The following is a 70319-nucleotide window of genomic DNA, read 5'->3' as shown; positions in this document are numbered from 1 at the left end:
TGGAATGACAGGGACGCCTGGGTGGTTCAGTCAGTTAAGTGTCTGCCTTCGGCTCAGGTCATGATCCCAAGGTCCTGGGATCAAGTCCTTCATCAGGGCTCTTTGCTCAGCACCGAGCCTGCTTCTCCCTCTGTCCCTCCCCCAACTTGTGCGCTCTCTCTCTCTCTCTGATAAATAAATAAAATCTTAAAAAAAAAGAAACGGAATGACAAACATGCACTATTTAAATTATTCCTCTTTTTGTTTTTTTTTTTCAATGATTTTTATTTATTTGACAGAGAGAGTACAACCAGGGGGAATGGCAGAGGGAGATGGAGAAGCAGGCCCCTGGCTGAGCGGGGAGCCCCATGCGGGGCTTGATCCTGTGACCCCAGGATCATGACCCGAGTGGAAGGCAGACAGTTAACCCACTGAGCCACCGAGGTGCCCACAAATTATTCCTCTTTTTAAAATTTAAATTAGGGGCGCCTGGGTGGCTCAATCGTTGGGCGTCTGCCTTCGGCTCAGGTCATGATCCCAGGGTCCTGGGATTGAGCCCCACATCAGGCTCCCTGCTCTGCGGAGAGCCTGCTTCTCCCTCTCCCACTCCCCCTGCTTGTGTTCCCTCTCTCGCTGCGTCTCTCTCTGTCAAATAAATAAATAAAATCTTAAAAAATAAAATAAAATTTAAATTAAATTGGGGTGCCTGGGTGGCTCAGTTGGTTAAGCAACTGCCTTTGGCTCAGGTCATGATCCTGGGGTCCTGGGATTGAGCCCCACATCAGGCTCCTTGCTCAGCAGGGAGCCTGCTTATCCCCCTCCCTCTACCTGCTACTCTACCAGCTTGTGTTCTTTCTGTCAAATAAATAAATAAAAAATCTTTTAAAAAATTTCTAAAATTTAAATTAGGGGCGCCTGGGTGCCTCAGTCATTAAGTATCTGCCTTCAGCTCAGGTCATGATCCCAGGGTCCTGGGATCGAGCCCCACATCAGGCTGCGTGCTCTGTGGGAAGCCTGCTTCTCCCTCTCCCACTCCCCCTGCTTGTGTTCCCTCTCGTTGTGTCTCTCTCTGTCAAATAAATAAATAAAATCTTAAAAAATAAAATAAAATTTAAATTAAATTGGGGTGCCTGGATGGCTCAGTGGGTTAAGCGTCTGCCTTCACTTCAGGTCATAATCCCAGGGTCCTGGGATCAAGCCACGCATCAGGCTCCCTGATCAGCGAGGGGGGGGTGTGGGGGGGTTCTATTTCTCTCTCTCCCCCTGCCTCTCACCCCACTTGTGTGCGCACATGCGTGCTCTCTCTCTCTCAAATAAAATCTTTAAAAATTTTTAACTTAAATCATCGCTTAAGTTAAATACATTTATTCTGTGACTCCACTCTAGTTAATATGCTTCTTGCGATTTTGTTCCAATTAGTCACCTAAATAATTTTTCCCATTGGGCCAGCCTACACTCAAGCCTAAGCTCCATCCTATATTGTCACAATTTCTAACTAGATTTTGCTGAAAAAAAAGAAATTTTCGTTTACTAGGGACAACTAACTAAACTTGTGTAGGAGACAGCATTTTTTTCCCTGATGTGGATCAAAATGAGGCACAGCATTGTGAATTATTCAGTAATAATTAACCCTCAGATATAGCACAATTCAAATTAAAATGTTAATTGAATTCCTATTTCTTAAAAAAAAAGATTTATTTATTTATTTATTTGAGAGAGAGAACAAGAATGAGAGGGAGAGAGAATCTGAAACAGACTCCCTACTGAGTGCAGAGCCCCATGCGTGGCTCAACTGCAAGAGTCTGGCATTTTACCGACTGAGCCACCCAGGCACCCCTTCAGTGCCTAATTTTGATGACTAGAATAACTGTTTACTTGAACTGTGACCCTAAGATAATTGAAAGTGCCAGCCAGATGGAATAGGACCATAATAATAGTTTTATCTGCTGAACATCTATCTTTTGGTTTGATTAAAATAGTAATGCATTGAGAAGTACTGGTAGTCTTTTTTTTTTTTTTTTTAAGATTTATTTGAGAGAGAGTGCAAGCATGTACGTGAGTTGGGGGGGGGTGCAGAGGGGGAGAGAATCCTCAAGCAGGCTCCCCGCTGAGCGCAGAACCTGAGGTGGGGGGGCGATGCCAGGACCCTGAGATGATGACCTGAGCTGAAATCAAGAGTTGGCCGCTCAACCGTCTGAGCCACCCAGGTGCCCCGGAAGTACTGATATTCTTAACCCATTTATTAGAAACAAACTAAAAATAAATCCAGAAAACATAAATAGGATAAGAACACAGATACCTCAAATGCTGAAAACCAGGAGCAATATGGATTTACGCATCTGGATAATTGAAAAGACTATTGGAATTCTTTCCTTCAGCTGAGAGAGTGAGAACAAAGTTTTGTTTTTAGGCACCCAGTTGATACAATAATAGTTCACCAGCAGTATCATTCCCATCTAGCTAAGCACTGTGTCCCTAATAAAGGGACTGAAAAGAGCCATTTGGGATCCTATAAAATCAAAAATTTCAGATAGCGCCAAGGAGTCTTACCATATTTGGTTTCTCTGGTAGACTCACAGAATCATTTTTAGATGTGAAAGAGACTGTAGACGTCATAGGTCTTGATATTTTCACTTAATAAGTAAGGAAGCAGGCCCAGTAAAGTTAAGCGATTTGCCATGGTCCTACAACTACACAGTGACAGAAAAAGACTAGAACCCAGGTTCTCTATTTCTCCGTTCTAGTCTTGGTTCTGTTACTGTGCTTAGTGTTTTTCCCTTTCCCTATAGTCCTGCTTCATTTGTACTGAAAAAATCTATATGCATTTGTTTGTCTTTTAAGGTGTCTCCAAATCAATTGCATTTTATTCTTCTACCTTCCACCTTGTGTTTGAAATTGATAGGACAGGTATTACTGGCATTTTATAGGTTAGGAAACAGAAACAAAGTTTCTATGACTTGCCCAAGATCATACAGCTATTTAGACACAATGGAAAGACCAGAGCTAAAGCTTTGTTACACCCAGCACTGTTCTCTTTTCCTTATACTGCTTTCCCTTAAGTGAAAGGGCATTCCTCATACAGATTTACATAAATGAGGAGGGTGAAAAGAATCCATTTACTTTGCTTGAGGTTCCCTGAAAAATCGTATGTTGTACATTTGTTACTAGATAATTTGAAGTTTTCTTTTTAGGTAAGACAGAATGTCAAAATATTTAAGTTTTTCTAAATATGTGATTAGTCTTAGATTTAGGGTTCTATTGGCATTTTTTCAAGTAAAATCAAATGAAGCTCTAATAATTTCTTTGGCATTCTTTCAGAATTGCTTCAGATCGCCGGAATTAGTCCACATGGTAATGCTTTAGGAGCATCAATGCAGCAACAGGTAAATCAACAAATACCTCAGGAAAAACGAGGAGGTGAAGTGTTGGATTCTTCCCATGATGACATAAAACTTGAAAAGAGTAATATTTTGCTGCTTGGACCAACTGGGTCAGGTAAATAACTTCCTGAAAAAATTACTCATTTAAAAAAAAAAAATAGAAGATAAATGGTCTGTAACCTCTGTCTTGTGATTGGGGGATTCTGGCTCTTGAGAAGAAAATCTAAGGCCAATCTTAGGGATACATTAGCAGTATTTCTGCATAGGCTTCAAGCTGAATTTGAGGAGTTGATATTGCCCTTTAGGTCAATCCCTAACATTTTTTTTTTTTTTTTTAAGATTTATTTATTTTAGGGAGAGTGCATGCATGTGCATATGAACAGGGGGAGGGGCAGAGGGAGAGGAAGAAGAGTACTCAAGAAAACTCCTTACTGAGTGCAGGACCTGACGTGGTTTTGATCCAGATCCCAGGACCCTGAGATCATGACCCGAGCCAAAATCAAGAGTCAGAAGCCCAACTGACTGAGCCACCCAGGCGCCCCCAATCCCTAACTTCTTAATGGGAGTAATAAGAATAACATACCATTAAAACTAAATAATAGTAAAGATGTACAAATAATTTTTTATTATATACTAGTTTTAGTTTATTTTACATTTTTGTAGACAAATTGTATATCAACATATTTTTAGTAAACTTTTAGTTGCTGTTTCTATTTGTAGGTAAAACTCTGCTGGCACAAACTCTAGCTAAATGCCTTGATGTCCCTTTTGCTATCTGTGACTGTACAACTTTGACTCAGGCTGGATATGTAGGTGAAGATATTGAATCTGTGATTGCCAAACTGCTCCAAGATGCCAATTACAATGTAGAAAAAGCACAACAAGGTATGTTTTCAGTACAGCTTGTCTATCCCCAGATGTAGTCTATTGGAGAAGCAGTCTAATATTAAGAAATACTATAATTCTTGTTGTGTCAAGGAGTAAAATTCTGTAATTGTATAATGATAGCTATGTTAAACATTTTCTAGCATACTAAGGGCCACAAAGTTTGCTTTGCCTTATTGTTGTAAGATGGCTACTAGGGTGAAAACAGGCCACATTACTATTCCATTAGATCCTTAATGCTATCATTGTTTTTCCTGTTCTGACTCCCCTCTAGACTCCTAATCCTGGGGTGGGGTAGGAGAGGGGGCAAGGACAAGGGTGGGAGAGTGCAGGATGAATCTAGAAACAGATTAGCTTATTGACCTCCAGGATGTCATAGATTCTGCATTTCTCCTCTCCCCACCTATCATCTGTCCTTGTTTACATGAAGAGCTTGACAGCTGCCTGTCCAAATCCTTTAAGACAAGAGTATATAGATGGGAAAGAGTAATCTAAAGTTTTGCTAGTACCAGCACTGCATACACCTCATGCTTCCCACCTATGCCTCTATCTCAGCTTCCTAGAATAAAGAACCTGAAAACATTAGTGGGGTAGGTTAACTAACGTCAGAGAGAATTGGTTATCATACCCAAGTGATACTCTATAAAATGGATTATAAAACATTTACACTAAATTAGGAATGGGAGAGACAGCAGTGTATTTTTATGAAATTAAGCTTTGTATATGTTAAGTGTGAAAGATTGAATAACCTTGCTCTCTAGCTACCTAGTCTTTTAAAACTGAGGTTATCTTCTGTATATCTTTTTCATATTATAAATAGAATCCTCCTTAAATTATAGGAATTGTCTTTCTGGATGAAGTAGATAAGATTGGCAGTGTGCCAGGCATTCATCAGTTACGGGATGTAGGTGGAGAAGGCGTTCAGCAAGTAAGCAGTTGAATATTTTGTTCAAGCCCACTAAAAGGAAGGGAACACATCAACCTCCCAAATATTGTACGTTTGGTTTCACATTCAATTAGATTCTGTTTTGTTTATTTCTCCCACCCCAAACTCCACATACCATTTTAATGTAGTTCAGATCCTAAGAGAAAGCTGTTGGTGATTTTAAGTACCAAATTACCTTTCTTAGGAAATTAAAAATATTTGAAAGGATAGAAAAAAATGAAATTTGATTTTTGTTGATTTTATTCTTTTGAGGCCCAGTTAAACATTTCTAGAAGACCCTTGAGAGTTCTGGTTCTAACTAGACATAAATGAAGTATGTACATGTATCTTATTCTTTTCACTTAGATAATAGGATAAAATAGATAAAATCGTGTTTCATTCTATGTAGAATGATAATTGAAGTCTTAATGCTCTATTGGCCAACTTGACTTTTTATTGGTAACGAATTATGATATAAAATACAGGATAAGGAAAATTGCTTTCATTTAATTTTGACCAAGACATAGAGAGGTCACACTTACAAAATGTGCTAGGTAATTTTTTTATAAAAGCATCTCAAAATACAGGTAGTCTCAAAGTTTATCAACTATTCAAATTTTGAATGTTCCCACCATGGTTGGCTACCATCTTACAGAGTCATAATTCTGTCTTTAGGTCAGAATTATGTCTTTACCATCAAAAGCAACCTTTCACATTGACTATTTCCAGAGTGCATCAGGAATCTGTAACTATTCCAAATAAATTTACAAATTATTAATATGATAGTGCATTAGATTTTCATGTTAGTTGTAGAAATGTGGGAGTTTTCTTTAATTACGCTCATTGACTATACCACACATTTTTTTCCCCTTTGAATCCCATTTTCTAAAGTATAATAAATAATACACTTACACAATGATGCTATAAATCATTTGTTCTTCATTTAGGGGTTATTAAAACTACTAGAAGGCACGATAGTTAATGTTCCAGAAAAGAATTCCCGCAAGTTACGTGGAGAAACAGTACAAGTTGATACAACAAACATCCTGTTTGTTGCCTCTGGTGCTTTCAATGGCTTAGACAGAATCATCAGCAGGAGGAAAAATGAAAAGGTGAGTTTTTCTGAAGTGTTATAGAGTAGAGCACATTTGAAGTTATAGAGGATGGATGGTCAGTTTCTGTTCTCATACCTGCTGGCTGCCAGTTGTGGATTTTTTTTTTTTTTTATTCTTATGTTAATTCCAGTTGTGGATTTTTAAGAGTTAGGTTTTCTTAGAGCATACCAGAAATATATTCCTAGGTTTTGTCTTTTTTTTTAAATTTCAGAGTGGTAAATTGAAAGATTTCTCAAGATCATCTATTTAAAGGGCATTTTTAAAGTGTAACTTGATTATTTCGGTTTTATATTTTATCTGAGGAGTTCTTTTATAATTTGAGGTAGCTGCATCACATCAGTAAAATTTCTATTCAGGCCTTTTGCCCAATTCACCAGATCCTTATAAAGAGCTAGTCTTATCGTAGATCACCTCAGACAATCACAAAACAAGGGGACCAGTTTGGGGGTTGGGGTAGGGTTGTGATCCCACTTAGTTTTATAGATTTTTTTTAAACATTCTTGATTTTAACTTAAATAGCCTTGATTTTAACTGGAACTTACTTCTTCATATCTGCAAGGTACATGCCCAGTACCTATTTGTTGATTACAATAAAATGTAATGTCAGCACAGTGTCAAGAAGCCCAAAACACACCAGTATTTTCCATGTTTTTGTGTTTTACATAATAGCCACAAATGATTTCTTTTATATAACATAGTATTCTATCTAAAAAAATATAGATCAACTCTGCTGCACTGTTTGCTTTAAGTCTCCTAGGCTTTGTACCCACTAGATTAAATAGCAGTTTATTATCAGTAAAAAAATAATACTGCTAATGGGATGGTTGCCTGTGGTAGTTCCTTTGGATAGCCTATATGAGAAAACACCTTTGTACGAATACTGACTGGGCCATATAATGCTGTTACTCCTTAGTACCAGGCCTTACTCAGCATGGATAAAGTTAGATTTTAATTTTTCATATTAGTTAATTTATGTTATTCCTGCTTTTGAAATTTTGCATGAATTAGCCTAACAAATTAGAAAGAAGAAATTATTTCTTTGTATGTGAGAGAGTGTGGGGGGAGGGAGGTAACTTTATATTCAAAATTCTGGGGGCACCTGGCTGGCTCAGTTCTAGAGCATACAACTTTTAATCTTGGGATCAAGAGTTTGAGCTCCACATTGGGTGTAAAATTTACTTAAAGAAATTCTGTAACCAAAGACAAGGACCATGTTCTGATACTTACTTAAAATTACTGCTTCCAAAAAGAATTTGAAGCTAGGAACATGTAGAAAAAAACAGTTAAAAGTAACGTCAAAAAAGAGATCAGAAACATGTAGAAGGCAGGTTTAGGTCCTAGGTCATTTGAACTTCTTAATGAAAAGTAGGGAGAAATCATGGGCTCTAGTATTACCTGAAAGGGGAAGCGTATGAGGTCTTTAGGAGAGACATTAAAAAAGAGTTTGTCATGTAGATCTTTATGGAAAAGAGACAGAGAGATACGAGAGTCTTCAACAGTGATTTTATAGAGGATTAAATACATCCATGTGGCTGTTGTTTTTATCAGCCCTTGTTGGAAGCCAGGGGTACAATATTAAATAATACACCTATGTTCCAACCATATCAGACTGCTTGCACTCCTAAGTTTTATTCCTCTTGCCTTTGCTCATGCCCTCCCCTACTTCAGTCCAGTTGGCAAATCTATGTTCATCTTTTAAGACTTGGTGAAGCTTTCTTGATCACCTCCTACCCTCCCTCCCCAGTATGTGCCTCTTTCCCTCCTTTCTACTGCTACAATTTCCTGGACGGTTGTCCTTCATTGCACCTATGATACTTTAATTCCTTCATGGGTTCTCACTCTAAATAAGCCCCTTTAGGGTAATGGCTGTCTTCAGGTTTGTGTTTCCAGTGTTTTATGATAATGCTTTGTAAATGTTTATATATATTACATAAAATAAATATACTTTTAATTATATATGCTTATATATATAATAAATGCTTACTAATGTTTAAATTATTGAATGGAAGATATTTTTCTTCCTGATACACTATTCATGTATACAGCTTAGAGAAACAGAGGGATGAATTTTTAACTTAGACTATTTTCTTACATACCATGAGCTTCTCTTTTCAACAGAAGCTGTATGACATATCAAAATTAAACTTTCTGACAATTGCCTGGAGTATAGTTCTTTTATACTGACTGAAGCAAGAGCCATACACCTTAGATACCCAACCTTTTTTTTTTTTAAACAATGGGTATGTGTGTGTGTGTGTGTGTGTGTGTGTGTGTTTAAAGATTTTATTTTTTAAGTAATCTTAAAATTTAAGTAACTTAAAATTTTAAGTAATCTCTACATCCAGAACTCACAACCCCGAGATCAAAAGTCGCATGCTCCACCAACTGACCCACAGTCAGGCTCCCCGATACCCAGACTTTTGCAGCAAAGTTAGCCTTCTTGTTTAATGTCATTCTTACATGTTTTTTATAAAATTAGAATTATTCTAACTCATAGGTTGACATGTGCAACCTCAAATCATGATTTTAATAGAATTCTTAGCAGTGACTTAAGACACTTGTGCATAATTTCCTTATAAGGCACCTTGTTGCATAGGCACTGCTACTATTTACAATGTTAGAAAATTAATTTTGGTTACAAAATAATTACTGGTCTCCATTTTAACAGTTCTTACACATTTTAGGACCCACACTAGTCTAGAGGTCTCTGAAAAATCCTACAGCATCATCATTGAGTTCTAAGGGACCTCCCTTCATAGTTTTTACCCATCTACTTTTTTTTTTCACTGTTCAAAATTTATTTGGTATTTTAGTTGGTATGACACTTAGGATAGTTGGTTGCATTGTCTTTTTACATTATATGGCCATGTATACTATATTCTGACATATATGGTACACAAAATAAAGGTCCTTCAGAACAGTTACGCACTGTACGTGCAATACTGAATTTATACATTGGATCCCAGGACGTGACTGACCGGAAAAGATGGACTAGGCATGTCAGATGTTGGGGGAAGGAACCCGAAGTGACAGAACACACAGTAAACACACGACCGCAGCTCTGCAGTCCTGGCAGTGGTGCCTCTGAGACGGTGGGGCTAACTTACATTAACCAATTTAGGGCTACAAAGACAGGTAGCATCCAGCATCAGGATACAGCTGCAGGGTTTGGTGAAGCATTCCGATTTGGAACTTTAGGAAACGGATGTTTTTTCTTAGGCCATTTTAATATTACTTGAGTAACAGATCAGATAATAAGGACAATATACACAACCTCCAACTAAAATCCTGTTGTAGTCTAGACAGTGAAGTGGTACATTAGAAAACTTTAAAACTGCAGCTCCTTTTGGATCCCCCAAAGTGTATCTGCACTCTTCTTCAAACGGGCCTCCTCCTCAGGAGTCTGAGTCACCTTCACAACATCTGAAATTCCATTCGGTCCCGAGATGCAAGGAACACTAAGGAAGACATCATCTTTAATTCCACAGAGACCCTTAATCATGGTGGAAATTGGATGCACCCGCCTAAGATTCTATCTACTTTTACTAGAATTCATTCTTTGAGAGTTGGTTATTAAATGGTGGTTTAGTTCTCAATTCTAAAGGCAGATAGGCCTGAATTCAAATCCTGACTTTACCACTTACAGCAAGGAGAACTTGGTCAAGGTACTTAACCTTTCGAAGGTCATTTTCTTCATTTGTAAAATATGAATGACAATAGAACTTTCATCTATTGCAAAGGTCACATGAGACATGTATGCAAAGTACTTAATACAATGCAACTTCTTTCTACTATTTTTAATATCTGTCTTTTCTTGGTAGTATCTTGGATTTGGAACACCATCTAATCTGGGAAAAGGCAGAAGGGCAGCAGCTGCTGCAGACCTTGCCAACCGAAGTGGAGAATCAAATACTCACCAAGACATTGAAGAAAAAGATCGATTATTACGTCATGTAGAAGCCAGAGATCTCATTGAATTTGGCATGATTCCTGAGTTTGTGGGACGGTTGCCTGTGGTAGTTCCTTTGCATAGCCTTGATGAGAAAACACTTGTACAGATACTGACTGAGCCACGTAATGCTGTTATTCCTCAGTACCAGGCCTTATTCAGCATGGATAAGGTTAGATTTTTATTTTTCATACTTCATTTTTGGGTTTTTGCCATTGAAACTCTGCATAAATTAGCTTAACAAAAAGCAAAAACAATCCTGCTTATTTGGAATACCAGCCTATTCCTCACTAAATATGGAACTAGGAATCAGGGAAGGCAGATTGTGTTACACTAGACATTTAGGAGTTGGCTTTATTTTTTTCCTAATTAAAATCGTCATTGAAGTTGAAGCCCAAGGATATATGTAGAGGGAAATTAAGCCAGCAGCCTACTCTCAACCCCTTAAGTCGGACACTTAAGGGGTTGTCCTTTCAGCCTTAAAATTTTAAATGCTTTTGTTGCAGCATACTGTGTATACTTTTATATACTTTTGTCTTAAGTTCTCTCACCTTCCACACCTACTTCTCTGTAGTCAGACATCCAATCCCACAAGCACACACATCTGGTCATATAGCTTAGGTTTTGGGTTTTATGAACTTAGTGTCTCTAAATATTAGTTTCCTTCTCTTCATTCTGCTACCACTACCTCAAGCTCCTTTATCATTCTTTACCTTGACCCATGCTTTTGGCTCCTAAAAGGTCTCCCTGTCTCAAGTCTATTTCTGACCACCACCACCAAAATACCATTGTCTTCCATTTTACTTCCAGAATGGATCATTTTTATATTGTTGAACATAGTGCCCAGAAAATAGATTTTAAGTTCTTAATAAATATCTAGTGAAGGAATAAACACAAAGCTAGTTACTCCTCTCAAATCCTTCATTGGTCCCCTTGCTTTGTTTAATGCCCCCACATTGGTGCTCCCTTAGCACCATTGTGCATACACTGCTGTAAATGCTAGTGTGCTAATTTGTCACCACCCAGTAGACTTAAGTTCCTTGAGGGCAAAGATGGTAATTCCTCATTCCATCTCTAGTATATACACACGTAAGGGCCCAATAAGTGTTGAATAAAGTCCTAGAAAGTCCATGTTAATCTAGAAAACCTCTTCAAGGACTAATGACAAACTTGTGATTCAAAATCACAATGAGAACTGTTACTTCTCATAGGCTAATTGACATAAACAAGTGCTTGAAGGCAAGGCTGTAAAGCACCATGAGAGATAATTACCTTACTTAAATTTTACATTTTCTGGAAGTAGAAATTAAATTTGCTTAATACCAAGATCTTGTGAAGTCTGATGTTCCAAAGTATGTTGACTTTTTTTTTTAGTATGTTAATAAAGTATCAATAATTTGAACTCTATTTTGGAATTTGTGGTAATTTAGATTTGTCTAAAGTTTTGCCTTTGTTCTTTAGGATCAGAGGGTTAGTAACACTCTTTAAAATGAGTGATGAGTGTTTTCAAGGAAGAAAGTGATGGCCAAAAAATGCTTTAGTCTGTAAGGGGATAGATTGAGTCAAGACATGAAGATCCTGTGTTTCTAAGTATTAGTGAATCAGTGTACTTAATCTGCTTGAACTTATTTCTTTACCTGTAAAGTTAGGGCATTTGTCCCTTTTTGTTCTACAAAGACTAGGAATGATGGTAGGTAGTAACAGTTAATAGATCAAATGCTATATGGTTATATTAGGAAACTATAATCAGGTATTATCTAAGTTCTCATTTCTTTTTATGTATTTGTAGTGTGAACTGAATGTTACTGAGGATGCTTTGAAAGCTATAGCCAGATTGGCACTAGAACGAAAAACAGGTGCACGAGGTCTTCGGTCCATAATGGTAAGTTGGTGTTATTATACAAAAACTAGATTATTTTCTTGCTCTTGATTTTGCAAATATTAAGCCTCCGTGTTATTTCTTTGGAAATATATCCAGAGAACTGGCCTGGTATTGTTTCTTGTGATTTTTTTTTTTTCCTCCATAGATTATGTTTTTCTTTATTATAAAAAAGGAACTGTAAAGTGTTTGCAACAGGGGCACCTGCATGGCTCAGTCAGTTAAGCATCTGACTCTGGATTTTGGCTCACGTCATGATTTCAGGTTTCCTGCTTAAGATTTTCTCTTTCCCTCTCCCTCCCCGCCTCCTCTCTCTCTCCTCCAATAAGTAAGTAAGTAAGCTTTTGCAACAAAGGACATAATATCATTAAAGAAATAGAGAAAATCAGGATTCTGGGAAGGAGAATTTAGAAAATTTTACTCAGGCCTTTTGACTAACCTCTCCAGAGCACTGTCTCAGAGCCATTGAAATCCTCATTCTTGTCTGTTTGAAATTAAATTGCAGATATCATATTTTTTACCCTTAAATTCTTCACTATGATATGAACTCACTATTCTTTTTTTCTTCTTTTCTTCCCAGAGTGTGAGCGGCGGGGAGGGGCAGAGGGAGAGAAAAATTTTTTTTTTTTAAGATTTTATTTACTTGACAGAGAGAGATATAGCAAGAGAGGGAACACAAGCAGGGGGAGTGGGAGAGGGAGAGGCAAGCTTCCTGTGGAGCAGGGAGCCCGATGCAGGGCTCGATCCCAGGACCCTGGGACCATGACCTGAGCCGAAGGCAGACGCTTAACAACTGAGCCACCCAGGCACCCCAACGGAGAGAGATTCTTAAGCAGGCCCCACACCCCGAGTGGAGCCCCATGCAGGGCTCAATCTCATGACTGAGATCATGACCTGAGCTGAAATCAAGAGTTGGACACTTAACTGAGCCACCCAGGCACCCTGTGAACTCCCTGTTTTTTGTTCTGTTAGAAATTCTAGAGACCCAGCCTATTTTCAGCCATCACCTACTTTCTTCTTTATGGTGTTCTCTCCCCTACTTTCCAGGTCTGGCTGTACAGTGGGTTACTATTTTCCTTTGTGCTCCCAAAGCAAGCACATGTTCCTATTCTCTTTTAAGGATTTCATTGCTAATTATTAATTCTCATCTCAGTAGGACTTTTTGGTTGGAACTACACATTTATCACAGTTTGAGATTATACTCTCTAATGAAGTCCTGGACTTCAGGTGTTACTGATTAAGGACAGATTTATAAGCATGAAAACTACAAGAATAGGTCATATAGTTAACATTTTGAAAGACATTTTATATACTCCCAGTATTTTCCTTAAGATCTGCAGCCCTGTTGAAACAAATGCTTATTTGAAGTCATAGTTCAAAATTGAAGAGTTTGGTAGAGATGGCTTAGGATTAAATCATTTTCAAAGTAAGGATTACCATTTGACCTCTTTGGTAATAGAATATGCCAAGAATTCTGAGTAACACCGGAATCCAGAAGTAGAGTCTTATGTGTGCATGGTGGCCTAAGTAGACAGAGCTACAGATAAATAGCTTTCCCTTACAGATTGAATTCCCTCTGAATTTAGTTAGCAGCTGCTTTAATATGAAGACTATGAGAGCTTTTTATATTGATTTTTTCAACATTCAGTTCCTGGTACAAAATTAGGGATTCAGTAGTATTTGTTGAGTTAATGAATTCGATTGGTGGCCTATTGAATGTAAGTATTTTGTATGTAACTGCAGTTTTCCATATAATTCATTACTTTTTATCTGTTTAGGAAAAGCTGTTACTAGAACCAATGTTTGAAGTTCCTAATTCTGATATTGTATGTGTGGAGGTTGACAAAGAAGTAGTAGAAGGGAAAAAGGAACCAGGATATATCCGGTAAAGTATATTGTCAAGGTTGAACAAATCTAAAACTTAAGATCAGCTCTTTATTGCTATGGTTTATTGGTCTGTTAAAAATTGCATAAGCATCCTTATATTCATAAGAGTGCGGTAATCTCATAAATTTTCTGTAGAAAAAATACTCTAATTTTGATTTATAAAATAATAGTATTTTGTGAGTCTTTGAAAATTGATCTTCTAAATCAGCCTTCCCCTAAGGAAGAAGTATCAAAAGAGACATAGAAGTCATCCAAATGAAGAGATTTAAATGAACTTTGCTGCTAATTCTGTCATTTATGAATGACTTGTTTCATATCTTTCACAAAATTTTCTCTCGGTTGTATCATGTCAGTTGACAGATTGACACATCTTTCACTGCTTCATTTATTTATCCCAGGGGTCAGCAGAGTTTCTTGTGAGGGGCTAGATGAATATTTGAGGGCCTCGCAGTGTGTATTGCAGCTCCTCACCACTGCCCTCAGAGCACAATAGCAGCCGTAGATAATCGTAAATGAGTGAGCATGCCAGTGTTCCATTAAATTGTTATTTAAAAAAACAGGTGATGGGCTTTATTTGACCTGCAGGCTATAGTTTACTGACCCCTGATCTTTTCAATGAATATTTATTATACAGCACTTGACATTAGTGTTACATACCAGAAATTAAATTTCTGTTTTAACTAATTCACAAGGTATGTTATGTTTTATGTTTGCTTATCTTCTGAGATAACTTAGGAGGTAGTTGATTGGTTATTCAGAGACTTAATCTTTTATTGGCTAATGACAATATATGAAAAAATTGTAGTGTTCTGATCATAATTTTGGCTAACTTGAGTCAAGTCAGATTTGGTCAGAAGCTGTTGACTTCTTTACTACAGGTATATGCTAAATGTCAAGCATTTGAGTTTAAATAATAGATTCTACCTTTTTGGCGGAAAAAATGATTTTTTAAGACTTCGCAGTTGAAGCCTTGTCAATTTATTTCAGTAATAAATTTGTTAAGGAAAATATTGGGAAAATTACTCAAAATTTCTTAAATTTTCTCAAAATTTCTCAAAAACTCTTAGTTATGCGATCTCAGTGTTTCTTGTTTTTCACCACTAAGCAATGTGAGTATTAAAGTGCTCTTAATATTTTCATTTTTAGTGTGTTTTTCTAGCTAGATGGATTAATTTATCATTTTGAGTCTAGAAATCATGTTTACCCCTAATTTTTATTTAAAAAAAAACCAAAACCTAATGGCTTTTTATGATAGGGCTCCAACGAAAGAATCCTCTGAAGAAGAGTATGACTCTGGAGTTGAAGAAGAAGGATGGCCTCGCCAGGCAGATGCAGCAAACAGCTAAACTGTCAGACTTCTGTCCTGTATATAAAACTTTTCCTTCTTTTGTTTATGATCATAACTGTTTCTGCAGTCTGACATTAAAAGCATTGGATCTATCTTGGATATCGTACATGGTCAAAAGCCTTTAGGATGTAAAAATCAGATCATGTATATTACGTAACATCACATTGATTTATACAGAGGACATTATGTGGACTTTAATGATACAGTGTTCAGAGATAAAATGTACATTATTTTGGTTCAGTTTTTTAAAAATATGCTTTAACAAAATTCTTAGGAGTTCCTTTAAGCAATGCAAGTGTTGCAATAACTGGATTTTACAATAATGTTACTCTACAAATGGGAAAATAAATTCTTTAAAATTAAAATCAGGATACCATTTTTTAGTTTAACCTTTTTCTACCCATATCTGTTACCTGAAAATATTGGAATTTTATTCATCTTAAAAATTGGAATATGTGGGTCTCCAAGTAGTTAAAAATTTCATGGAAAAAGTACCCTGAAGAACCATATTTTGCTGATTTATTTAGCTATGTTCCTAGTCTTATCTGCTAATGCATGATATCAACTTCCCAATTGATACTATAGAAAAGGCCATTCCCTTGCTGATTTGTCTGATTTATTTTCCATCCTTGATCCATTTTAGTACGATGAGCATGGCAGATGGAATTGACGTCTGCCTTAAATCTTCAGGAAAAGATCATCTAATTCTAAAAGTAGCATGCAGCATCATAGTAATGGCCATGTGCTAAACTACCCTGCACTTACCTAAAGTGCTGAGCTAGTTTTATTTTGGTTTTTTTGGTGCTGGATATCTGTCTAATTCCTTGGTGTTGTAGAACATTGAAGAAAATCTATGCTTTGCTCTCAGCAGAAATGAATGTGTTCACACTAAAATTTAAGTTACTAACCTCCATTATAAAACAAAACTAAACAGTAGGGGAAATTTGGAGGGGCTTAACAATGAAAGTTATTTCATTTGATTTTATAAATATTAAAGTATTTGGGTGCCTTTTAAGCTTAATGATGATACAAGTTTCTGTACTGTGTGTTCAGTTCAACCTCATTTGAAATTGTTTAAATCGAAGTACATTTAAATACTTGTTTCCGTTATTTGGTTTATAGACTCTTGAGTTTTCCTTTTACCCCCTTTTTCTTAGGAAAAGAACTTTAAGCTATTAGCAAATTCTAAATCCTATTGATGAAAAATTGGGCTTTCTATGATATAATGAGAGATGTGAGATATCTATTTATGGCTGGGTAGGACCAGAAATGCACTTCTGCAGAGTGATTAAGCCTGGTTGCTATAAAATGGAACAGAAGCAGGTATCCTTTTTAGTCTCTGTTAATGGTTACAGTTCTTTTCAGGAAGTCTTTCATATTATAACTCTTCATTATCTTTCTCTTATAGCGTCATCATTTTCCTTTTTGTAGAGTGAAAATTGGAGTAGCTACTAAATATATTAAGGGTAATCCTCCAGAAATGGACTGGGAGACATTTTAGTCACAACAACTTATATTTGGTTTTGGAAGTTGTTAACAAAGCATAATTGATGTTTTTAAATCAAACAGAGTATAACTACAATTTGTATCTTGAAACTTATGTTTTGGCATTTGAATAAAACAAAAGTACTAAATGAAAGCCAGTGTGGTGGTATATCCATATGCAGTGCCATTTTTTTTTTTTTTTAAAGATTTTATTTATTTATTTGAGAGAGCGAGAATGAGAGAGAGTACATGAGAGGGGGGAGAGTCAGAGGGAGAAGCAGGCTCCTCGCTGAGCAGGGAGCCCGATGCGGGACTCGATCCCGGGACTCCAGGATCATGACCTGAGCCGAAGGCAGTCGCTCAACCAACTGAGCCACCCAGGCGCCCTGCAGTGCCATTTTTAAAAGGATACAGTTATCATGAGCTGCTTTGTTCTACTGATTGGTTAATCCTTGGCACTTTCATATATCTCTAATAAATGCTACTAGTTGTATATTCCACAGACAAAGTTCTGTTATTAAAGTTTATGTTAAACATTTATTGAGAACCTGCACTTAAATGTCCTGCATGGGCCCCACACTAGATTAGACCAAGTTTTTCAAGAAGATTACTAGTCTGCTAGGGGAAGCAAACACAAACATCTCTGCATCTTAATGAAATGAAGTAGGTATCAGGTGTGGGGACACAAAAGGTGGTGGCCCAGATGGATCTGGGAAGATGAAGGAGAAATTTGCCAGAAAGAAAGAATGTAAATTAAACCAAACTCTTGACAAATGTGGAACAACTAGGGAGCTTTATTTAGGAGTTGAGAAATCCTAAGCTTATTTTTCACATGTCTTTTCCAGGCATACCATAAGTTCCACTAGGGTGAAACCCGTATATTCTGTTAACTATAATCAGCACCAACCATAATGTCTCCCATATGGGGTGCTCCATCCATTTTAAAACAATAGAATATCTTGTATGCCATTAAGTTGTAATTTTATGCAGAAAATAGCGGGGCATTATTAAAAGGGTATTAACCAGGAGAGTTGCACATCATTAGATGTGTATTTTGGATTGTTGGGAAGGGAAGGCTCTGAGGAAAATGGAGGGAAACAGGACAAGAGGCCTCCTTGCGGACAGTCCTCCAGCACTTGCCCCTCTCTGACCTCATCATTTTCCTCCTATTTTCAGATCAGTTCTCACCATGTACACAAAACTCCTTTGAATTCACATCCACTCCACAGTAAACTAAAAGTTGGTTTTCCTGTTTCCAGTTCCCTTTCAGACTTTGATTCTGGGTGAGATGAGAAGCTATTGGAAGGTTTTGCACAGAGAAATGACATAATCAGACTTAAGTTTTAAAAGACCACTCAGTTGCAGTATTAGTAAACAGACTATGGAGGAGCAAGGATTGAATCAGACACACTCAGGCCTTTTTATTTATCATTATTATTTTTTTAAAGATAATGGATTGGTCTGAGGTGATGGCAGTGGAAGAGCAGATGGGTAGGTGTTTTTGCATATCTGAAAAGAAGTGGTATGTCCTTCAGTGGGGAAACTCAGTATTACAAAGGTGTCTATTAACCCTATATTAACTTAGGAATATTGCAATAAAATACCAAAAGGTTATTTTTTTTAAAAGATTTTATTTATTTATTTGACAGAGACACAGCGAGAGAGGGAACACAGCAGGGGGAGAGGAAGAGGGAGAAGCAGGCTTCCCGCGGAGCAGGGAGCCCGATGCGGGGCTCGATCCCAGGATCCTGGGATCATGACCTGAGCCAACTGAGCCACCCAGGCGCCCCACCAGAAAGTTTTTAAATTGAAAGTAGGCAAATGGATTCTAAAGTACATATGGAAAAATAAACAAGAATGATAAGCAAAATGATAATGTGCTCATATAGTGCTTACTCTGTGTCACTATGTTCATTTAATGCAACAACTCTGTGAGGTAGGTGCTATTATCAACCCTTCTTAGATAAACTGAAGCTGAGAGTGCTTAAGTAGCTTTCCCAAGGTCACACAACTAGTAAACAACAGCCAGGATTTAACCCCAAGTAGACTGGTTCCGTAACCTCTCCACTTAACCACACTGAAAGAACAATGAGGAGGGGGGCGCACCTGGGTGGCGGAGTCGGTTAAGCATCTGCCTTCAGCTCAGGTCATGATCTCATGATCTCAGGGTCCTGTTATCGAGCCCTGCATGGGGCTCCCTACTCAGTGAGCTTCTCCCTCTCCCTCTCTGCCCTCCCCCATGCTCGCTCGCTCTCTCCCTCCTCTCAAATAAAATCTTAAAAAAAAAAATGAGGGGGCTGCCACTTCTATTTAAAAGAAACTATTAAAAATATAAATATTATAAAACTTTAAAAACTTAAGTGTGTACCAGTGCATGAATGAATAGACCAATGGAAAAGGAAAACCAGAAATATATGAGAATTTAGTATTGAAAACGAATGAAGCCAAATAATAGGAGTTTAGTAATGGAAAAGGTGATACTTCAAATTAGAAAAAGAATATTTAATTTTAAATAAATGGTATTTGATGTAGGAAAGATGTTAGGGTTCGAAGCCAATGGTCAAGAAAGAACTCTTGAGACATCTTTGGTGCAAAAAGGTCATTTTATAAAAGCATGGGGACAGGACCCATGGGCAGAAAGAGCTGCACTGAGGTCACGAGGCCTGGCCCATTATGTGCTTTAAAGTTGGGAGGGTAAGGGATAGGGGAAGTCTCTAAGGAATTTGAAGCAAGGTTTTTAGGACCTTGAGGGGGCTAGCTATTGTTGGGAAAAATCATTTATTACTGTCTAATAAAGCCTTAGTCATGAGACCCTTCGGATGCGTATCAGTAAGTCATATGCTTGGAGGATGATTGCCAACATGTATCTTGGGGAGTAGAGATAAAGGAAATTTCCAAAGGTATTTTTATATGTTAAAGCAGACTTACAGGATCCTGGGGGATCAGGCTAAAATTGTCTTTTGTCCTTAGCGAAGTAGTAACATGGAGGCAGCTGAGTTCCTAGAGGAATGTCACTCTGCCTGTTTTAAGGACTTGTCAGTGGGCTTAGGTAGTAAGGAAATTTAATTTTTCTTTTGCCTGTTTTCCCACGTCAGTATTGACAACTGAGTATCTAGAAATGATACGTTATCTTACATAATAAATTTAAGATAAAAATTGGAGCCTTTAATTTTTAAAATGATATAAATGAATGTTATTAAAAATTTCTGAGAAATATTAGAGGCCCCTTGGGATGAGGGGTCATGCATTGATCGGTTCTATGGTATATGATGCAGTTTTGGAATGCTGGTGAGGTCTGGAGCCAACGGCCAAGAGAATTCTTGAGACATCTTTGATGCAAAAAGGTGATTTTATTAAAGCACGGTGATAGGACCCATGGGCAGAAAGAGTTGCTGCACTGGGGTGTGGGGAATGGCTAATTAAATACTTGGGAGTTGGGGGAGGTGAGGAAAGAGAAGTGTCCAAAAGGACTTTGATATGCTAAAGAAGACTCTCAGTATACTGGAGGCCTGGCTATTGTAAAGCTAAGGTGGTTTTTCCCTCTAGCAAACATTAGCATTAAGATAGTTGGGCGTTTCCTCGATAGATGTTGGCAAGGATGCGGAGAAACTTGGTGGGAATGCAAGCTGGTGCAGCCACTCTGGAAAACAGTATGGAGGTTTCTCAAAAAGTTGAAAATAGAGCTACCCTACAACCCAGCAATTGCACTACTGGGTATTTACCCCAAAGATAAAAATGAAGTGATCCGAAGGGGCATGTGCACCCCAGTGTTTATAGCAGCAATGTCCATAACAGCCAAACTATGGAAAGAGTCTAGATAGATGTCCATCGACAGATGAATGGATAAAGATGATACACACACACACACAATGGAATATTATGCAGCCATCAAAAAATGAAATCTTGCCATTTGCAACGACATGGATGGAACTAGAGGGTATTATGCTAAGCAAAATAATTAAAAAAACAATTATCATATGATCTCACTGTTATGTGGAATTTGAGAAAAAGCCAGAGGATCATAGGCGAAGAGAGGAAAAAATGAAACGACAAAACCAGAGAGGGAGACAAACCATAAGAGACTCTTAGGAAACAAATTGAGGGTTGCTGGAGTGGAGGGGGGTGGAAGGGATGGGGTGGCTGGGTGATGGATACCGGGGAGGGTATGTGGTATAGTGAGCTCTGTAAATTGTGTAAGGCTGATGAATCACAGACCTGTACCCCTAAAACAAATAATACATTATCTGTTAATAAAAAAATAAAAAGATAGTTGGCAGTTTCCTGGAGGAATGTTATATACTCTGCCTGCCTCAAGTATTTGTCAGTGGGCTTCAGGTTATAAGGAAATTTCATTTTATTTACATTCCCTTCTACCTTTGTTTTCTACATCACTATGGAGGGGAGGGTGATGTTAGGGCTCCAGGAAATTGAGTGTGGGTTTCCAAAAGTTAAGCTAATAATAAGAATGCTTTTTCCTTGTAACTCACTAAGACATTGGTAAACTGATAAGAGAACCATGTCTTGCAGGACTGTGGTCTCTATTAGTTAGCCATTTGTTTTTCCCTTCCATTAGTTTTAGGGCAGCCAGGAGTGCCTGAGGAATGTCACACAAATCCCACCTGGGAGTGGGGGGGTTGTGTTTGTGGGGTGTCAGTTGTGCTTTGTCCTCAGCTTGCCTTCTGATCCTCATCAGTATAGATATGGACTCTTACCCAAGGGGTCCTCTATTATTGCTTTGAGAAGTAAAGATCTAATGTGATGCTGCAGCAATTGGACATCCAAAGTGGGGAGGGTGGGGGAGAACCTCAACCTAAGTTTCACACCTTATACAAAAATTAACTCAAAATGGATCACAGAGTTAAATGTAAACCTACAAAACTTTTAGAAAAAGCACAGGAGAAAATTTTCAGGATGTAGAGCTAAGAGTTCTTGATCTGACTCCAAAAGCATGATCCATAAAAGGAAACACTGCTAAGTTGGACTTCATTAAAATTAAGAACTTATGTTCTATTTAAAAGCAAAAACGGGTGCCTGGGTGGCTCAGTCATTAAGCGTCTGCCTTCGGCTCAGGTCATGGTCCCAGGGTCCTGGGCTCAAGCCCCGCATCGGGCTCCCTGCTCCGCAGGAAGCCTGCTTCTCCCTCACCCACTCCCCCTGCTTGTGTTCCCTCTCTCTGTCAAATAAAATCTTAAAAAAAAAAAAAAAACCAAACTAAACATGAAGGATAATTGGAAGGCAGGGATGAGGCCCCCCCCCCCTGCCAAAAGGAAACCACCCTTAAAAAGGAGCCCTCCACCTTTTCCTATATGATAGGTGACAAAAACCTGATTGGATGACAGGCACAGGGAAGGTTAATCAGATTAAAACCGCCTGTCAACAAAGCCCACAAAATCCCCCTAGACTTAGAAACTCCAGTGGCAACCCTCTTAGGTCCCCTTCCTCCTTGGGAGTTTTGTGCTATTACTTTGCTATCTCTCAATAAACCTTGCTTTGCTGCCCACCACTGTCTGGTCTACCTCTTCATTCTTTGAAGCTGTGATGAGGGAACAGAAGGCAAGCTGAGGAAAAAGCCGAAGCTGGCACCCTACACCCCGCCCCCCCCCCTCCTTGGGATATATGTGACATTCCTCAGGCACTCCTGGCTGCCCTAAAGGAAAAACAAATGGTTAACTGATAGAGATCACAGTCCTGCGGGACAGGAGTCTCCCTCAGTTTACAAATGTCCTAGTGATTTACAAGAAAGAAGCTTTCTTATCAATAGCCTAACTTCCAGAGACTCGTAACTCCGTTTCCTGAAGCCCTAACATCACCCTCCCCTCCATAAAATCAAGGGAGGCTGAGGTAGAAGGAAATGTAAATAAAATTCAATTTCTTTTGAACCTGAAGCCCATTGACAAGGACATGTGATAGGAGGAATGTAACATTCCTCCAGGAAACATAACCAGGCCTCCAGTATCCTGAGTCTTTAGCATATGACAGTCCTTCTGGACACCCCCTTTGTCCTCACCTCCCCAATTCCTGAGTATATAATCAGCCACTCCTCAAGACCACAGGGCAGCAGCTCTTTCTGCCCACAGGTCCTGTCTCCATGCTTTAATAAACCACCATTTTGCACCAAAGACGCCTCAAGAATTCTTTCTTGGTCATCGGCTCCGTACTCCACCCCACTGAACCTCACCTATATTCCAAAACTGCATCAGCAGCGCGACCAAGAACCACAAGCCACCAAGAGAGAAAAAATTCTGCAACAATATGACCCTGCAATTGCACTCCTGGGCATTTATCCCAAAGAAATGGAGATTTATGTTCACATAAAAACCTGTATACAAATGTTTAGAGCAGCTTTATTCATGATAACCCCAAAGTGTAAACAACCCAAATATCCTTCAATATGTGAATGGTTTTAAAATGTGGTTTCATTTCATTCACACCTTCTTTGCATACTTCTATTGCAATAAAAAGGAACACTATTGATGCAACCTGAATGAATCTTCAGAGAATTATGCTGAGTAAAAATAGAATCCCAAAAGGTTATGTACTGTATGTTTCCACTTATATAACATTTTTTAAAAATGTTTTATTTATTTATTCATGAGAGTCAGAGAGAGAGAGAGAGAGGCAGAGGCAGAGGGAGAAGCAGGCTCCCTGCCCAGCAGGGAGCCCGATGCGGGACTCGATCCCAGGACCCTGGGATGATGACCTGAGCCGAAGGCAGACACTCAACCATCTGAGCCACCCAGGTGCCCCCATTTTTTTTTTTTTTAAGATTTTACTTTTTATCTGACACAGAGACAGAGATGGAGAGAGAGCATAAGCAGGGGAAGTGGCAGGCAGCCAGAGGGAGAGGGAGAAGTAGGCTTCCCGCTGAGCAAGCAGCCCGATGCGATGCGGGGCTCGATCCCAGGACCCTGGGATCAAGACCTGAGCGGAAGGCAGCCGCTTAACCGACTGAGCCGCCCAGGCGCCCCTATATAACATTCTTGAAAGGACTAAGTTATATAAAGGAGTACAGGTTAGTTGTTGCCAGAGGTTAAGGAAGGGAAGTGGGTGTGGCTATAAAGGGATCCTGGAAGCAATGATAGGGAAATGCTGTTTCTTGACTATATCAATGTCAGTGTCTCAGTTGTAATATTGTACTACACTTTTGCAAGATATTTCCATTGGGAGAAACTGGGTGAAAAGTACACAAGATCTCCCTGTATTATGTCTTACAACTGCACATGAATCTACAATTATCTCAAAATAGTTTAATTTTATTTTTTTAAAGATTTTATTTATTTGACAGAGAGAGACACAGTGAGAGAGGGAACACAAGCAGGGGGAGTGGAAGAGGGAGAAGCAGGTTCCCCGCCGAGCAGGGAGCCCGATGCGGGGCTCGATGCGGGGCTCGATCCCAGGACCGCGGGATCACGACCGGCGCAGAAGGCAGACGCTTAACGACTGAGCCACCCAGGCGCCCCAAAATAGTTTAATTTTAAATACCTGATCTTGTGGCATGGCCTTTCCTTCCTCTCCAGCTTAAAACCCTCCAGTGATTTCCCATTGTTTTTAAGATAGGAGATCCTGGAATGCTATGATCTGTCCTCCCAGGCTCCCTCCAGGCTTTCTGGGCTTCATCAGACATGGAGAACAAAGGCAAAAGGAAAGGTAGATCAAATTAATTTCCTTACAATTTGCAGCCCATTGACAAATACCTGAGACAGGAGAGTAGGACATTCCTCCAGGAACTCCCAATTATCTTAAAGTTAATGCTTTGCTAGAGGCAAAAAGCAACCTTAGCTTGACCATAGCCGGACCTCCAGGATCCTGTAAGTCTTCTTTAACATATGAAAATCCTTTTGGAAATTTCCTTTTTTTCTACCCCCACCCCAACTTAAAAGTATATAACCAATCCCAGTGCAGCTCTTTCTGCCCATGGGTTCTGTCCCTGTGCTTTAATGAAACCACCTTTTATGCACCCAGAACCTCTCAAGAATTCTTTCTTGACTGTTAGCTTCAGGACCCCAGCAACACATCATTTCCATACTGGTACTCTTTCAGTTCCCAGACTAGACCAACTATCTACTAGAGTTTTTGCAAATGCTGTTCCTATCTGAACTGTGCTTCTCTCTCTTCTATTTATCTCCTACTTACCAGAAGGCTGAAATTCTTAGGACAGTCTCTCCTAATTTGACTAAGTCTTTATCTCCTATAAGCTATTCTTGCCCAGTGTTTTCCTCTTTGGTAGTACTTCCATTCGCCGCTGCACTTCTGCATTTGTTTGCACGATTACTTGATTAATGTGTTTCTTTACTAGAGAGGTAGTTTCACGAGGGAAACTGTATCTGTTAGTTACAACGTTTGCAATACATCTGGCTCCGCACCTAGAATGCTCAATAAGAGCAGTATTTAGAAATTGAAGAACTGAATAAACGCCCACAAACGCCGGGGGCTCTCGGACCCGCGCGTCGTATTGGCGTCGCGCGTGTACTACGTCACTTCCTCCCCGGAAGACACTCTTTCTAGGGGAACCACTCAAATTCTGTCACTGCTCAGACTCCCTCCGTCGTGGATATGGCTCTGCCGCCCTTCTTCGCCCCGGGTCGCCCAGGCCCGCCGCCTCCGCAGCCGCCGCCTCCCGCTCCCTTCGGCTGTCCGCCACCGCCGCTGCCCTCCCCGGCTTTCCCGCCGCCTCTTCCCCAGCGGCCCGGCCCCTTTCCGGGGGCCTCCGCCCCCTTCCTCCAGCCCCCGCTGGCTCTGCAGCCCCGGGCCTCCGGGGAAGCCTCTCGAGGCGGCGGCGGTAGCGGCGGTGGCGTCTTCTACCCGGTGCCGCCACCACCGCTGCCCCCGCCGCCGCCCCAATGCCGGCCCTTCCCGGGGACCGACGGTGGGGAGCGGCCGCGACCGCCGCCGCCCGGCCCGGGGCCGCCCTGGAGCCCGCACTGGCCTGAGGCACCGCCGCCGTCCGACGTACTCGGGGACGCGGCCCTGCAGCGCCTGCGCGACCGGCAGTGGCTAGAGGCGGTGTTCGGAACCCCGCGGCGGACCGGCTGCCCGGTGCCTCCGCGCGCGCCCGCCGGGCCCAGCCTGGGGGAAGTGCGCGCGCGGTTGCGCGGGGCTCTGCGCCTGGTGCGGCGGCTGCGAGACCTGGGCCAGGCCCTGCGCGAGGCCGAGGCAGATGGCGCGGCCTGGGTACTGCTGCATGCCCAGGCCGCGCCGCTGCGCGCCCAACTGGCCGAGAGACTACAGCTGCTAACCCAGGCCGCCTATGTGGGTGAGGCGCGGCGGAGGTTGGAGAGGGTCCGGCGCCGCCGCCTGCGGCTTCGCGAGAGGGCCCGGGAACGCGAAGCCGAGCGGGAGGCTGAGGCCGCGCGAGCAGCGGAGCGCGAGCAGGAGATTGACCTTTGGAGGGTCAAATGTGTGCAGGAGGTGGAGGAGAAGAAGCGGGTAAGAGCAGCAACAGATGCGCAGGGGCTGGAGGTAGTGATGTTTGGAACCTGAATGGCCGTGAGGCTTTGCGCTGTCGTTTCCCATGTTTAAGCCTCCTTTTCCTCATTCGTAAAATAATAAGGTAGCCAGGCTTTCCGACCTCGTCTTCATGTTGATTGCGTGTAAATGATGCATAGTACAGAACACAAATGCTCAAGGTGTACTGCGGGTCCTGTAAATACAAAGTATAGGATTACACAGTGACGTTGCAGGGATTACAGACGCCCTGTTTCCTGCTACAATGTTTTGTCCACTTACTAACATTCAAGGCGAACAAAAATATGGGTCCTTGTTTCTTGTATTGGTTCGCTGATTTTAATACAAAATATAGAGCACTTGGTGCCTTACCCTAATTGGCTGATGGGGCAGTAGTGATGACTTGCCCAGGATTACTTTGTTTAGGAATTTTAAACCACATATCCCCAGGTTTAACAGTGGTGTTTTTGAGCACTTGCTGCATACTAGACACTATGCTAAAGCCTTTGCATATGCCAGATCTTTAATCCCTGTAACAACGCTGAGAGGTAAACCATATTCTCGCCATTTTACAGATTAGGAAATTGAGGCGTAGAGAAGCTAACTTGCCAACAATCACAAACTGGTTTGTAGCAGTTTTACTCCTGATCTGAGCCCAGGTTGGCTGATTCCAAAGTCTTTTGATCTTACCTAGGGGCCAGGGTGAAAATGGAAATTGATCAGATAGTTGAAGGCATGTTCATTATTTCTGAGTGCCTCTAGGTGCTTGCCGCCCTCCCTTCACTCTCTACAACCAGCTAGGGTTTCCTCCCTCCTCTTCCTCCTTGTGTCTGTTACTGCCCTAGAATCTGATAACTCCCCGCTGAAATGCGATGGCAAGATTTGTCTTCACACTTCCAGGAATATCTGTGCTTTAAAGGAGAATACTTGGAGGCAGCACCATAATCTAAGGGAGTTAGCATCAGTTCCACAGACATTTAATAAGGACCCATTATGTGCCAGACCCAATGCTGGTGATAGGGATGAATAGGATATAGTGCTTGTCCTTGAGGGGCTTAGAGCCTCATGGGGACCATGTCTGTACAGCATGGTATGTGTTAGGGTTTCAACTGTAGGTGCTATCGAACCCAGAGAAGGAATATCCAGTCTGTTGGGGGATGGTGTAAGGGAAGGCTTTGTGGATGATATTGTGACATCTGAACTGAGTCTTAAAGGAGATGTCAAAGCAAAGTGAAAGCAACAGGTGCAGAGAGGGTAATAGAAGCAGAAGACGGAAACAGCATGGTGTGGTTGTAATGGTGGAATTATAGGCATTTATTTGATAGATGGGAAGAGAGCTTTAGGCAAAAGGATCTTTCTTACCAACCACATGAGGAACCGGAGTCATTTTGTCTACATGTGAACCAACTTAAGAAGAGTAGGATAGGGTCTTCAGTGTTTGAAAGGCTGTCATGTCAAAAGATCCTAGGCACTTAAGAACACTGGAGTACAAGCCATACGTGTTGTGTGTCATTGACAGAACTGTAGAGTCCTGGCCCTTCCAACCCATTCCTTATCTTCCCTCCTAATCTGAATCTTTAGGTCCGGGAGTCTACATTTTTAATAAGAGAGCCCCAACTTAAAGTTGATGCAGATGTTCCTTGGACTACACTTGAAGAAATTCCAAGGAAGAAACAAAGATCAGCACCCACATGGAAACTGCAGAGAAGATAATCCCTTGGCTGGACCAGTGTAGGAGAGGAATTTCGTCCAGCCTAGGAAATTGAGATGGAGATCCAGTAGAAACTCTTAACCCTGCAACTGTCTGTTCTTCTGAAATCTACCTTCTAGGCAGCTGTTCTCTGCTGTAAGGCTGTTCCTAATACTAGGGTCTTTCTCATGGACTCTCTTTTCCAGGAGCAGGAACTTAAAGCTGCTGCTGATGGTGTCTTATCTGAAGTGAGGAAGAAGCAAGCAGACACCAAAAGAATGGTGGACATTCTTCGGGCCTTGGAGAAATTGAGGAAGCTCAGGAAAGAGGCAGCAGCAAGGAAAGGTAACCATGGCTTTGCATTTCTACTTGTATTTATTCCTCTGTTGCCCTGCTCCTTCCCTTTCTTTACCCTAGCTCCCCCAAAATTTTTGAAGGAAAAATGTTTGATAATTTTTTTTTCACCGAATAGAGTAATAAAGCTTGTCAGCAGTACCACAGAACTTTTGAAGCAGAAGCCTCAGACTTTGTTTACCCCTTTGTTGACAAGGTTGAAAAGAGAGGCAGGTGTGGGAACCCACTATGCTGCCTTTCCTTTGATTCATCATTCCCACCCCAGGCATTCCTGGCCACGCTTCTCTGAGTGAGGTTCGCAGGGCTGGCCACCTTTGCCCATGTACCAAGGCAAAAGCTATTCTACCTTTACTAGGTATTTCAGAAGGTGTTGAAAACTTGGCATGCCCCTTCAGATAGGTTTCCAACCTGAAACATTGATATTTATAAGAGGTGTGAATGGTTGGACAGGACAGGGAGTGCCTTGCAGACTGCTTGGATGTCCTCAGCTTACATGCTTTTGGATCAGAAAACCTTAGTCGTCTCCTCTTGCCTCTAGAGGAAGCATTGGTTTTCTAGAAGATCCCTAGTTGTGCTTTCAACATTTGCCTGTCTTTTTTTTTTTTTTTAAGATTTTATTTATTTATTTGACAGAGAGAGAAAGCACAAGCAGGGGGAGCAGCAGGCCAAGGGAGAGGGTGAAGCAGGCTCCCCGAGGAGGAGGGAGCCCAGTGCGGGGCTCGATCCCAGCACCCTGGGATCATGACCTGAGCTGAAGGCAGCCGCTTAACCAACTGAGCCACCCAGGCACCCCAACATTTGGCTGTCTTAATCTTTACTTTTGCCAGTCTATTCATGTGGAGGGCCCTCAGTTCCATCTTTTTCATTTTAAGTTCTCACTATCCTTCAAAACTAAATACAGATTCAACATTCTCCATCCTTCCCTGATCTGGGCTGAGGTGACTTCCTCCTCACTTGGACCTGGTTTGGACCACGTGCTGCCTTATTTATTAGTAGGCTATAGGCCATTGATATTCACCAGGGATATTTGAGAACACACAAATTAGCAAGTACCATGATAGCAAATGACTTCCCCTCTGTGGTTTAAAATATAAATGAAACCTGTGAGTCAGACCCTTAATAAAGTTTCACTGGGATGTGACCATTGTGTATTCAGCCAAGCTCATTCACTAGCTAAGTGATTAGCTTCTGCATGCCAGCCTTCAGAGCGGCTAATTCAAATTCAGGCCTCGGAAGCAGATGACCCCATAGCACATGAGTCAAAGGGGAGTTTGCATCTACGGTGTCTACCGTTATCTCTTCCTTAGGGAATGAAAACCTGAGGGCTATTATTTAATATTCTTCTACTTCATGGCCTCTGTGAGGTGAGTTGTCAGTAAACTTTTGCCAAGTAGATTTCCTAGCATAATTTCTCGCTATTAGTCTTTCTCACTTTGGTCCAGAAGAAGGAGGAAATTTTGGAGGAATTGTGATATATAAAAATAAGCAGCTTCTGTGGAGTTAATGGACTTGAATGTAAAATGATTTGGTAACTAGCTGCTAGTTGGCATTACATACTTAAAACTTTTCCCTCCAAGTAAGGGCTGAGAGAATGAAGCTGGATATGTAAGCAAGGCCACATTGCAAAGTGTCTTAGGGGCCACACTAGACTTCTCACCTATGCTTAAAGCTGAGGGGAACCATTGAAAGATTTTAAGCAGAAAGTGAAATGACAGCAGTGATCAGTGCTGGTGGAGCAGAGAAAGGTTTGGAGCATCTAGGAGGGAGGGAGAAAAGGAGAGACTGAGAAGGGTGTTCAGTAGTCTGGGCATGGATAATATGGGAGTGTGAACTAAGGGTCAGATGATGAGTTGGAGAAGAGTAAATGGATTTAAGAAATAGGAATAAAGGAGAGAGGGAGTGTATAAGTAAATAACTTGGGGAACTCAGCAATGGGAGGAGGAACAGATTTGGGTTTGGTGAGTTCAATTTGGGACATGGGTAAGTTTGAGGTGCCTGTGGTACATCCTGGTTAAGAGGTCATCAGCATGTAGCCACAAGTAGGCATGACCTTAAGGAGGTTGTATAGTACAAGGTGAGGGCCAAAAAGACAGAATCCTAGGGAATGTCAAAATCCAGATGGATAAAGGGGTGGCCACAAGAGAGGTCAGAGAAGTAAAAGGAGAAGGTAGGTCCCCCTCCCTCCTTCTGAAAAGTGGCAAATGCTCAGAGAGATTGTGTTATCTTGGGCAGGTTACCCAAACGTCTCTTTGCCTTGGTTTCCTCATCTGTAAGAAGGGAATAATGATAGTACCTAAAGATTGAGGAACTTCCATGGCAATTAGTACCCAATAGATCATCAGTGAACTATGCTGGGTGCATTTCAGCAGAATGGTATGGGTAGAGTCTAGGTAGACTAGACTAGATTAAAGAGAGAATAGGAGGTAAGAAAAGCAAACAGTGAGTTCAACTTACTAACATTTGCCTGGGAAGAAAGGAGAGAGCAAGATCAGTATCTGACAGTGTAAAGGGTGGGGTGGTAATTTTAGGGTCGTGGGGAAAATTTGAACATGTTTAATTGCCGAGCAAAGGAGTGAGTAGAGGGAGAGGGTCAGAGAGAAGCAGGGGGGATAGTTGATGGCTCAAGGTCCTGCAGGAGGTAGGGAGACTCCTGATCCCAGGTGGAGGGATTAACTTAAGTGTAGAAGGATCCACCTTTTTTTTTTTTTAAGATTTTATTTCTCCATTTATTTGATGGAGAGAGAGAGAGTACAAGCAGGGGGAGGAGAGGGAGAAGCAGGTTTCCCGCTGAGCAGGAGCCTGACATGGGGCTCGATCCCAGGACCCCAGGATCATGACCTGAGCCGAAGACAGACTGAGCCTGACTGAGCCACCCAGGCGCCCCTAGAATGATCTATCTTCCACTGGAATGAAAATGAAGGAGACAAGGATGGGTAGTCATGCAAAAGAGTGAAATTGGGGGCTGAAAGTTAAGAGATTTCCTGCCTACTAGCCTGTTTTCTCTGAGATAGGTTAGACGCTTTGCTTCAGAGACAGTAGAGAAGGAAGGCTTTAGGAGAGCAGTAAAGGTTTGAGATAACTGCTGTGAAGAATGAGTACGAGCCAACTAGAGACCCATGGGAGTATGGTTGTAGGGAGGTGCGGTGGGCGCAGCTGATGTCATTGTGTATTGGCGCTAGATCATAATCAGATGACTTCTCCCAGGAGTGCTCTGCAACTGGCAGGTGAGCACAGGGCTGTTAGGGTTTTGCTTTAAGAGTGACCGTAAGTTGTGGTGAGGATGAGTAGAAGGGGGGTGGATTTGGATACATTCACTTGGAGGTTTTAGTGAAGCCGACAAGTCTCCAGGGAGGAGATAAGCCGAAATCAAGAGTCGGTTAAGCATCTGCCTTCGGCTCAGGTCATAATCCCAGGGTCCTGGGATCGAGCCCCTCATTGGGCTCCCTGCTTGGTGCGGAGTCTGCTTCTCCCTCTCCCTCTGACCGCGCCCCCTCCACTCCTTCTGGGAGGGTAGAAGGTCCTAGTCAGAAAAAAATCATGCTTAAGACTTTAGAGGTAGCAGATTTTTTCTCACCATGCCAAGGTTCAAAGACCGGACAAGGCCCTAAGGTGTGGGGGGCTGAAGGGAAAACAAGGCATTGGTATGTAGGAGCTGCAGGAGCTGGAGGAGTGAGTGGGAGAGGCAGAGGGAACCTAAACCATGTCAGTACTTGGGGTCAAGAGAAAGACTGGGTGAGGATTGCCATTTCTGAGGGAATGTATCGTGGAGATCAGAAGTGATCAGTGAAAGGTTGATGGAGGCGTGGGTTCGTGGTGCAGGCCCAGCAGCGTGAGATGGGGGCAGGCCACCATTCCTCTTGGGGTCTTGGGGGGGCACTTTGGGGCTGATGGAGTGTCTGTATTTTGGCTGTACTGGCAGATTTTAGTACTATCTGGCCCTTTACAGAAAAAGTTTGCCAATTCCTGGTCTAGGTAAAAAAATTAAACAATCATGAAATTATTACGAAACAGGGTAGTGACAGCTTGAGTTTCTCACTGCATGAGAATTTTGTGTGTATTTGGAAAGTAGTTGGCAACTTAGTAGAAGATGGATTTGAGTTGTAGAGTTTCTATAGTTGGGACTGAGTGATTGGAAACCTGTTCAAGCAAAGCAGTCATGAGAAAATGACCTGGAGAAATGTTAGCCTTGGAGGTGAAGATAGGAGAGCGAATTCCACAACCACTTAGTGGCGATGGTTGAAGGAGAAAAGAATCAGACCTCCAAAGGCCTCGATCAGCTCTTTTAGGAAGCAGTTTAGTACCACATTTAGGTGATCCTGGAAGTACTCATAAACATTTCTTCTCTTGAGGATTTATCTTACAGAAATAATCTGTAGAAGGAAAAAAGTAACATGCCCAATAACAGTATATGATAATAGGACATTTGGAACAGCCTAAGTGTCCAGGAGTAGGGAGCTTGTTAAGTAAATTATGGTACATTGATTTGATGAAAGAGGAATAGAGCCATTCAATAATTATAAAGACTGGAGAAGAATATAGAGAATTGAAATGGAGATGTAGAAATTCCACATATTATGTTGAACTATGTGACGTTGCTAATGTATGGATGAAAAAAATGACTGCAGGCTCAACAGGGGGAAATAAAAATGGTTGATTATGTTCATGGTGTTCGAATTTTTTTCTTCCTTGTATCTGGTATTGTCAAGATGCTTCCATAATAAGTACATTTGCTTTTAAAATCTTTGAGAACTAACAGGATGGCCAACACCCACATCACTCCAGGATGAATCACCAGCAGCTTCAGCAGCTTTTCTATCGCAGGGCCGTGTGGTAGTGAGTGCACAGCTGCGCCCCATTCAAGTGTTCCTTAAATTTTAAAACATTTTCCTTATGAAATTTTTTTAAAGATTTTGTTTGTTTGTTTGTTTATTTACTTGGGAGAGAGCACAAGCCAGGGGAGGAGAAGAAGGAAAGGGAGAAGCACACTCAGTGTGGAGACTGACTCAGGGCTTGATCTCCTGACCCTGAGATTATGACCTGAGCCGAAATCAAGAGTCAGTTAAGCATCTGCCTTCGGCTCAGGTCATGATCCCGGGGTCCTGGGATCGAGCCCCTCATTGGGCTCCCTGCTCCGTGCGGAGTCTGCTTCTCCCTCTCCCTCTGACCGCCCCCCCCACTCCTTCTCTGTCTTTCTCTCTCTCAAATGAATAAATAAAAAATCTTTTTAAAAAACTCACTCATGCACAAAAATAGAACACCTAAATAAAATAGGCATAGTCAACTATGATGCCATTATCACGCATAACAAAATTAGTAATAATCGTCTGATATCACCTACTAACTAGTCTGTAATCAAATTTTCCCAATTGTGGCACTAGCTATGTTGCCTATCCTATTAGCTGACCTCACATTTAAATCAGGGTGACTAACCATCCCAGGTTTCCCAGGATGCTGTGCTTTCAATACTAAAACTGGGCAAAATGAAATATTTGGTCCGTCTACACTAAGCAGCAGACTGTGAGGTCAGTGTGGTTGGTTATGTATTTCTTCCTCATTATCCAAGTGTGTTCTCCCAGAACTTCAGACTCTGTTAGCAGGAGAATTGTTTATTAGTTGAGCCTGGGAGCCTGTGCTATGGGAATATCAGAGTGAAGAAGTATAAGATATTTCTCTCTAGTGAGCTCACAGCCCAAAGGATCAAAGCCATTAGAAATAAACTCAGGTTAAGTGGTATGATCCAGAGAGAGGAGTTAGGGAAAGTCAGGGTGGGGTCAGATTAATTGGAGACTCAAGATCAAATTGAGCCTTGAAGATGGGTTAGAATTTGCAAATTCATAATGTAAGTAGGACTTTGAGACTCTTATTAGAACACAGATTTGGGGATAAAAAGTTTTATCTAAAATGCCATTTGGATCTCTTCCTAGGGGTCTGTCCTCCAGCCTCAGCAGATGAGACTTTTGAGCATCATCTTCAGCGACTAAGAAAACTCATTAAAAAACGCTCTGAATTATATGAAGCTGAAGAGAGAGCCCTCAGAGTCATGTTGGAAGGAGAACAAGAGGAAGAGAGGAAAAGAGAATTAGAAAAGAAACAGAGGAAAGAAAAAGAGAAATTTTTACTTCAGAAGCGTGAAATTGAGTCCAAGTTATTTGGGGATCCAGGTAAGTTCCTCTGTAACCAGGGGAGAAAAGGAAAATACTAGATTGGCAGCTCTTTTTCCTCATGGATGATCTCAACCTAAGCTAAGCAGCAAATGGCACCTTCAAGATTTGAAATTCTAAACTGTGTACTGTGTACTGTGAAATGGATAAAGATGAAATATTTGATCACATTGTCATATTGTCATAGTCCTAAGCTCAGTCAGCTTGCATTGAGAAATACACTCTAGATATGAAGTGTGATGATGTGGTAACATGCCTTTTCTTTTTCAGATGAGTTCCCTCTCGCTCACCTCTTGCAACCCTTCCGACAGTATTACCTCCAAGCCGAGCACTCCCTGCCAGCACTCATCCAGATAAGGTCAGAGGGGCACTCTCTCCATGTTGCCTTCCCCTTGGGTAGCAAGAAGCACTTGAGGTGCTTGTGTTGTTGAGGTCTATTGCTATCTCTCTCTTTTTTTTAATTTCTTACTGGTTTATGTAAAGTTTCTAGGTTCTAAGGATGCCACACATGCCTTTAGTCCTCAGTCCTTGAGAAGTAGATGTCTCTGTTTTAACAGGTGAAGAAACTGAAACTCAGGTTGTGATTTGCCCAACAAGTATTGTCTCATGCTATAGCTGTTGTATTGACTTAAAGCATTGGCTTCCTTTTCCTAATTCTCTTCTGCTGCTAAACAGACCAAGGGAAGGAAACCCTCCCTGCCTACTTGCCTGTGGAGGCTGTTTAAGCCCCATACCAGCTTGTGAGTTCCTACAGGTCAAAGCCAGGAGAGCTAGGAACAAGGAATCTCATCTTAATCGGCCGTTACTAATGAGCTGGGCCAAGTTTTCAGCTGTCTGGGTCTCACTTTCCTCACCTACAAAATGCAAATGATGGACTAGAATGTGGCCTTCAAACTTCAGCAGTAGCGTTCTTCCCAAAGACAGTCTTCTGAAAAATCCATTTGTAAATAGTTGGAATGAGTGGGTTCCGTAGGCACTTCAGATCTGTTACTGACTGGAAGCACTTTGTTGTTTCTTAGATTCCCCAGAACATCTGCTTGGGGCCTAGCGGTCTTGAAAGCCTGGTTTGAAAATCACTGGACTAAGTGATCTCTCAGGTTCCTTCTATAGCTCTAATGATGCTTTTTAGCATACCAAGTTTGTGTTCTGGGAAAAGTATATTTCTGGCTAACATACAAGTTTTAGCTTTGTCTCTTTGTATATAAGTACAGTAGATTCTCATTATTCACAGTAGCTATGTTCTGTAAAGCTGCATGTACTAAATTAGAGAATACTGGGCTGCTACCCCTCAAAGAAATACAGGGTTAGGTTCCTGTGAGCCTGAAGCCACAACGTTTTCATCAACCGATCAATATATAACATCGTTTTACGTGGATTTCTTTTTAAAAACACCTCATTTAATATATATTGTCGATTTATTAGCTTTGAACTCCTAGCTAACAGCACTGTCACTCCTGCTTCAACATAGCTTCTCTAGCAAGCATGTGTTCTCCGTAAGACACACGCCAGCCTTCTCATGCTAGCTAGCACTGCGGCATACCTGGGGACCGTCTCATAAAGCAGAGGCACCAGTAAAAGCACAAATATGTGGAAAATGTGGTGCTAAATAGACTGTAGAAAGGACACTTCTTTACAGTGTGAGACTGAAAACAAGAAGACAGTGTCACCTTACTCAACCTCAGGTGGGAATGTGCCTGTCAGGGACTCAGATTTTTCATTGTTCCATGCATGTTGGCAAGTGACCACGAAAGCACCACGAGTAATGATTGTGGGGTTACAGACGAATTTTCATGAATAGGCAACTTTGCAAACGTGGAACCTGCAAATAATGAGGATCAACTGTATATTATTTGGTTATCCATAAGATTGTAAGTTCTTTGCAGTTTTTTGCCCTTCATATGTACATTTAAGAAATACAGTCTTTTTGCATAATGCCTAGAAGTCAAGTTCTTTAGTGGACTAGTACGTCAGTCATTTGAAAGCTAAGTCCTGAAATAGAATATTTAGTTGCTGAACATCTTGCTTGGAATAAAACAAATAAACAGTTGTTCTACAATGTTCTTATTAAGGCATGATTGGGATCAGTACCTGGTGCCATCTGATCATCCCAAAGGCAACTCCGTTCCCCAAGGATGGGTCCTTCCCCCGCTCCCCAGCAACGACATCTGGGCAACGGCCATTAAGCTGCATTAGTAAAGATGCTCCAGGAGTGTGGTCCGGCCAAGGCTCTTTCCAGCTCTAAATACTAGTGATGCCACCATCTTCTTGTGCTGTAGACTAAACCACAACCTCTAAACTCCGTGTGGCATTGCCCTACCCAGAAGTTACGTTTTCCTTGCATGCTCTGTCCTGGCCAGAGATGCCTCTTGAATCAGGAGATTAATATGGTTCTTCAGGAAAGGACCTAGGTGAACTGGGGTTATTACCACAGGCAGTGGCCTTGGTTCACCAAATTTGCCTCTGTTTTGAAGGGGCTTGGTACAGGGTGACATGCTAATTTACTCTTAACTGCCTTGTGTGGTGATGGGTAAGTACACTCCAGACACTCAACGCAAGTGTGCACTGGGTAGACTTAGCAGCCCTCCCCCAGTACTGAGTGTGAAGGCAGGCTTGATGCAAAACCTCCTTACCCTCCCTACCCAGAGAACTCTCTGACTCCTAGGAGGAAAGGTCAGAAATGCCTTATCTTTGGTTCTGTGACTCCCACTTTTGGTGCAACTTGAGAGGCTCCAGGCAAGGCTGCCAGAAAAGCTCAGTGGCCTAGTCTGGTAGTCCTGCGGAGAACATTGGATTGTGGTTTAATGGATAATGGCTGCATTTTCCCATGTGAGAAGGATCCTAACAAAAACACCTGTTTTTTAAGTTCCTGGAGGTCTTGGATGTTCAGAATCCCCAATGATAGACATTTATTTCCCTTTGGGAGTGGAACCGTAACCTCACTCAGTCACGTTGTAGGGGCCGGTATAGCTGTGGAATTTTCTTAGAAACTCAAGCTTCCAAAAACACCTATGTAGTTAAAGCTGGGAGGAAAGCAGATAAAAATAAAATCAAATTTATTTTTTTATATTCATTAATAAATGCTGTTGTGCCTGGAAGTGATTGATCATATAACATGTCAGGGGTTTGTTTTGTTTTGCTCTTTGTCATCTATTGTGTTATTTATATTTCCAAAAAGCTGAATAAATACCATTTTTATTTTTTAGCTTGAGCCTTTGCCCCCAAATTTGTTCCTTACCAAATCACTGCACACACTTTCACACTGATGAAACACATTTTCACTCCAAAATGCAAATTTGTGAAATAGACATTTGCTATAGGGAGGTGAACCTCAAGCACCAAACTTTGTGGAATCTAACTCTGGGTAAGCAGGAAAGGACACCAACTTTGGAAATGATTTCATGTGGTTGGAAGCTCTGGGGTGTAGCATGCTAACACCTTTGTTCTTTTTCTGTTGAATCTGCACTGTTAAATTTATATATTCTGCATTTCAGAGTTAACGGATAGGATATGGGGGCCAGCACTCCAAAGTGTATGCCTAAGCTCATAAACCTTAAAATCTAATGTGATTAGCCTCACATAACCCCATAAGCCTGTGTGTCCTTTTGTTATAAATCTCCACCATTTGCTCTCTGATGAGCTGCAGAAAGAGTAGAAATAAAAGATGAATTGTATGATGTGTTCAGTATCCAGGCAGCCTTGTCACTAAGACATCTGCATTGATTGGGAGCAAGAGTGTGAAGCAGAGATTGAGGAAAACTCAGAACCCAAGGGGCATTTAACCCCAGGTGGAAAAAAACCATTCCCTCTTTCCTCGTTCAGCTTCTGCAAAGTTTTAATAAAGTAAACATTATTTTTGTCATTTGTTTGGTTTTGTTTTAGAAGTTTTTCCTGGTTTATTGCCTTGCGTGGTGGTAGGGACAGCAGCTGCTGGTTCTTAATGGGTTTGGAAAGAAAGACATAGTGTCTTTAATGAATTGTACTTCTGAGAATACGGACAGTGTCATCGTAATCTTTAACCACAGCCTTTTTTAATTTATCATGGAAAATTTCCAACACTGAATAGTAAAGAGAATAGTATAATTTTTTCCATATACCCATCATCTGGCTTCAAATAACTGTCAACTCATAGCCAGTCTTGTTTTATCTGTATCCCCACCACTCTGGATTATTTTGAAGCAAATCCCAGACATTATATTCATAAGTATTTAGTATGCGTAGCTCTAAAAGATATTTTTAAAACTTAACCATAGTGCCATTATTGCAATGGAAGAAATGAATGACTCCTTAATATCATCAAATATCCAGTCAATATTCAGATCTCCGTATCTCATAAATGTGTTTTACATTTTGTTCAAATTAGCTTCTAGATGCAATCCATACCTTGTTACTGGTTGATGATGTCTCAAGTTTCTGATAATCTGTAGGTCTTTCTTCTTCCTCTGTACTCTTGTACTCTGTCTCTCCCTTACAATTTATTACTTGAAGAAATTGGGTCACTTTTTCCTGAAGAGTTTCCAGTCTGGATTTTACTAATTGCATTCTTGTGACAGCATGTTCCTCTTTCTCCATATTTCCTATGATTTAGTGGTTAGAGCTGTACTGTCCAGTAGGGTAGACATATATGGCTATTGGGCACGAGGAAAGAGGGAATGGTTTTTTTCCACCTGGGGTTAAATGCCATACATGTCTACATTGAAATTGAGAATTTGAATTGAAATTGAGTTTGAATTGAGATGTACAGTTACATACATGGATCACATATTTCTACTGGACAGCACTGATCAAGAGTGTACACATTTCTTGACCACGTATAGATTGGAATTTTTTTTAAAGATTTTATTTATTTGTCAGAGAGCACACAAGCAGGGGGGAGCAGCAGGCAGAGGGAGAGGCAGGCACCCCACTGAGCAAGGAGCCTGATGCAGGGTTCCATCCCAGGACCGCAGGATCATGACCTGAGTGGAAGGCAGACCCTTAACGGACTGAGCCACCCATTTGCCCCAGCTGGAATACTTCTAAAAAGAGAAACATCCCCTCATCAATCATTTGGTTACCCTAGGGTATAATTTGTACAGGAAAGGCAAATAAGTATTTCCTTTTTTTTACTAGTTTTCAAAGTAATGAACTGGACCCCTTGCATCCTCCAAAGGTGACCAGTGAATTTTAAGTATCATTATGAACTCAGATCTAAACATACTTGTCTTCCAACCCATTGTTAGTATTTTCTTCATCAATTGCCTCACCTTTGGTCAGTGGGAGCCCCTTTAACTCAGTTCCTGAATTCCCACTCAATTCCAGTATTCTGTTCTAAGTTTGTCTTTCACATTTCCTATCCCAAACCTGGAAGCAGTCATTTCTCCAATGACCCCTGGTTCCTGTTCAGTGGAAAAGGTATTTATACCCCACATTCTGCATGATAGGGGTGGCCATCGTTCTTGCTGGTTCTTGTTAGTTGGCTTTTATGCTTTTCAGTCAGAACTAGGAACTACGGTCCTTTTGAGCCGGCAGACCTTTCCTAAATCATGTTTTTTTTATACCTATATTTTTATATTGAACATAAATTAATGAAAATAGAGAAACTCATTCAAAGATTAACAAGAAATGTGTTGATTCATTATGTCCTGTATATAAGAATATTGTTTGTCTTATTTCCCAGTAGAGGAGACCCTGGATTTGTGAGATACTCTGTAACACAAAGCATTTGTTTTTAAGAAGTACAAGAAACGCTAGAAAATGAAATAAAGAGATTAGTTTATATGTTAAATACTAAGAGTGTTCAGCCCAAGTGGCTGAGTTTATGACGCCAAAGGATTTGCTACAAGCCAATCAAGGTAATCGCTCTAAACCCATTCATGTTCCTGTGTCCATGTGACTTGTGCAAGAGTGTATCAAGAAGCTTAGCTGGGATTATATCATCGGTTGTAGCAATTTACTTCTACATGTTTTGTCCACAGGGAAGCTATCCTGGGAGTCACAAGGTAAGTACAAAGTATGTTTTGTTCCATTCAAATAATACAGAATATATAGAAGGAATGTGAGTGCTATGAAGTATGAGCAGTGATATATTTTAGGGACTAGAGATTACATAAGGTATTTCTAACCAAATTTTTTTTTTCTTTTAATGCTTACAACCAATAAGCTATTCCTGTATAATTAACTGTTAACTTTTTTTAAAGTTTCTTATCTGAGTAATCACTACACCGACATGGGGCTCCAACTCATGCCCCCGAGATCAACAAGAGTCGCATGCTTTTCTGATTGAGCCAGCCAGGCACCCCTAACTGTTAACTTTTGGATATGCCCATACAGTAATTCCTGATTTAGCACATTGGGCTATTTATGAAGAATTTGTTTCCAGTGTAGGTTCCATTTGCTTGTTGGAATCAACTGAGTTTCTCATAGTCTCTGAAGCAAGGATCAGTCTCTGAGGCAGTTGGTGCTAGAGTGCATAACTGTGCAGAGCAGTAGATACCTCTCAACTTCTTGAACTCCATGCTTGCCAGAATATGGATACCAGGACTTGAACTGTGTTCTTGAGAAGTTGTTTTTACCATTTGCCAGGAACTATAGTAAATGCTGGAGACATAAAAAGGAGCAGAAAGACAGGATTTCTGCTCTCCTGGAGTTAGAATCTAGAGTAGAGAAGCTTAATTATACAGATAGTTACAATTGTGATACCTACCACAAAGAAAAAGTGGTTAGTCATGATTTATATTTTCCATTGTTCAAATATTTATTAAATGCCTGTTAAGGCTCAGATGAATTTGCTAAGTATGAGGGCTAGAATGGTGAACAAAATACCAAATACTCCCTCATACAGGTTTTGAGGAGGATAGATTAATATCCAGTTAATTGATCCAACAGTCATAAAAAATGTGCTGAGTGCTTTGAAGGAAAGGTATGGTTCTATAAGATTAGGCACCCCCCCTTTTTTTTTGAGTTCTGTAATGCATTTAGGTGAAATGGAAAATATCTATATATCATATAGTAGAGGTAAGAATTGTTATTCAGTTTACATATGTCTATGCTAGGTCACAAAGTCAAATGAATTTCATACTATGGGTCACAATAAAAAAATCTTAAAAGCCACTGTACTGGGTAGATCTACCCAAGTTTGGGGGTTGGATCAGGAAAAGCTTTTTTGAGGAAATGATATTTCAGCTGAGCTGTGAAAAATGAACAGCTATAAACTAGTACAGAAGAGACAAAGAAGAAGGTAGCAAAAATTTGGAATAGCATATGCAAAGGGCCTGTGTTGGTCCAAGAGACCAAGGCAATTGAAGACTAGCATGGCTAGAGTAAGACAGGAGGGGAGGTAGTAGGGGCCAGACACTGCAAGGCTTTGGAAGCCTTTGTCAGGAGTTTGGTTTTTATTCTGAGAGCAGCTGGGAACCATTGGAGGCTTTTAAGCAGGAAACTGGCTTAGTTTGCTGTTTTGAAAGGATCACTTTTGTCCCAGTATATGAAACAGAATTATAACATTAGGACGTAAGAGGATACGTGGACACCAGTTGTCCAAGTGAGAGATAATGGGGGCTTGGACTCCCATGTTAGCAGTGGAGGTAGCATGAAATGCCTGGATTCCAGAGATTTAAGAGAGAAAACGTGGCAGGGATTTGAGATGGGCAGTGGTGCAGGGGAAGAAAGTGTCGGGCAGGAGTCCTCTGTATACCTTAGACCTCCCTTGAGACAAAGGAATCCTGGAGGAGGAGGAACAGTTTGGGGTAGGGGAACACCAGGAATTCACTTTGGATATATAGCGTCTGAGGCACCCTTGAGGACAATCTTGGAAGAGATGCCTTGTAGGCAGTTGTGTTTAGGAGTTTGATCTCAGAGAAGAACTGGAGAATTTAATATGTGAATCATCGGCACATTGATTACTGACACTATGGACAAAGATGAAGTCATTTAGAGAGTACAATGGAGATCTTTTAAAAATAGTACTAATGTCAGTGCCTGGGCTCCATGTAGACCAGTTACCACCACCCCCACTTGCCCTGCCTCTCACCCCTAGGCTCTGATTCAGCCAAATGAGCACAGACCCATGGAGAGGTCCTGGATTATGCAGCCTGCTGAAGCATGCACAGACTGGCTTTGCCAATATCCCTACTCCCCTACCCTCAGCCCACGCCTTCAGATTCTTCGGGGCTTTCTCCACCATCTACTGAATGGAGTCAGTATTCAGGGCCCTCCCCAGCTCTACCCCAATCTCAGTCTTACTGCAGGCTGCTTCCCAGCACAAACTATCTACTTGAGTCACACAGCTGGTCTCCCCCGCACTCTGCCCTGCCTCTGCTCCCTATCTCAAGCAGGAGTTATGCTCTCCACTCTACCTTTTTCCTGCTCAAAGGCCGTTCCCCTACCCTGAAGGTCCCATCCTTGCTGAAGCTTCCCCAATCCCCATAAGGCCTAAAATACTTTCTTTCCTTTGAAGAATATCATCACTTCATAATTTGTACTTCTCATTTTCTGTTTAGCAGAGATGACTGTCATTTTAGAGTATGTCCTAACTAGATCATGTCTTACACTATAGCCCTTGCTATTCTTAAGAGAGGTGTTTCCAGAATCCTCAAACTCTTAAATTACTCCAGAAACAAGTGTAGAGCTGAGTAAAGAATATCTATTAGGATGCAGATGCTGGGTCAGAGGTGAGGGAGGAAGAGGGTGGCCCTGTACCTGCTCAGTGGACAGGCAATTCACACGTGGGTCTCAACAAAACTATGGTCCTCCCCCATAGCTCAGAATTCTAATGATAGCTGAGAATGTGAATGATCAATCTGAGAATGCCAAAACTTGCTAACTTTCCTATGTCCCCTACAACTCCCTATGCTTCAGAGGTCCCCTGTTGGAACAGGCTGATGGGGCAGACAACTTACTGATCACACTGGGACTTGGCTGATCCTGTAGCGTAGAGAGCCACTCCCAGTGTGCTGGCAAACTCTCTCTTGGCATGGGATGGAGAAGCCTTTTGAGTCTTACATACAGTAAAACACAGACAAGAGTGGGCAGACAGCAGAGATGAGGGAATTAAAGGATTTGCCCATCTGGCTTCATTTGACCTCTGCACTCAGATTACTTACTCTGCCTCTTCACATGATGTTCCCCTGTAGGCATGGGGATGACCCCAGTGACCCCTCGCAACAGGGCTTTGCAACATCCTGGTAGGGATGACATTGTATTAAGCCAGAGATACTCCCTGGTGCAGCTTCCCTGATAAGCCCTGGATGCAAAATGCCAGAATGTGATCAGAATCTTTCTTTAATCTGGTTTAGAATACATTAACAAATAAAATCCCTGGTTGTTGTGAATATTATTAAACTAGCATACATACTTGCTCTTAGCCAAAAGGCCCAGAAGCTATGTATGAACTAATTTTTAATTCTTAGATTTCAGCTAATTGACTAATGCTAATTGACTTTCTCACCATCAGTGCAGGAGAGTTCCAGATGTCCACATCCTCATCAACCCTTGATATTGTCAGGCTTTTTTTTTTTTTTTTTTTTAATTTTAACAATTTGTGCGTGTGTGTGTGTGTGTGTGTGTGTGTGTGTTTGTATCTCATTGTTTTGTTTTGCATTTTCCTGGCGGCTAATGGGGTTAAACAACTTTGAGGTTTATTTGGATATCCTCTTTCATGAAGTGCCTGTTAACATCTCTTGCCTGTTTTTGTACTAGGTCTTTTTCTTATTGCTTTGTAGTTCTTTGTATATATCCGGTATGAATCCTTGGTCAGATACATGTGCTGCAAATATCTTCTCCCCCCTCTGGTTTATGTCTTTTGTTGTTTGTTTGTTTTTGTTTTGTTTCATTGTTGTTTTACTCGCTTAATGGTATCTTCTGATAAGTGGAAGTTCTTTAATGTAACCCAACTTGTCGAGTCCTAGGTGTTTGATTGATAATATGAAATGGTACCTTATTTAAAATTTTATTCTCTAATGACATTTTTTAATTTTTAAAAAAATTTTTTTTCTAAAGATTTTATTTATTTATTTGACAGAGACACAGTGAGAGAAGGAACACAAGCTGGGGGAGTGGGAGAGGCAGAAGCAGGCTTCCCGTGGAGCAGGGAGCCCGATGCGGGGCTCGATCCCAGGACCCTGGGATCATGACCCCAGCCGAAGGCAGACGCTTAACGACTGAGTCACCCAGGCGCCCCTCTAATGACATTTTTTTAAAAAGATTTTATTTATTTATTTGACAGAGAGACACAGGGAAAGAGGGAACACAGCTGGGGGAGTGGGAGAGGGAGAAGCAGGCTCCCCGCTGAGCAGGGAGCCAGACACGGGGCTTGATCTCAGGACCCCAGGATCATGACCTGACCTGAGCCGAAGGCAGATGCTTAACAATTGAGCCACCCAGGTGCCCCTCTAATAACCTTTTTAAAAGACAAAATTTACATTGTTTGTTGTTTATATATAGAGATATAGTTGATTCTTATATATCGACCTTATACCCAATGACCTTGCTAAATCAACTTACTAATTCTAAGAGTTTTATTCATAGATTCCTTTGGATTTTCTATATATGTCATCTACAGATAATGGTAGTTTTATTTTTTCTTTCCAATCCTTATATTTTTATTTTTTTCCTTCTCTTTTTGAACAGGCTAGTACCTCCAGTACAATGTTGAACAGAAGAGATGATGGGGACATCCTTGTCTCAATTCCAGTCTTGGGGATATCTTTCAGTATTTCACCATTAAGTGGGATGTTTGCTTTAGATATTTTAGTGATATTCTTGATTAAGTTAAGGAAATTCCTTTCTCTTCCTAAGTTGCTAATTGTTTTTTTCTTAAAATCATGAATGGGTATTGATTTTATCAAGTGCTTTTTCTGCATCTACAAAAATAATCATATAATTTTTCACTTTTATTCTATTGACATTTATCTTTATTCCCACTGATTGATTTTGGAATATTAAGCCAGTCTCTCATTCCTGAAATAAACTCAACCCTCAAGCCAGCAGTGTTGTATTTTTCTATACATAGTTATTTTTGTTGAGATTTTTGCAGTCACGTTTATGAGAGATTGGCCTTTAATTTTGTCAGATTTGGTATCAAGGTGGTGCTGAAATCAAAACGAGTTAGGAAATAATTCTTTTATGGAATAGTTTGTATAATTTGACATTTTTTCCCTTACATGTTTGGCTGGAAACTTTTTTGATGACATACTTTAGAACGAGTTTTGTAGGCCACATTTTGGGAAACAGTGGTCTAGAACAAAACTTAAACATGCAATACTCAATTCCTGTCAGTTTGAATGCTCTCGTTTTTATTTATTTCCTCCCTATGCAGGACCAGCCACTTTACCTTTTCTTTCCTGGCTGTGTGGGCTCAGCTAAGTCAGCACACAGGAAAGTGGTGAGGCCATCTGAGACCAAGCCTGGTCCTCAGGTCTACGCTCTCTCCTTGCCACCAGGCAGCCTGCCCTCAGCCATCTCCACACTCCTCTGACAGAATGAATGCCCTCGATGGCATCCCCTTCAAGGTGCCCAATGGCTTTGTGATAGGCACAGAGCCCCTTCCTGGGCCAGAGCTCAGTGTCCCAGCCTGCAGGGAGCTTCTGCTGGGTTCTATGGTAAGTATATCTCTCTGTCCATCTGTCTCTTGTCTCTGGGTCTGTAGATCTGATGCTGAGACTCATAGGTCTTGTTCCTTGATTTTAAAGGGCAGCAAGGCCAGGGTGCCTGGGTGGCTCAGTCAGTTAAAGTATCTGACTCTTGATCTCAGCTCAGGTCTTGATCTCAGGGCTGTGAGTTCAAGCCCCTCGTTGGGCTCCACGCTGGGTGTGGAGCCTACATGCATACATACATACATATGTACCTACATACATACAAAAATGGCAGCAAGTCCATCTGTGGTATATTCTAGAAAGTTTTGGAAATAACCCAAGGGGAAAAGGTGTTTCATGAAGAAGGCTGGTGATGGGGATTATTTGGTGGGTCTTATTTTAAAAATGATTAGGATAACAGGAAGCTGCCTATGGGAAGTGACTGAGAGTCATTGCAAGGATACTCCAATTCCTCTTTTCCCTGTCAGCCTGCTGCCATGTCTAAAATTCTACCATTTAGAATCACTCCCGTGAACTAAGACACTATCTCTAGAATCCTCTGTTAAAATGCAGTTAGATGAGACACATTAGAAGGTATTACTGTTCCATAGACCCAAAGCACATCTGCCCTGGAGGCGCCCTTGAAACACCTCATGCCCCACAGCTCACACACTGGGATATGCACCCAGTGTATGCAGTGGTATCTGGTATCACACACCCTCAAGATAAACATGAGAGTCAAGTTTACTTGGAGGTTTAGGGGGAAACCTATTGCATTTGTATTATAACACAGATAGATCATGAGATAGGATGCAGAATTCACATGAATTTTTACAAATGAAAGAACAAGATTGCCAAAAACTGTGGAACTGGTGTCGGGCCTCTCAGAGTCTTATGTGCTCTTTCTCCACTGTCTGCAGGGTACTTTGTAAAAAGTTCTGAGGATCTAGGGCGGCCCTCACTCATTTTGCACACGAGGAACCTGAAGTCCAGAGAAGGGAAATGGTTTGTCCAACGTTAGTGGCAATGGCAAGACTAAACCCCAGGTCTTAACTCCAAATCGTTGCGTATTAGCTCAGAGCAAGATGGGAGCATGAGACACTGGACGGGTGAGGTTCCTCAGCAGAAAACCGGGTTGCAGGAAGTCAGGTGCAGAAAGTACAATCCACGAAGGAGGAGGGGGCTTGAGTGGCTCGGGGGCCCAGGAGCAGGAGACTCAGTGCCATTTTGCTTTATCCGCAGACCCTTAGGACCAAGGTCTCCCGAAGGGAAATCAGCTCTGTAAAACCCAGAGCACAGTGTCCAGGGGCCCATAGTCACTTTTCCCAGGCAGCCTTCGCTGTGGGCCTGTGTCGTTGGGCAGAGGAATTCGCTTGGCTAAGCTCCAGTGGAGGTGGATTATCACAGCTTTTCCCTCCCCGCTGAGCTCAGGCCAAGCCAGGAAGAAGTTATCCTGAAAGTTAGTTTTCTTAGGAGCAGAATTGGGCACCTTTCTGCCAAGTCCATGTCTGGTGTCCTAGCCCAGGTACTGACCCTAGCTCTGCCCACTACTCTCAGCGAGGGTATCTGTACTCCCTGGAGCCTGTTTCCCTTCCTGGGCCTCCATTTCTCTCACTGCTGGGCCAATCTAACAAACCGAGAAGCATAAGACTCCAAGTATGATTTACAGCCTCTCCTGGTAAGTCCTCTTGAGTTCATCGGGCTGTATTCCCAGTGTTTGAAACCTGGAATACATTTCCCCATAACAACGATGTTACAGATAGTGGTTAGATTACCAGGTGAACCTAGGACAGTTTAGAACAATGGTCTAAAGGGAAAAAGTAATAATCACAGCTACCAGTATTGAGTACCTGCTGTGCACTAGGCCCGTGCTTAGGTGCTCTGTGTACATTCACTCTTCTCTCTCATATTTCTGATAACCCTTTTAGCAGGCATGTGTTCCTACCCCACGGCACAGGAAACCAAAGCTGTCACCCAACTGATGTACTTGTGAGTGATGCAGGCAGGATTCCCACACATGTCTGTCAGACCCCAAAGCCCATGTCCACCCCACCCACCCTGCTGCCTTCACCCTTCCTTCCACACTTAAAGCCTTGGCAAGTCTGTGTTTGATTGTTTCATAGTTTCCCTTTAATTAGAGTGAATTGCCCTAACAAAAAAATATTTTTAGAGAAAAATACATTCGCATAGTTTAAAAATGAAAATAAAAAGAAAGAAAAGGCTTACAAAAGGGTATAGAGCAGGGGTTGACAAATATTTTCTGTAAAAGACCAGGTAGTAAAAACTGGCAATTACTCAACTCTGTTGCTCTAGGGAAAAAGCCATAGTTCTGGAAAGGAGTGGGTGGATAGGGCCATGTTCCAGTAACACTTTATGTACAAAAGCAAGGGGGGTGGTCAGTGTGGCCCACAGGCAGCTTGAAGGCCTTGGGAGAGCGAACAGCCTCCCACTGACACCTTCCCATCTATCCAGTTCTCCAGCTCCAACCCTCACTGGGGTATCTGTTTCTCATTTTCTATGTATTCTTCCAGGGATGCTTATGTGTGTAGAGACATGCAAGTACAGCTATTTCCTCCCTTTTTACCCCAAAGGTAGCATTTTATATACACTGTTATTCCTGACTTTTTTATCTCATATATTTTAAGATCTTTCTATATCGGTACATAAAAAGCTTCTTCAGTTTCATTTTTCACTGTGTAGCATTGCATTACATGGATATATTGTACTTTCTTGAATGGACACTTGAGTTCTTCCTAGGCTTCTGCCATGACAAACAATGCTGCAGGGAATGACGATATGCACATGTCCTTTTGAATTTAAGTATTTTTCCAAATTGCCCTCCGTAGGGGTCATACTGATTTCCATCCCAGCCAGCACTCTACAAGAGGCCTGTCCCCCCACACTCTCCCAACAGAGTGTCCTCAGACTTTGGATCTTTGCTGAGGGATAGGCGGATGGTATCTCAGGGTAGTTTTGATTTGCCTTTCTCTTATCACGAGTGAAGTTGAGGAACTCTTTATGTGTTTAGAAGCCATCTGTGTGGCTCTCTTCTGTGGACTGTCCATATCTTTTGCTCATGTTCCCGTTAAACTGTTGGTCTTTTTCCAATCTATTTCTAGCACTTGCTGTATTAGTAAATTTAGCCCTTCATCTCTGCTGTGAGTGCTGTTTTCCCCCCAGTTTGTCATCTGTCTTTGACCTTGCTTCTTGTGGTATATTTGCCGTGCAGATTTTGCACATGTGTGTATCTGTACTTTTATGGCTTCTGGAAAGGCTTTCCGCACTTGGGGTTATAAAGCATGTCTCTTCTGCTTTTCTCCTAGTACTTTTATGGTTTCATATCATACATTTGAATTTTTGATCCTTTTGTAATTAATCCTTGTGTATAACATAAGAATGGATCCAACTTCATTTTCTTCCAGCTAGCTAACACCATTTATTGACTAGTCTCTCTTTTTCCCATTGCTTGAGATGCCACCTTTATTATTTACCAAAGCCCCATAGATATTAAAGTCTATTTCTGGACTTCCTATTCTCTACTTGCATCTGTGCCAACACCATAGTTTTAATTATTGTCATTTACAATATTTTAACAGCTAGTAGGGCCAGTCCCCCCTATTTATCTTTTTGTGCCCAGAGTTTTTCTGGCTCTTCTGATTTGTTTGTTTTTCATACGAACTTTAGAATCATCTTGCTTCGTTCCATAAATCGTACATGTTGGTATTTGTTTTGGGTCTCAGTACCTTTTCATCCCCTGAGTCCCGCTGGCTGTCTCGAAACCTCCTTAGTCTCTTTCTCTCCACGTCTGCCTTATCACCCCTCACATGGTCTTTTTCCCTCCTCTGTCCTTCACAACCTGCCTGTTTTGCTCCAATCTCTTCATCCAACCGTTTATTCTGCACATACTTACAAGCATCCACTCTGTGCCAGGCCTGCCTGCGCCCTGAAGATGCAGAGAGGAATAAGACACGGCCACTGACTCAGTCAGGGAGCCATGCTGGAACAGCCACATTAGGCTCCTCTCCCCAACCTAGGGTCATGTCAGGAGAGGAGGGGACAATGCCTGTGATCTAAGTATCAGAGTATCTGTCTTCCTGCCTCTCCTTCCCCCCACAAATACCACTTCCCCCACCTTCGTTCTTCCTTCATTGGCCATCACAGAGCCTTGAAATTGCCTTTTAGACAATTTTACATTTTTTAACGGAGCTTTGTATTTCTGGATCTTATTTTTAAAGCTAGGCAACAGATGAATATTTTTTTTACTCATTTCTAAACTCTCAAGTTAGATTATTTATGTGAGCTCCGATTGTTTTTTCAGGTGGCCTGATAATGTAGTTGAGAAAGTACTACTGTCGGGTGGCCCGAGGAATCCCAGCTCAAGCCACTCAACACCAATCTGACCTCCAGCAAATTAAAGATTCTGAGCCTCATTTTCATAGTCTGGAAATAGAAATAACACTAGAACGTACTAAGTAGAGTTTAACAGAGATTAGTGATTTTTACATTTTCTGGGCTTCAGAGTAACCTCTGATGGCATCAAAGGGGAAGGGGGCCGGTATTATTCCAGAGAGAGGTTTGTGTGCTTCACTGGCAAATGGTGCTGGGCTCAAGTGAAAGTTTCTTTGCTAAGAACAAGGTTTCTCGTAGACATTTTTTAAGCTGCTATCGTTCAATTACATACTGAAAGGCAAAGGGACTTAGATACTGGATTTCACTACATTTCATTCTATTAACCTATTCCTCATTATGTCCTTCAGGCCGAGTTAACCATTCAATTGTATGGCTATCCATCGACCCCAGTGCTAGCTTAAACTGGGGCTGGGGGTGGGTGGTGACGGATGCCTGGAGTTTAGAATAGGAAGCTGCCCAGGCCTGGCAAGTTTTTGGCCGAACAGGTTCCCTGGAGGCCAGGGGGTAGGGGTGCGCCCCTTGGGCCTGGTTTGCACCGGGAGAGCCTCACGTCGCCTTCTCGCAGCACGACTTCAGCTTGGAGAGGAGAGCGCTCTTCTGGGCGGAGGCCGTGGTCCGGGGACCCTGCCCGTTCCAGTGCGACGCCGCGGGAATGGCATCAGCCCCTCCTGCCTGGCTCTTGCTGATCGGCCCTGACCACGAGCTAGTGCCTGCAGCTGCTGCAGACATGGGCCCTGAGGCCGGACCCCAGCAGCGGCTTAACCAGGAGGAGGAGGAAGAGAACCAGGGCGAGGACCACGACGACGAAGAAGCCGCCTCTGCCAACGAGGAAGAGCCAGGTCACTGCAGCCCCCCGTCCAGCTCCCCTGCGAGCCCCGGCCCCGGCCATCCCCGCTGCTCGCTGGACTTGCTGCGCGGCGTGAGGTCGGAGCTGGCCGGGGCACGGCGGCGGCTCTCCGAGGGTCCGCTGGCCGCCAGCCCCCGCGCCCTCCTGCACCGCATCCGCAGCCGGGCGCTGAGCCTCTGCTCCGGCCCCGTGCCGCCCGCGGGCCCCGCGCCCCCGCTCCCCAGCGCCCTCGCGTCGCCCCCGCGGCCCTGCACGGCCGGCGCCATGCCCCCGCTGCGGAGCCACAAGCCCACGGTCTCGGTAAGGAACCTGCTCGCTCCACCAAGGCCGCAGCCCAGCCCAGTAGTCTGGGTTCCCCGCCTGGTCCGCAGCCCTCCTTCCCTCATCTCTGCTCTCCTCCTCCCTGCATTTTCTTCTTCTCATCTGGCCCTGTACCATGCGGTCCTTCCTGTGGCCCTTGGCCTAGACTAGTCCCTGCTTAGAGGCCCCCGTTCCCTGTTTTACGCTGTGTCTGTTTTGCTTCTATTAGGGTACGTGTCACAGTTGTAATTATCCGGTATCTGTCTGTCTCTTCCCATGCAATATGAATTCTTTTAGGGCAGGGATTGGAGGGCCTTCAGTTTTGTTTCCAGGGCACCCAGCAGCAGATTGGCCCCTAGGGGGTGCTCAGTGAATATCCGTTGAATGAATGAATGTGACTCAAATCAAGGGCTTCCCACAGAGCGAGGCTTCCGGTAGGATGGGTGAGCTGGAGGCTCAATCAAAGGATACTCCCTGAGCAGTTATTTCCTGCTGGGCACTGAGTTGGAAGAGACAAGGTCAAAACCACAGGACAAGGAGAGTTGGCCAAGGGGCTTGTGGGACAAGGCAGCACTGTGTAGTGGGAGGGATCAGGTGTTGAGGGAGAGGGGACAGTTTTTGCAGACTGGGAAGGCTTCAGGACAGAGGATGTGCCCGTGGAAGAACTGGGAGCAGAAGTGAATTTAAAGTGAAACCAGTGAAGCTTAAGCCTCAGACCCCTTACTTTGCCTCTTCCAAGGCCTTATATCTAATTTTATATTCATAATTGTGTGCCTTTTTTAAGACATCCAAGTTATGTAAGTACCAAACTCCATAAAAGCTGGATCTGGAGCAGATGGAGTGGGTCAGGGTTGAGAGCCAAAGGTGACAGTTGGGCACAGCTTTCTGCCCCCTAGCTGCCCTACAGTTAGGCCAGGAGAAGCAACAGAATAAGGCCCGGGTGAAATTTAAATCCAAAAACAAACTAGAGGTCTGGCTCTTTCCACTCACGGTTGTGTGACCTTTGGCAAGTCACTGAACTGCTCTGAGCTATCCCTGGGCCACTTTACCTCACACAGTTGCTTAGAGCAAACACAGAGAAGAGGCTGTAACCTGGACAGGCGCACCACATCTAGGGCCAGACGTTGATGCCAGGATGGCTCTTTCCTGGTCCAGATTACATTTAACTCTAGCAACAAGCCTGTGGGGGCAATGGGGCGCATGTGCTGCAGAGGAGAAAACTGAGGCAGAGAATAGCTAAGAATCATTTTTAAGGTCACAAGAGTAGACTCAGATCCTAAGATTTGGATATTTTCCAGTTTGGGGGTCAAGAGCAGAACCTACGGTAAGGTCATGGCAGGAAAACCCCTGAAAAGATAGGGATGGGTGGACAATTCATGTCACACATATACACTCTGCCCCAGGAGCCAGGGCAGCAGCTGGGCTTTCCCTGGGGAGGAGGGGACAGGGCGGTCTGGTCAGGGTTGCCAGATGGGTGCTTCTTTATGGGGAATGGGTTAGGGGTGATGCTGGCCAAACTGACTGAAATGCCTTTGAGCCACCCTCCTTACTCTAGGGCCAGTGTGGTCTCCTCAGCACACAGCTGTGCCCAGTCCCTACCCAGCTCCACGCCCTGCCCAGCCCCAGCCCAGCCAACCTGAAGGAGGAGGAAGATCCACCCCTGCTCCTCCCCTCACTAAGGTGTGGGGTAAAAAAGACTGAATGTGATTCTGAGTAGGGTTCAGGTCCCAAATGTGTGTTGCTTCCCCAGTCATTAACTTCTCTGAACCTCAGTTTCAATGTCTGTGAAATGGGATAATAGGATGGGCCTATCATATTTCTCTTGTGGAAAAATGTCCTGCCGAGCAGGTGACACCTCCAGTGGTAACTGACACATCCAGCCTGTCTGTATTTCAGTCCCTCAGCCCGTACACCTGCCTGCCACCTCCTGGGGGGATGCCCCAGCATCTCAGCGCCTGCGGACCACACCCTGCTTCTGCTGACCTGCTGTCTGCCCTGAGCCAGGAGGAGCAAGACCTCATCGGGCCAGTGGTTGCCCTGGGATATCCCCTGTATAGGGCCATCGGGGCTCTGCAGAAGACGGGGCGGCAGAGCCTGAGCCAGGTAGGTGAAGGAGGGACCCCGAGCTAGGGGGCGCTGTGGGTCTGGAACCAGATGAGTAGCCAAGTAGTTTTTATCTTTAACTTGAAAAAGTTTTGTTTCCTTCTCTTTAGAAGCAGAACCTTAGCCTGACATTAATTATTGAGGGTTATGAGCAAGTTTCTAGACCCTGATGCTATTTTCTCCATAAGGGTTTATCAGGAATCCCCATGGTCATTTGGAGAGTTTTAATATTCTACTCCTGTTCCAGTCTCTGCCCCAAGCACAAGGGACTGGAGCTTTGGGCAGCCGATAATCTCTCCAGAGATACCCAAAAGAACTTTTTGCAATGAGAGAGATGTTTTATACCTGGGTTGTCCAATACAGTAGACACTGGCCTTATGTGGCTACTTGAAATATGGCTAGTGTGACTAAGAAACTGAATTTTTGGTTTTACTTAATTGTAATTAATTTAAATTAAAATAGCCACATGTGGCTGCTGGCTACCACAGGGATGGCAGAGCACTAACCACTTCCCTCAATGAGCAGTTTATCCCTGTTCATATCCATCTCTTTCTCTTTTGATCTACCCATCCATCCATTCCATCTAGTCCGCAGTATTTACTGGGGACTTCCTAGGTGTTCAGATGCAGCGAGGAGCTATGGGGGAAACCTCCTCTTGGTGGAAGGGGCTGGGAAGAATGTATGGCCATTCTTAACCGAGCACAAGGACATTCCAGTGATCAGCAAAGGCTTCATGGAGGTGCCACTTCTTGAGCTGGACTTTAAGGATGAATCTGAATTTGAAGGAAGGAGAAGGGATGATATTCCAAGCAGGAGGAACAGTGTGAGCAAAGGAGTGGAGGCAGCAGGGAAGGGTTCAGGAGGCCCTGATACGACCGGTCTCGCTGGAGTACAGGGTGCATGATGCAGGCTGGTGGGAGATAGGACAGGGAAGGGGAATTGAGGGCAGATTGCAGGTACCTTGAAGGCTGGGCTGAGAGGTTTACAAATGACCCACTAACAAAAGGAAGGCATGGAAGGATTATGAGTAGGGGCAAGAGGCAACATTGATTGCCCTTCCCCCACCTGAAGGTCACGTTGGGCTTCCCATTGTTTTCTGAACATGCGGGCTCTTTTGGTTGGAAAGCTGAGCTGCAGGTATCAAAAGGCCCCAGGGCAGTTGGCACTTCTTCCTTTCTTCTGTCCCTGCCCCATCACCATCAGAGGGCTTGGATACTCTCTCCATAATCACTGATGACTGTCATATGTCGGGTCCCTGAGGTCCAGAGCTGCCTGCTCCTGGATAAGGGAGGGACAGAAGGAGAGTGACTCTCATCCTGGAGCGGAAGCAGGATGTGCTGCTGCCAGGTGGAGGAGGTGGGCAAATGCACCTGGCTGCCTTCCCCACCCACTCCTGCTTCTACTCTCCTCTGGTTTCATCAGTCCATGCCTTGTCCTGGAGGAAAACCTCCAACATGGTTGCTGACATTCATCGAACACCTTTTTTGTGCCAGGCCCTCAATCTGAGAATGTTCTATTAGGTCTTCTCAGTTCTGCAAGGTTGCTACTACTGTCCCTCCCCACTTTGCTGATGAGGAAACCGATTCCAGGGAGGTTCATATCACCAAATCAATGGAAGAGCCAGGGTAGAGGCCAGGCTGGTTTGACTCTGAATCTTTGTTGCATGGTACTTTTCTCTCATTTTCTGTGTGAGAACCTTCCAGGGAGGCACCCCAGGCCGATCTGTGATTTAAGAGTAGATCTAAAGTTGTCTCCACCTTCGGCCGCTGCTGAAAGCCAGAACCTGGGCCAAGAAGCTGGCCAGGAGGACTGTGAGGGACCACAGCCACGGTGGGGGCTCTGACATGCCCCCCCAGTCCCTTAGCTTCTGTGACAAGGCTGTCACTGTGGGGGCTGAAGATTTAGTTGGAACCAGCACGGGTCACTGGCCTCCCCGTGGGTGGGCTGGAGGAATCCCACCGCATCAGGAACATTGTGTTTCCAGATATGCACTGACCACCTGCCTGGCCAGCCGGATCTCTGGGTGGCCTTCTTCCATGGTGGTCAGTCAGGAGCCAAGCCCTGAGGTGTGGGCCTGAAGAGCCATTGGATGACTCCATCTGTTTTCCCCCACCAAGTGATTATTTCGCTCTATTCTGTGAAGTTCCACCATTTAGTGAGCAACTCCTTTGGGTTCAGATTTCTCCCCGCCACCACCGCTTAAAGGATATACACTATAGTAAACCTTTCTGGCCAGAAATTATTGACAGATGGCCCAGGAAGGTGAGCAGAGACAGAGCAGTTAGAAGAGCCAGGGAGAAAGGAGGAGATACAAAAGATAAGCTTTGTCCATCATTCCTTCCTTCCACAAGGATTGATGTGCCCACTGGCTGCCTCAGGACATCATGGGTGACATGTGCAAGCATCCACAGGCCAGGCCCAGACTTGGTATGGGACTCCGGGCACCTCAGGGCCCCTCTTTGAACCTCACTTTCCCTCTTCACAGAATGGAGGGGGGAATATGTGTTTATAATCAATGATTGCTGAGGGCCCCTTCCCGGGGTGTGAAGGTGACATCTTTACCCACACTGGGGCCTGAGGCAGACCTCGTGGCTTCTATAGTCTCGTAGGCCCAAAAGCTGACCAAGCAGCAGAGTCTCTACAACTGTAGATCCCCAGGACCTACTCTGGAGGATCCCAGTCAGTGGATCTGGAGTGTGCCCAAGGGCCTATCATGTTAAGGATCTGAAGGTGGTTCTGAAATGTCATCTGCCATGGGGCTACTGGTATGGATTGAGGTCAGCTGTCCTTTGAGTCAGCGGTTCTCAGCCGTGGCTGCACAGAATTACCTGGAGAGCTATAAAAATCCCAGTGCCCAGACTGCCTCCCAGACCAATTATATCAGAGCCTCTGGAGGCAAGCATCAATGGTTTATGGGTAGTTGTGTTAAGGCTCCCACGTAGCTGCAGTCGGCACCAAGGCCAGGAACCTTTGCTGTGTTTGAACCAAGAGGCCAAGGGAGCAGCCACCATCCACTCTTGACTTACTCTTGTTTTCACCTTTGGAAATCCTGTCTACTTTCAAGGCAGCTCAGAGCCCCTCCTCCAGCACTGGGCCCCGGATGGACAAAGCCGAAAGGTCAGATGACCTAGGCCCTCGTCCTGGGTCCCTGGGCAAGCTGCCCACCCTGCTTGGACCTGTTTCTTCCACTGCGCAAGGAGGGCTTGGCTGGGTGGTTTACAAAATATGCTCAGAGCAAGATCTAGGCGTCCTGAGGCGGGAGCACTGGACCCCTGGCTCCCCTGCTCCTGCCCCCAGTTCTCCCAGAGCAGCTCGACCTTCCCATTATTGTTATTGATGCTTGGACAGCTCAGAAGCTAAAGCAGTTTGAAAAGCATTCATCTGTATGATCCATGCTCTGAAGGTCTTCAGGAACCTCCCTGTTGCTTCTCCACCTATACCCATAATTCCTATGGTCTGGAGCCTTCATTTGGCATTGACTCTCTATAAGTCTTGCCTTGATTTGCCTGGCACTCAGGATTTCCCATATCTGGTTCCTCTCCCCCTAGGCTGTGAGCTCCTTGACGGTAGTTCTTAATTCATCTTAGGAACACAGCATACATTTATTGAGCTCCTTCTGTGGGTGCTGGGGACACAGTGGTGACCAAGACTGAAACAGCCCTTCCCTCGCTGAGAGGAGAGCGACTACAGAGTCGTACGTGCTGGGACGGGGTAGCACAGTCTCTCAGCCCACAGGCAAGGGCCCCAGTGGAGACTGGGGCAGAGGCTCCCCAGGGAAGAGGGGTGAGGGAGTCAGATGTGCCGAGGCCTGGGGCTGCCGAGGGGGGAGCTGAGGCCATGGACAGGGGCAGGGGGGCAGGTCTTTGGGCCCCGGTAAGGAGCAGTACCTCATCCTGAGGGCAAAAGTAGCTCCTGGTGACTAAGCACGGAGTGACCTGAACAGGTTTCCAGCCCTGTGGTATCTTCCTCTGTCCTCCTCCCCTTTCCAGCACCGGGGCTCACATGGGCCTGGATGGCAGACATGCATGTGTCTAGGGACAGGGTGGGGCTGCCCAGGTGTGGGTGCTGAGGAGGCTGCTTCACACTGGTGGGTGCTCACGAGGGAGGGTGGACAGACGGGGACGGGTGGTGGGTGAGGTGCCTGTGCTTCCAGCCAGTCCCACCCCCCACGTAGGGTCTGGGAACACTTAGCTCACCCTGACAGTCCTTTTCCTGGATTACAGCCCCCGGTTGGGGACATTTGGTAAGAATGTGCTGTCCACCCACCCCCAGGTCCCCAGGGGAGGCCTCTGCCCCTCTTCTGTTAGCTCACAGGGTGTCTGGGGCCATTTCTGTGTGTAGTGGGTTGACTCGGCAGCCTGGTCTGAGCCCAGGCCTCGCTGACACCCCCAGGGTGCCTCCTCTGTCCCATCTGCTGCCCCTGCCAATGCCCTTACCACCCCCGCGCTGGGCCCCTTGTGGCCCAGTTTCTCGGCTACCTTAGTGCCTGTGACCGGCTGCTGCGGCAAGGCTACGAGGAGGGGCTGGTGGAGGAGGCCATGGAGATGTTCCAGTTCTCCGAGAGCCAGGTCAGCAGGGCCACCTGCCCGGACCCAGGGGGAGGGGAGGGGAGCGGCGGGGGTGCACACACGAGCCTAGTGTGCAGGGGCACACCCGTGCCGGAACCAGAGCCTGGGGGCCATCAGGATAGAGCCTGCTTGCTGAGCCCTGCAGAGGAGGAGACAGTCCAGGGAGGTGAAGCGTGGGGAAGGGGAGGAGAAGAGGTGGGGAGGGAAACAGGAGGCAAGGCTTTTGCTTTATTTAGCCGAATTAACACACAAATATTATTGGATGCCCGCTCTGTCAGACACCCAGAGAGGAGCCATGCACGGCACAAAGATGCACAAACTCTACTCAGGGAGTTTGCTGCCTACCTGGAAACCCAGAAGGCAGACATCTGTGGGCCCAGTGGTACATTCTGAGTGCCCAGCGTACATGACCTGTCCACAGCGTGCTGTTGGCCCAAGCTCTGCTGAGCACTTCTCCACAGAGGCTGAGGCAAGGACAGGGGGCTGGGAGGGATGCCAAGGAGAAAGGAGGGAGGAGAAGCAGGGACTTTTCAGGCACTGGGGCCAGAGGAGGAAGGAGGGCAGAGGCTGCACTGCATGAAACTTTGGCAGGGTTTGGGGCTCGGGCAGAGACCCCAGGCTGTACATCCTCTGGGCCCCAGTGTGTAGCCTCTTGCTTTCTGCCCCAGTTCCCGAGCACAGGGAGTCAGGAATGAGCTGGAGTAAAGCCAGGATGGAGCCAGTGGCCAGGCCTTCCTTGGCTCAGGAAGGGAGATCCAAGCCCATGTCACCCCGAGGTACAGGAAGATAAACAGGTGCTGCCCAGGATCAGGCTTACCTGGCTTGGGAAGTCCATAGCTTTGTGGGAGTAGATACAGTAGGTACCAGGGAGAGGGCTCCACAGGGAGGTGGCGGGCCTGGCAGAGTCCCTTCCTCAGGCAGGTGAGTTCCTGCGCCTCTGGGCACAGTTCAGCGACATGGGCTTCGAGCAGGACCGGATCAAGGAAGTGCTGCTGGTCCACGGCAACCACAGTGAGCAAGCGCTGGAGGAGCTGGTAGCCTGTGCCCAGTGAGCACTGGCGCATTCCACAATGCCTGTGCATCCCAGTCCTGTGCCAGACCTGGCAAGCCACTGTAACTGGATTATTAAAACTACGTAAGAGGGCCACCCTGCTGGCTCAATCGGAGGAGCATGTGGCTCTTGATCTCAGTGTTGTGAATTTGAATCCCATGTTGGGTGTTGAGATTACTTAAAAATAAATAAATAAACTTAAAAAAAAAATTTACACAAGAGTGACGCACGCTCATTGTAAAAATGCAAACAGTGCCAAAGGTGGAGGTAAATACTGTAGGGGAGGCCAAACTTTACCCATTTTAGGTTTTCAGCTGGGGCTCTTCATGGAAAAGACCAATTAAGAAGAGAAAAACAGGGGCACCTGGGTGGCTCAGTTGTTAAGAGTCTGCCTTCGGCTCAGGTCATGATCTCGGGGCCCTGGGATCGAGCCCCATGTCGGGCTCCCTGCTCCGTGGGAAGCCTGCTTCTCCCTCTCCCAATCCCCCTGCTTGTGTTCCCTCTCTCTCTGTGTCTCTCTGGCAAATAAATAAAAATCTTAAAAAAAAAAAAAAAGAAAAACAGTTTATTAATGCATGTAGCACACATCATGTGGGAGAAACCTCAATGAAAAGTAACTCAAAGCAGCAGTTAGAACTCTGGCTTATAGTATAGCAGCTTCAACAAAGAACAATAAATCTGTAGAGAAATGACAGGACAAAGGAAACTGGTTTTGGGCTTCCAGGGATGGCAAGTTGTTGCGGGGAGGGGGCTGTGTAAATAACAGGAAGCAAACCAACTGAGTAGGTTTGTTGGCTGGTTCCTCTGGAGCATGTCTGGGCTGATAAGAATCTATCTCCAGAAAAGGAGAATTTATACTTTGCCTTTAGGCAAAATGTGGGGGAAGGGTAGAGAGAGCTTTTTTCTGCATTTGCTACTTCTTAATTACCTTCAACTCAAAATAATTTTTATGTCACACAGGCATATTTTGGGGTGACATTCTGGTCTCTTTCAATACTAAAACAATCAGCTGGAAAAGTTGAAGGTCATTGCCTCTGGGGAGGGGCAGATGGGGTAGCATGGACAAGGAACTATGTTTTTTCATCCAAGCCTTGTAAAACTACCTGTATTTGACTCTTTATACTATATGCAATATTATCTTTGATTTTAAGAATATTAAAACAAATAAATGGTGGGCAGTTCTTTTCAGTCTTGTGGGCTCCTGGTCTTAGTGTGGGAAGAACATCTAACTGTGGTTCAGAAGACCTAATTTCTTATTTTGTTTCTGCTGCTGACTGGCTCAAGACCTCTTTGGGCCTCAGTTTCCCCTGGAAAAGTGGAGAGACTGGACCTGGCTGCTATCCCTAAGAATCCCCTGAAGACTTTGTTAAAGAGGCCCAGGTCCTACTCCTGGGTGATCTGATTTAGAAAGTCCAACTTGGGGCGCCTGGGTGGCTCAGTTGGTTAAGCGACTGCCTTCGGCTCAGGTCATGATCCCACGGTCCTGGGATCGAGTCCCGCATCGGGCTCCCTGCTCTGCGGGGAGCCTGCTTCTCCCTCTCCCACTCCCCCTGCTTGTGTTCCTGCTCTCGCTGTCTCTGTCTCTGTCAAATAAATAAATAAAATCTTTAAAAAAAAAAAAAAAAAGAAAGTCCAACTTGGCAGTCCCAGGGATCTATTTTGTTTTTATAAGCAGCTCTCTGGGGATTTTTAAAAATCTGTTGTTGTTGTTTTTTAATTGCTTTTGTTGTTGTTGATCTCCTTCACCCATTTCTCCTAACTACTAATCTGTTCTCTGTTCTCTTTTATTTATCAGCTTGGGTTTTTGTGTTTTTGTTTTTGTTTTTCAGATTCCACATATAAGAGAAAGCATATGGTATGTCTTTCTCTGTCGGATTTATTTCACTTAGCATAACACCCTTGAGGTCCATCCATGTTGTCTCAGATGGCAAGATTTCATTCCTTTTATGGCTGGGTAATATTCTATTGTGTATATATACCACAGTTTCTTTATCGATTCATCCATCTGTGGACATTTAGGTTGTTTCCATGTCTTGGCTATTGTAAATAATGCTGCAGTGAACATGGGGTGCATCTATCGTTTTGAGTTAGTGTTTTTGTTTTCTTTGAATAAACACCCAGAAGTGGAATTGCTAGCTCATATGGTAGGTCTATTTTTAATTTTTTGAGGACCCTCCCTACTGTTTTCCACAGTGGCTGCACCAGTTTACATTCCCACCAACACTGGACAAGGTTTCCTTTTCTCCACATCCTCGCCAACACTTGTTATCTCTTGTCTTTTTGATGATAGTCATTCTAACAGGTGTGAGGTGATTGTGGTTTTGATTTGCATTTCCCTGATAATTAATGCTCTTGAGCATATTCTCATATACATGTTGGCTATCTATATGTCTTCTTTGGAAAAATGTCTATTTGGGGCACCTGGGTGGCTCAGTTGGTTAAGCCTTTGACTTCAGCTCAGGTCATGATCTTGGGGTCCTGGGATGGAGCCCTGTGTAGGGGCTCCCAGCTTGGTGGGGAGTCTGCTTGTCCCTCTCCTTCTGCCCCTCCCCCCACTTGTGTGAGCTCACACTTCTCTCTCTCTCAAATAAATAAAATCTTTAAAAAAAGAAAGAAAAGAAAAAGTGTCTATTCAGATCTGCCCATTTTTATTTTTATTTATTTTTTGCTGTTGGGTTACATGAGTTCTTTATATATTTCGGATATTAGCCCCTTATCACATATATGATTCACAAATATTTCTCCCATTCAGTAGTTGCCTTTTCATTTTGTTGATGGTTTCTTTTGCTATGCAGAACCTTTTTATTTTCCACTTGTTTTTTGTTTTTGTTTTTTTGCTTTTGTTGCTTTTGCTTTTGGTGTCAGATTCAAAAAATCATCGCCAAAACCTATGTCAAGGAGCCCACCACCTATGTTGTCTTCTAGAAGGTTTAGGGTTTCAGGTCTTCCATTCTAGTCTTTATTCTAGTCTTCCATTCTAGTCTTTAATCCGTTTTCAGTTAATGTTTTTGTATGCTGTAAGATGGCAGTCGAGTTTCATTCTTCTGCATGTGGTGTCCCATTTTCCTAACACCGTTTATTGAAGAGACTGTCCTTTCCCCATTGTATATTCTTGGCTCCTTTGTTGTAAATTAATTGACCATATATGCATGGGTTTATTTCTGGGCTCTCTCTTCTGTTCCATTGATCTGTGTGTCTGTTTTTATGCCAGTGTGTGCATGAGCAGGGAGTGGGGAGGAGGGATAGAAGGAGAAGCCAGCCTCCTCATGGAGCAGGGAGCCCAATGTGGGACTCGATCCCAGGACCCTGGGATCATGACCTGAGCCAAAGGCAGATGCTTAACCTACTGAGCCACCCAGGTGCCCCATCCTCTGGGGATTCTTCTTCAATATATTGGGCCCACGGCCAGTGTGTGTGGCCCTTAGGGCCAGCAGATCTAGGCCTCCTGCTCTGACAACCTGTCAGTCTTTCCTGGGACTGGAAACCAGTTTGGGACCAGAATTGTCTCCAGTCACCGCAGGCTTGCCCTCTGGAGGACCCCAGAGATTGAGGGGACCAGCTGAGGGAGCTGCCCATGACTCAGGCAAGCAGAGGCCAGAACCAAGACTCCAGTGCCCTTGCCCTTCCCAGCTGGCCCTGTGCAAAGACCTAGAGCAATTGCCACAGAATCAAGACCTCTCAACCTTCTCCATCCAGCGAGCAGGACTGGACCTGGAGCTGAGGCCTGTAGAAAACCAAAATCTTCCATGTTTTTCATGGCTTCAAACCAGACACCTTGTTTGAATGTGCAGTGAGGACTTCTGCAGGCCTATCCAGGCCTAAACAGCAAGTTTGGGACCAGAACCTGGGACTCCTAGGTCTGTCCAGCCCCTGGGTGCTTTCCACTAAGCCTCGATGCCTGCCAACTTGAAATCACATAAAAAATATGCTTTGGCCCTAAAATGGCTTTGAATAACTTGCAGGCAATGCAAAACTATTTGAGAACATTGGCAAGACGGCATAAAGTTGGTCAAAAATAAAACTGCACTTGAAAAAGAATAAAAATTCAAGTTCAATTTCTAAAAAGCAGTGTTTAATCCAAAGCTCTGTGTGCTTTGATTAAGGTAGTCTGGCCTTGGTCTGCCACTTGATTAAGTCCCCTTGATTAGAGGCGACCAGTTGGTAGGCCCCTCACTCACCTTGCAGGCTCTTCCCCATGCGGCTCCTCCCATTCTTCTCCCACCTGCACCTAACTTCCCATTCCTAGGAAACTATTGCTTGATTTAAAATGGGGCATCAATGGGCACGTTGTAAATTTAAACTATTTTTAGGAGATAGAACAGTGTGGTAGTTAAAGGCCTGGGCTCTGAAGTTAAATCTGAGCTAAAACTATAGCCTTATCATTAACTAGTTGTGTGACCTGTGTGTGTGACCTTTTGAAAGTCACATATCCTCTCTGTGCCTCAGTTCCTTATCTATAACATACAGATACTGAAACTTCCCAAATGGGATGACTGAATGAGCTAGAACACAGGATGTTTGTGGCATGGTATCTAGTAGCTATTTACTTATTTATATAGATTTATACCCTGTCTTGGTTCTATAAACACTGCTACCTTTCCTCTGATCATCCTCTCATCCCCCTCATCGTTGTTAAGGTTAACAAATCTCTAGCATTTATAATCGAGCTCAGAAAACCTGGGAGAGGGATGCCTGGGTGGCTCAGTCGGTTAAGCATCTGCCTCAGCTCAGGTCATGATCCCAGGGTCCTGGGATTGAGTCCCGCATCGGGCTCCCTGCTCCGCGGGGTGCCTGCTTCTCCCTCTGCCTCTGCCTCTCTCTCTCTCTGTCTCTCATAAATAAATAAATAAATAATTTTAAAAAATCTTTAAAAAAAAAGAAAAGAAAACCTGGGAGAATTTCCCCCTTCCTCCCCACCTTCCTGCCCCTGTGACTCAGCCTCTCTCATCAGCAGGGTTTAAGGAAGCCAGAACAGAGGATTCTGGGAGTATCCTAAGAGAAGGACAATCCTTACAGCTAATACTAAGGGTCAGGTGACTGTATTGGTGGCCCCCCTGAAAGAGCAGCAATGACACACTTAGCTACCTGAAGGCAGGGTCTAAACAAGATGGCCCTCGGAGAGGAGGCCAGGAGGATGGTGGAGCCAGGGCACCAGGAGGCAGACAAGGCCTGGCCCAAGGATGCAGAAGGAAGCAGGTTCTGCCCTGGTTCTTGCTGTCATTTCTTTCCCCTATACTCTGTGTCTCCTCTACTGTGTCCCCACCATGTTCCTTCAGAGGCTCAGTGCCAACAGACTGAAGGCCTCCTGACTCTGATGGGAGTGGGGTGTCGGGGTAGTGTCTCATAAACTATTTCAGGCTGAAATCTCAAGTTCTTTGCTCCCATTCCTGGGGGATGTGCACAATGCCCTCTAGCTGGCTGACCCTCTGCCTCTTTCTTATAAGGACCTTTTGCGATTGCATCAGACCCACCTGGCTAATCCAGGATAATCTCCCATCTAAAAATCCTTAACTTAATCACATGTGCAAAGTCCTTTTTACCATGTAAGGTAACAATTCCAAGGATTAGGACATGGATGTCTTCAGGGGACCATTATTCAATGTACCACAGAGGGGCAATGCGTAACCCAAAATAATACGTGACTAATGGTGGAATTTCAAGCAGTCACTTTAGAAGTTTTGATGTGTTTTGCCTTACTCTTTATACAAGGGACATTTCTATTTTGGAACAGAACGGTCACGGAGCAGGCCTTACCCAGAGGTCAGGGTCTCAGGCAAGGCTGGGAGCTCACCGGGCTCAGGCTGACAGCTGGCTCCGCGCCCCTCCCCCTCTCCGCCTCTGGTAGGAGCCTCTGGGGCTCTTGCTTCAAGAGTCAGCCTTCCGCAGCTGACAACATTCTCCTGGCACCAGGAACAGCGCCAGCTGAGGGGCTGCCAGGGCCAACTCTCAGCCCTGACCCTTCCGCTCGTGGGTGGGAGGGGGGGGCGGTGGTGGTACCCTCAGGTGACGGTTGGCCTCCAAGGATCAAGTGGAGAAGTCGGGAGCTTCCCCTGCCCGGGCCCTCCTCCTCTCTTAGCCCCCTTCCCTCCACACTTCCTCCCAGGCCCCTCTCCCCACGCTGACCTCTAGCTGCCCTGTCCTCCTGTCTTATCTGGTGATTAGACAATTCCTTTGTTGGCCCCAGCAGGGAACACTTTTTGCCTGTTAAAAGAGGATTTAGGGAGCCGGCAAGGCTTAACTCATGAAGAGTGGTTCTTGAATGATGGGGTTAGAGGCCCAGTAAAAGCTGGCAAACGGAAGGGGGTGACCCTCCCAGCTCTTCATTTGACCATCAACTCAGGGCTCTTGTAAGACTCTCGCTGCAAGGGACATTTGGGGCTTTAGGGAGCTCTGGAAATGAGCTAATGCGGGATGGGGAGGCTTCCAGAGCCCCCCACCCCCCCCCCCGCATGGGACCTCCTTGTCCACACCTCTCCTCACTCTCCATCCTAACGGCCAGGGCTTTGTTACTAGACTCTCCCGGAAACTCTCGCACACACACACACCCACTGTCCCCAGGGGGGAGTGAAACCCCCGCCGTAGGCATTACGTGGAGTGTCTGTGGGATGTGTATGTCTGCATGCTGGGGACAAGGGTGATCCTGAGTAGGGCAAGACCTGATCACTCGGTTCTACTTGAGAGAACCACCAGATCCTTGGAGAAGTGTTTCCCATGCATTTAGCCCTGTGCTAGTCTCTGAGAAGATACAGCCCCTACTTCTAGGCGCTACACCCAGTTGATAAGCTAAAACCACCACCAAAGAACCATTCACTTACTAACTCTTCCACCCAACAAACCTTTCTTGCATACTAGGTGGGTGCCAGGCCCTGCAGGACCCGCGAGTCAGGGAAGGTGGCAAGAATGAGAAACGGCCTGTCCTGGGGCAGGAGGGTGACCATGCTAAACCGGCCAGTGCGGGTCACGCCTGTGCTCGTGACAATGGCAGTTTCAGAAGGCAGAAGGACAGACGGGCTTTGCACCAGTGAGGGCCTCTGGAGGTCTCCCCCGCGGAACTGGGTCCCAGCCAGTACCCCTGCTGTTTTGGCTCCTAACCCAGCAGTGGGGCGCTCACCCCCATCCCAGCCTCTTCCTCTCCTGGCTGGTGGCCCTGCCTCCTGCCCATTCTCTTCCTGAACCTGTCCTTATAAGGCCACCCGCTTAGGAGACGTGTGTGTTCTGTGTCCTCTGGGAAGTTGCCCACGCGGCGTCATCTGCTGTTTTACTGCTCAAGATCTTTAACCTATGATTTTATTTATTATTTATTTATTTATTTATTTATTTATTTATTGTCATTAAAAGAATGTTTTAAAGCTTTGCAGAGACATTAACTGGGTGTTGGGTGAAGGCAGAAGGATGGAAGCCAGGTGGCCCTGGACTCAGGACAGACTAGCCCCAGGGCATGGCTTAATCCCAGACTCTGAGTACCCCCAGCAGCCAAACAATCCCATGAGCCTCAGCAGGCCCTGTGCCGAGCACAAGGAAGAGAAGGGAGACGGGAGCTGCCCCAGGACGACTGGTGCTGGGGCAGCGTGGGCAGCCTCTAGGCGGAGGGGAGACCCCAGGCTGTAGGAGCATGAGCCTGGCTGAGGGGTCTGGGAGGGGGCACAACTGAGCTGGATCTGGCGGGGCCGGGGGGATAGGGTGGGGTTCTTCCCATGGAGAAGTGAAGGAGGGACATTCCAGGCAAGTCGCCCAGGCACGGGACAACCTGGGCCAGCGGGGAATGGGGAACCCCTCAGTGTGCCTGGATGGTTGTGGCTGGGCCTGGAGGAGTTTGGTCAGCTGGGGAGCAGCCCTGAACACAGTGGAGCCCGCAAGGATGCTGGGAGGGAGACCACAGTGGTCGCTCCAGTGTTCTGGACGGCCGCCTACTCCATTCCCTTGCACCTACTCCATTCTAAGGCCACAAGGCCATCCCCCCATTTTTCTTAAGTGACACCCAGTGAACTTGGAAGACTTTCCTCCCCCAGCTGTGGGCCATCTGTTGTCAGTCAAGATGCCCGGTCCTCCCCTGAGCTGAGGAGGCACGCAGGCGGAGTCTGCGGTGTGACCTCAGAAGCTTGAGCAACCCCGCTCAGGCTGCAGCTCCAGAGGGCCGGCCGTAAGCAGTTCCTGCTGCTGGGGGCCCCTCGCTGCTGCTTGGCTCCTATCCTTCCCCAGCGAGGTGCTCTGGCCTTCCTGGGGAGCCTGGGGCCACCCCAAGTCCTCCTGAAAGAGTCCTGTCCTCCTGAACTTGGCCGAGGGTGTGCTCTTGCTGGCGGCCACAGCACCCTGATGGATGCAGTGAGAGAGCCTGAGGAAAGGCAGCCACCAAACGGGGCAGAGAGTGTCCCATCGCTCTGGGAACCTGGACAAAGGTCTAAGACTGTGAAGTGGGAGGATGGTGCTCACAGAGGGGGCTTATCTCCATCAGGGGGCTTACCCTGTGGTCCTCTAACTGCCGAAGGGGCTACCTCCTTCGTTTCTCTGTGAGAAAGTGGGCACCAGCGCTGAACCTGGCTTGTCTCTCTGAGCCCGATGCCTGGCACAGCCGGTGGTTAGAGAACATGCTCCAAAGCGTTTGCTGAATGAAGAGGGAGGGAGGAAGGAAAGGAGAGAAACCCATGAAAGTTAGCCCACCTAGGGGTGGCCCCTGCTGAAAGGTAACTGGCTTCCACGGAGGTTTCACCGAATTGCCAGGTGAAGTACTCATCAGACGGTATTGAGGGAAGCTCTGGGTACTTGGGAGAACACCATCAGCGTAGCGACTGCAAGGGACGAAAGCAACCAGTGCCCATCCCTTAGTGCCCTGCCTCTCAGAGCCTGGAGGGACCACATGCGGGCCCTGGTGCTGCTGGGAGGGTCCCGGTGCTAGTCTGTACAAGGCCCCTAGTCCCCCAGGAAGGGACAGAGGTCCAAGTTGGTGCATGACCCCTTGATGTGCTCTTTTGGGGAGCACGTGGCCCCTTTTAGATGGCAGCAGAGCTGAGCAGAGACCAACAGAGACAACCACAGGCCAGAAGCAGTGACCACGCTCTCTGTGGTGGACCAGGCTGTGCTCTGAGGAGAGGAGTGGGTGCCACAGGTCAAGGAAGCCACCACCCCCGTCTCTGTCCATCCCAACCCCAGGCTAGGTGGGGACAGGTGACCAAGGAGATGGCCTATCAGCAGTCCAGGACTATTTTCTGGGTTCAAGCTAAGTCACGGTTTCTGAAGCTAAGTGTGTGGACTTCCCCAGGGGTTCAGGGCCTCGAGTTATAGGTGCTGGGGCCAAGGATCATCGGGCTGACACGTTTCAGTATGTGCTAAGGGGACTCACTTGCCTGCCCCTCCACCTTCGCTGGCCTATGTCCCTAAGATGGTGCAGGGTCAAAGGGTTCTATCCCAGAAACAATGGTGGCAGATGCTTTCAAGGCCCAAAGCCCCTCTTTGGGAATCCCAACCACACCATATAGCCATTAATTACCTTCTCCACCTGAAGCCACATAACTGCTGCTGGCAAGACAATCCACTGCCCTTACCTAAAGGCAGGGGGCTTTCTGGTTTCCTGACACTTGCTGGGGGCCTCGCGCTGGCCTGAGCTCCTTCTGTGTCCTATCTCACCTCCAACAGTCCTCATCCACGGATGCCACCTGAGGCTCAGAGAAGTTAACAGCTGCCCAAGGCCATATGGTCAGAAGGTACTAGTGCCAGAGTTAGAATCCAGGAAGTCGGAGCTAGAAGCTGGAGTATCCGGGCTCCCCTCACCGCGGGCCTGGCACGCACATTCCCTCACCTCACCACACAACAAGCATGTGCCCCAGATGGACTAACGTCTTCAATGACAGGTACAAAGCGGGGCTCAGAGAGGTAATACAGCCAGGCCAAAATCACCCAGCAAATAGGTGGCAGGGATGGGCCTGGGGTGAGGATCTCCAGGGCTCTCCTTCTGTATCCTGCGGGACCCCTTGGTTAAACCTGGTAAAGGTCGGGTCTGGCCAGGGCCATAGAGAACCAGGCCCTACCTAGAGGTCCCTTGGGAGGAGATCGCAGAAGCTGTGCTCCCTCAAGCTCATGCATCTGGTTCTGTTTCCGTTCCCAGCCACTCCTCAGAGAGCTTCTAAAGGTCACTTTTTTCCCCTCAAATTCGAGTAGCCCGGGAGGCAAGGCCCTAGCTTCCAGACACCAGAGGCACCACCCCTTCTGGTAAGATGTTCTTCTGGTTCCTATCACTGTGTAATCAGGCCAAGGGGCTGAGATGGACATTTTCCAGTATCCTTTGCTGTGCCCAAACCTAGCCACTCCGTGACAGAGGCCCAGAAAGACTGTTAGGGAACCTGGACTGGATCGCCCGACGGAAGAACCAAGCAGCACCTGGGATCTTGGAGAATAGGAGGTTTATTTAACACCAGCGGGCCTAGAGGAGAGTGGTCTCCAAAGGTCTGAGGCCCGAGCACAAACAAGGGGGGTAATTTATACACTTCTACTTCCGCATACTTGGCACTTTAGGCGCGTGTGCGAAGCGGGGCAGGGAGAAGGACCCGGACTGGTGCGTGCGGGAAGCAGAGCAGGGAGAAGAACCCGGAAGAGCCCCTGGGCAAGAACTGGGACTCTCCCGCTGGCTCGGTCGGCCATCTTAGGACGCAGATTTCTCTTATCAAGATGAGGTCCAGAGGGGACAGGGCACGTATCTCAGCAGGAAAGAGACAGCACATTCACATGGGGTCATCAGGGACTATTTACAAAGGCTGAAAGGCTACTATAAGGATAGTGCAAGGCCAATGACACAGACACTCTCACCGCTCCTAGGCCCGGAGAATGAGGGGAGGCGGTCACTTTGAGAATGAGAGGAGCTGTGACTGTGGCCAGCAGAGGGGAAAAGATCAGTGAGGGGCAGGAACAAAGTCCCCTGACCTCCCACTCCCCCCCACCCCTCACCTTCTGCTAGTGTCTCCCATCTGACCCGGAGTCAAGGGAGCCCAGTGATAAGCCCCCAAGGGCAGCCTCCTGGAC

The 70319-nt window shown here is 44.5% G+C and overlaps 3 protein-coding genes across 9 annotated transcripts in view; all 3 read left to right on the top strand.

Moving 5' to 3' along the window:
- CLPX (caseinolytic mitochondrial matrix peptidase chaperone subunit X) overlaps positions 1–16986 on the top strand; it is a 46207-nt gene extending 29221 nt beyond the window's left edge. The window contains exons 7-14 of the mRNA XM_081831260.1: positions 3298–3474; positions 4080–4244; positions 5084–5172; positions 6117–6281; positions 10106–10405; positions 12023–12115; positions 13891–13997; positions 15255–16986. Of these exons, the coding sequence (XP_081687386.1) occupies positions 3298–3474; positions 4080–4244; positions 5084–5172; positions 6117–6281; positions 10106–10405; positions 12023–12115; positions 13891–13997; positions 15255–15345 (1187 nt within the window). The 3' untranslated portion in view covers positions 15346–16986. The remainder of the gene's footprint in view (positions 1–3297; positions 3475–4079; positions 4245–5083; positions 5173–6116; positions 6282–10105; positions 10406–12022; positions 12116–13890; positions 13998–15254) is intronic.
- An 8341-nt stretch (positions 16987–25327) lies between these two features.
- PDCD7 (programmed cell death 7) lies at positions 25328–45861 on the top strand. 5 transcript variants are annotated; one of them, XM_081831253.1, is made up of 6 exons: positions 25328–26258; positions 28173–28311; positions 34245–34481; positions 34752–34839; positions 40436–40459; positions 45775–45861. In XM_081831253.1, exons 1-6 carry the CDS (start codon positions 25386–25388, stop codon positions 45842–45844), a joined length of 1431 nt encoding a protein of 476 aa, XP_081687379.1. In that variant the 5' UTR covers positions 25328–25385; the 3' UTR covers positions 45845–45861. The 5 variants fall into 5 exon arrangements, with proteins under 5 accessions (XP_081687379.1, XP_081687382.1, XP_081687380.1 ...); XM_081831256.1 differs by lacking the exon at positions 45775–45861 and adding an exon at positions 45087–45768; XM_081831254.1 differs by lacking the exon at positions 40436–40459 and having other exon boundaries at positions 45775–45856.
- A 76-nt stretch (positions 45862–45937) lies between these two features.
- Positions 45938–59521, top strand: UBAP1L (ubiquitin associated protein 1 like). Of its 3 annotated transcripts, XM_031029759.2 has the most exons (5): positions 45938–46057; positions 51006–51587; positions 53484–53690; positions 58157–58258; positions 59176–59521. In XM_031029759.2, the coding sequence occupies exons 1-5, from the start codon at positions 45938–45940 to the stop codon at positions 59308–59310; spliced, it is 1146 nt and encodes a 381-aa protein (XP_030885619.2). In that variant the 3' UTR covers positions 59311–59521. The 3 variants fall into 3 exon arrangements, with proteins under 3 accessions (XP_030885619.2, XP_081687383.1, XP_081687385.1); XM_081831257.1 differs by lacking the exon at positions 58157–58258; XM_081831259.1 differs by lacking the exon at positions 59176–59521 and having other exon boundaries at positions 58174–58258.
- The last annotated feature ends 10798 nt before the right edge of the window (positions 59522–70319 follow it).

This window comes from Leptonychotes weddellii, chromosome 9 (genome assembly GCF_054177405.1).
Source record: "Leptonychotes weddellii isolate Sample4059 chromosome 9, ASM5417740v2, whole genome shotgun sequence".
Lineage (NCBI taxonomy): Eukaryota > Metazoa > Chordata > Mammalia > Carnivora > Phocidae > Leptonychotes > Leptonychotes weddellii.
The sequence above is the reverse complement of the archived record's forward strand: the minus strand, read 5'-3'. Positions and strand labels throughout refer to the sequence as shown.

Bases quoted from the DNA above. Each gene is read 5' to 3' on its own strand.
- PDCD7 (XM_081831252.1), top strand. From the start codon at position 25,386: ATGGCTCTGCCGCCCTTCTTCGCCCCGGGTCGCCCAGGCCCGCCGCCT. The intron at 26,259-28,172 runs GTAAGAGCAGCA...TCTCTTTTCCAG, and splicing joins AGGTGGAGGAGAAGAAGCGG to GAGCAGGAACTTAAAGCTGC. The intron at 28,312-34,244 runs GTAACCATGGCT...ATCTCTTCCTAG, and splicing joins AGAGGCAGCAGCAAGGAAAG to GGGTCTGTCCTCCAGCCTCA.
- UBAP1L (XM_031029759.2), top strand. From the start codon at position 45,938: ATGAATGCCCTCGATGGCATCCCCTTCAAGGTGCCCAATGGCTTTGTG. The intron at 46,058-51,005 runs GTAAGTATATCT...GCCTTCTCGCAG, and splicing joins AGCTTCTGCTGGGTTCTATG to CACGACTTCAGCTTGGAGAG. The intron at 58,259-59,175 runs GTCAGCAGGGCC...TCCCTTCCTCAG, and splicing joins TCCAGTTCTCCGAGAGCCAG to GCAGGTGAGTTCCTGCGCCT.